At 41.4% G+C, this 72,089-nt stretch overlaps 1 pseudogene; it reads left to right on the forward strand.

The window, feature by feature from the left end:
• Window positions 1-20,053: 20,053 nt before the first annotated feature.
• LOC133363330 (integrin beta-1-like) lies at window positions 20,054-22,052 on the forward strand (annotated as a pseudogene).
• The last annotated feature ends 50,037 nt before the right edge of the window (window positions 22,053-72,089 follow it).

Genomic DNA, 72,089 nt, shown 5'->3' on the forward strand with positions numbered 1-72,089 from the left:
AACTGACCCCTGTGGAACTCCATACTGGAGAGTCCAGGGTGCTGAGCAATGTTCCCCAAGCACCACCTTCTGGAGCCAACCCACCAAGTAGGAGTGGAACCACCATCATGCAGTCCCTCCCACTCCCAACGCAGCCAGTCTTCCCAGAAGGATACCATGGTCGATGGTATCAAAAGCCGCTGAGAGATCAAGGAGAATCAACAAAGTCACACTCCCCCTGTCTCTCTCCCGAAAGAGGTCATCATACAGGGCGACCAAGGCTGTTTCCATGCCAAAACCAGGTCTGAAACCCAACTGAAATGGATCCAGATAATCATAAGAACATAAGAACATAAGAAGAGCCTGCTGGATCAGGCCAGTGGCCCATCTAGTCCAGCATCCTGTTCTCACAGTGGCCAACCAGGTGCCTAGGGGAAGCCCGCAAGCAGGACCCGAGTGCAAGAACACTCTCCCCTCCTGAGGCTTCCGGCAACTGGTTTTCAGAAGCATCCTGCCTCTGACTAGGGTGGCACAGCACAGCCATCACGGCTAGTAGCCATTGATAGCCCTGTCCTCCATGAATTTGTCTAATCTTCTTTTAAAGCCGTCCAAGCTGGTGGCCATTACTGCATCTTGTGGGAGCAAATTCCATAGTTTAACTATGCGCTGAGTAAAGAAGTACTTCCTTTTGTCTGTCCTGAATCTTCCAACATTCAGCTTCTTTGAATGTCCACGAGTTCTAGTATTATGAGAGAGGGAGAAGAACTTTTCTCTATCCACTTTCTCAATGCCATGCATAATGTTATACACTTCTATCATGTCTCCTCTGACCCGCCTTTTCTCTAAACTAAAAAGCCCCAAATGCTGCAACCTTTCCTCGTAAGGGAGTCACTCCATCCCCTTGATCATTCTGGTTGCCCTCTTCTGAACCTTTTCCAACTCTATAATATCCTTTTTGAGATGAGGCGACCAGAACTGTACACAGTATTCCAAATGCGGCCGCACCATAGATTTATACAACAGCATTATGATATCGGCTGTTTTATTTTCAATACCTTTCCTAATTATCGCTAGCATGGAATTTGCCTTTTTCACAGCTGCCACACACTGGGTCGACATTTTCATCGTGCTGTCCACTACAACCCCGAGGTCTCTCTCCTGGTCAGTCACCGCCAGTTCAGACCCCATGAGCGTATATGTGAAATTAAGATTTTTTGCTCCAATATGCATAATTTTACACTTGTTTATATTGAATTGCATTTGCCATTTTTCCGCACATTCACTCAGTTTGGAGAGATCTTTTTGGAGCTCTTCACAATCCCTTTTTGTTTTAACAACCCTGAACAATTTAGTGTCGTCAGCAAACTTAATCTTAAACTTAATCGGTCTTATCCAAGAGCGTCTGGAGCTGGCCTGCCACCACTCATTCCAGAAATGGAACATTTGCTACCGGCCTATAGTTATTAAGATTTTCTGGGTCCAGAGAGGGTCTCTTCAGGAGTGGTCTTTGCAATTCTAGTGATGTTTCCTATAGGAAATCATTTTCTTTTGTTTCTATTTCTGGAAATATGTGAAGTACAGCAACACTTTGCTAAATTTACACTAAAAAAACCCTCCAAAAATAATTGTGGAATAATGGCACTGATTATTTTGCAGAATAGTCTCCAGTGGACATCAGGAGTGTCTCAGTTTACACTAGATGAAACAGTGGGAGGTGAAATATATTCTAGCAAAATTCTAGGTGTGCTCTATGTTTGTATTGACTGCGCCCACCTTGCCTTAAATGAAGTGGTTTAAACACAGTAGGCTGAAAACATGCATCCTCTTTTTTCCAACAGCTAGAGTCATTGCTGAAGTAGCAACATATTGGAATCAGTCTTATTTTACATCAAAGTGCAGTTTCAGATTCAACTGTTAATGCACCCCAAATAGAACCTCCAATTTGAAACACAAAAAGCTGTCTTCACCATCATACGACATTGACCAGTAAAAAGGCTTTGAAATTAATAAATATAAATTTGACATAGATTTCTAGGATGAATAATGAGGGAAATAAGCTTTTCCAGATTAGATTCTCTGTAGAAACATTAGTAACACAGGAAAGAAGCAAAGTAAAAAGAACACCAACAAACATACAAAAATATAATTCTCCACCTTTGGAGATGGCAGTTGTTGCCACCACTCACCATATGCTCAGAGGCACATGTTACCAAATTCTTCCAAGCTACACAGGAAGTGGATTGGACTGTGAAAGACCAATCCAAATGGTGTTTGCATTTTGACAAATTTGTAGGGCAGTACAATATCTCAGAGAGGAGTTCAGGTCTCCTGCTCCCCTGGTGCATTCACTATAGCTGCCCAATTTCCCTGATTTTTAATGTTTGATAGAAATATCTGTGGGCTATAGGTACATTCTTAAACCTCAACATTTTTTTGACTATTAGTGAATTTTATTTATTGAATTTGTAAACCACTCTTCATCAAAGATGTGCTCGAAAAGCAGTTCCTAACACAAAACAAAACACAGCTTACAGAACAAAGTGACACAACAACACAAATTAGCAGCATCAGTACAATAATATACAAACAGTCCTAAAGAGCAGCCTTAACCAAGCCTTCCGGTTGGAGAAGAAGGAAGGAAGAGAAAACAGGGTGGTTAGAAAGAGGGGAAAATCTTACCTCACTCACCGCTGCTTTCAGCTACCCACCACCAGCATGCAACCCCCAGCAGTTTACGCCTCACAGAATGGAAGACAGAGAACAGAAAAAAGGGTGTCAACCCTTTGTGGATCTTATGGCATTCACTGACCCTGCAGCCCTAAGAGGTGAAGAACAAATGCCAGCTTATGGGTCACAGCGACACATATCAATGTACCTAGCATATGGAAGCCACAGGATATGGAAGGAGACACCATCCAGAACTCCAGAACTCATTGTCAGAAATATTTTTCCTCTCTTCATTCTTCCTCACAGCTGGTGGACATCAGCAACCTTGATAAAGGAAATATAAGCATGATGAAATTTGCAGATGGGGAGGTACTGTCAATAGAGATAAGTACTGGGAAGATATGCAAGATGAATTGGATGACTTGTGAGTCTAGTATAATTGGAAATAAATGAAATTAAATTGTACAAAGCTCCTTCAAACTTTTTTTTTAACTCCAATGTATTGTTAAGCTGGAAACAATCAGAAGAATATTGATGAATAGCAAGATGCCTGAGCCATCTGTGGAAGACAGTTGCAAAGAAGGCATAACCCTTTATTGCTATAACATGATTGGTAGGTATTTATTTTCCTACACAGGTGAACAAATGCAAACTTAATGGCAGGCAAATTGCCAGTGCTGTGTCCTCTCCAGCATCGAGCTGTTTGTCTTTGCTCTGTGCAACTGCAAACCTTGTTACCAAACTATTTTTTTCCAATCAAAACATTTTCCTCCATATATATAGAGAGAGAGTAAATGTGTGATTCTCTGTTGCTAAAGTGATTCTCTTGGGGTCCACTGCCAGTCCGAGTGGAAGCATCCGTCTGCTCATTCCTGCCTTTCCCTTCCTTTATTTCCCTCAGCCCACCACCCCTGCCACTCACCCACCCATTCACATATCCTGTCTCAAGGAAATTCTAGTGGCTTCTAGTGTTCCGGGGTGTTAAATCCTCTCACATGTGAGATGTGGTGCACATTTCCAAATGTGATAAACATTCCATAATGTGATACAGACTCCTTAGTGACAAAGTATAGCATGGATTCATTTCTACAAGGTTGAAGCAGATGATACCAATAAGGATTAAACTATTTCTGGCACTTAGGAATTATGTCTGTCTCTCTCCCACCCTCATCCCCTTGTTTAACATCCTACATACACTCTCAGGGACAAACTAAACGTGATAGTTGATGCATTATTAAGAACTACTTCTGTCTTCTCCTTTTAATTTAATATCTTACATACATTCCTAGGGACAAATTGCATGCAATGCTTTTGCATTGTTAAGAACTGCATGTGGGATTTTCTTCTTTAATTACAAGTGCAGGTGGGTAAATTTTATTGAGACCACAGCATGTGTGAAGAGCAGATCTGACCCTTCCTTACCCAGCTACAGTCCTGATGAAAATTATACACATCCTACGCAGCTATGAGGCTTAGGGGGAAAGCTCCATTGGCAGCTTTGTGGTTTTATTTTACGATTTTAATGTAAATTGCACATGTTGTAATTGTGACATTTTTGTAAGCAGCTCTGAGCCCATTTAGTGAAGTGTGGGTATAAGTGCAATTAATTAATTAGTAAGAGTTAAGCTTCCCCTCCCCATGCACTGTGGGTCTGATAGGAATTGCCACCCGTCATGTCTGTAATTGAGAGTAACAGATGTTCCTAATGACCAGTGGTGTAGCAAATTTTGAAGTGCAGGAGCTCATCATGATAGCCACATGCCCAAGGAGAGTCCAAAAATGCAGGCAGTTGTATTGAGATATATCCATATTTGATATATTATATATTGAAATACAGTATATATATTTGATATGTTGATATATATTTTTAGTGTGTAGATGTGATGTGATATATCACATCTCATCACATATATATGCACACCAAAAAGCAGCATTACATAAGTCTGTATTCAACTAAATCCTTGCAGCCCCTCTTTTATTTAACCTTTTTATGAATGATTTAGCAATTAGGTGTCATTCGCCAGATTTTCATTTCCCCAAACTAGCGACTCAGCACTGCCCCCTACTGTTATATGCTGACGCCGCCGTCCTTTTATCTCTATCTAAAATCGGTTTAAAACGACTATTTCGAGCTTTTATGTAATATTGCCAGGAAAACCAGCTGACTATAATTTTTTTCAAAACTAAAATTCTAGTTTTTACTAAGCGTTCTTCAATTTCTGAATGGACGATCAATACCCACCAAATTGCTCAAGTTACCCAATTTAAGTACTTAGGTATTTTATTTCACTCATCACTGTCCTGGGTTCCCCGTATTCATGCAGCTATTACAACTGCACGAAATTCAGCAAAGGGCATTTTACAATACTTTTTTTATAAAAGGAGGAAAATATATTCCGGCAGCTCTACAGGTTTTTAGATCTAAAATAATTCCCCAACTTCTATATGGAGTTCCGTTATGGATTGGTGCCTTTGATTCCTCTGTAGAGGCTGTACTTTCAATCTTTCTCCGACAAATTTTTGGTGTTCCAAAATGTGTGCCATCTGCAGTCCTTAGATTGGAATCTGGCCTAATCTCGCTTGAGGCTCAAGCGTGGACTATAGCTATTAATTATTGGTCTAAATTGTCATGTGAGTATTCTTTTAGCTATCCTCCACTTTTGTAGGAGGATCCTTTTTCCTCCCTATGGGCTAAAACGTTTTCTACTTATCTTGCAACTATAGGCCTTTCTTTAGAGTATCTATCATCACAAGAGCCAGCAGCAGCTAAATATTCTATTCTGGCCCGGATCAGAGATATAGACTTTCAATGCGCAGTTATGGCAGCCACTTCAACATGTTCCCCCATTCACTTTGGCCTGAGTTATGAGCCGTCGATATGTGCCTCTTATTTGGAATTTCTCACAGTCCCTAAATACCGCCTAGCCTTTACTAAGGCTAGATTTAACTGTATAACTTCTGCGCTGTTAGAAGGGAGATATCGGGGCTTATCGTATAAAAATCGATTGTGCCCCTGCAATGCATGTGATATTGAAACTCTTTTTCATGTTTTTTTGAGTGCTCACTATATATTATTGAACGTTCTAAATTTATAATTCCAATTATAAAAAAGTTTCCTCATAAACCACTTGATCGCCTACTTCTCTATCTTTTGTCAGCCTCAAACAGAGATTGCACCTTATCTGTTGCCAAATTTATATTTTCTGCCCAATCTATACGAGGGAAGATCTCCTCTCCTGATGGACTGGCTGCACTTTTGTAACATTGCAATATTGTTTTATTTGGACAGTTATTGTATTGTATTTTATTTGAATGTATTGGGTCTATGACTGTAATAATAAATACTACTACTACTAAAAAAACCTAAATCCTTGCACTAGTACAACAGAATTTCTCCCTCTCCTCCCCCCAAGGCAGACCCCATGCTATCCCCAAATCTGCTCCAGAGAGTCAGGGGAACCCCTAAAGCAGATTTAAAGGGCACACAGGCAGAGGAGAGGGAGAGAACATTCCATTGCACAAGAATAAATCCTTGCTCTAACTGAACTTTCACTTTAGCAGGATTTTGAATAATACCCATAGCATAATATCCAATTTATTATGACTGCATGACTGCAATCCTATGCATACTTTCCTCGGAATAAGCTCCATTGAATTCAGTGGTGTTTCTTCAATGGTTCAACTTGCAAAAAGGGATTGAGATTTAATAAAATATCTGCTAGCTGAAATGCAACTTTAACGTTTAGCTAGAACTGTAAACAATTTTGCAAAAAATGTTATTATTTAAACTGCTAGCATGGCCATCAAAGAAAAAGGAAAGTGTCCAGCCTCTGCTTGAATATTGTCCTTCATTCTATGACTTCTACTATGCTAATCTTCCACAAATAAACTTGAAAGTCTCATTATCACCTCATTCACCCCCTGAGTAAAGAGTCTGTCAACTACCATAGCACTCCACCAGATAACCGTCATCACTTCTACTCTGAAAAAAGTCCCAGAGTTGCACTTCCCTATGTTTCCCATCCACTATATTACTGCTAATGACACCTTAAGCATCATGGTCAGTCTGGCCTCTTTGAGTATATGCAGGATAGTGGCAAAGGAGATGACTGGGATGGCTTCCTCCAAATATATAATTTTTATTATAAACCATTGCTGTAGCACCACAAATGTGCAAAGTGCTATACAATTCTTATCTCACCTTTATAATGCCAGGCTATCATTTACATTTTACAGGTATAGACTTAAGCTAAAAAGACCATGGCTTTCCTGGGCCACCCAGTGAGCTCACAGCAGAGCAGAAATTTTAACACAAGGCACCAAGGTCCAAATCCAACCCTATTGACTTTCCTTTGATCTGTGGTACAGCAGTTGTTGCAGTGATATTTTCACATTAGCAAGAGCTAGTTTATCACCTACTAATGTTATTCCACCTAAATGGTTAGGGGTTACTCAGTGTCAGTGCTTCAAATGGTATCTTGCTTTGGTGTTGGAATAAGCTGTATATATTCACTAATAGGCAAAAAACGCTTGCGGTTTAAGAACATACCTATAACCCACCGATATTTCTATCAGACTTTAAAAAGCAGGGAAATTGGGCAGCTATAGTGAATGCACCAGGGGAGCAGGAGACCTGACTTCTTCTCTGAGTTATTGTACTGCCCTACAAATTTGTCAAAATGCAAACACAATTTGGGTTGGCCTTTCACAGTCTAATCCACTTCCTGTGTAGCTTGGAAGAATTGAGTAACATGTGCCTCTGAGCATATTCTCTGCTTTTTAATCTGGGATGTTAGAAATGGGATCCTATGCAAGTTTGCTGAGAATGGATTGATCATTTGCATACTTATTTAGTTCAGTGGGATTTACTCCTGTGCGGTCATGCTTAGGATAAGTAAAACTGAACATGGGAGGGTAGCAGGAGAAGAGGGAGGCAAAGAGGGAGGGAGGGGAGGAAGAGTGGGCAGGGGAGGAAGAAGGAAGAGGGGAGGAGGAAGGGAGGAGGAAGGGAGAGGAGAAGGGAAAGGCAGGTCTGATGATTTGCATGCTTATTGAGATCAGTGGGATTTACTCCCATGCAATCATGGTTAGGATAGGTAAAACTGGGGAAGGGGGAGGGGAGAGGTAAGGGAAGGAGGAAGGGAGGGTAAGGGGAGTGGAAGGAGGGGGAAGGAGGGGATTGCAAGGGGAGGGGGAGGGATGAAGGAAGGGGGAGGGAAGGGGCAAAAGGAAGGTGATGGGAGGGAGGAGGAGGGGTTTGGATCACTTGCATGCTTATTGAGTTCAATGGGATTTACTCCCGTGGAATCATGCTTAAGATAGGTAAAACTGACCATGGTGGAGGAGGAGGGAGAGGCAGGAGGAAGGGGGAAGAAGAGGATTGGAAGGGGATAGGGGAGGGGGAGGAGGAGGAGGAGGGGAGGGGGCAAAGGAAAGGGGTGGGAAGGGGCAGGGGAGGGCAGGTCTGATCATTTGCATGATTTTTAATTCAGTGGGATTTACTCCTTTACAATTGTGTTTACGATAGGTAAAACTGACCATGGGGGGGGAGGAGAGGGAAGGGAGAGGGGAGGGGAAAGAGAGGATTGGGATAGGGAGGGGGAGGGAGGGGCAAAGGAAGCAGAAAGGAGGGGCAAAGGAAGAGGGAAGGAAGGGGCAGGAGGGAGGGAATAGGAGGTAGGAGGGCAGGTTTGATCATGTGCATGCTTTTTGATTTACTCCTGTGCAATCATGCTTAGGATAGGTGAAACTAACTTGGAGGTGGGGCAGGAAGGGTAGGTGAGGGAGGAAGGGGGAGAGGAGGGAGGAAGGGGATGGGAGGAGGAGGTCAAGATATTGGATAGGTGGACTGGGCAGAGCGGAAGCCCCTTTCCATTCCAAAAGGAAAACATTTTGAAAAGTATCATTGTTTTTCAGCGATTCTCCCAATGTTTTATTCTACAGCAGGCACATATAGTCTCCCACCCAAATTTAAACTAAAGCTGTCACTGGCCATATCCACACCAGACCTTTATTTCACTTTAGACAGTCATGGATTCTCCAAAGAATCCTGGGAAGTGTAACTAGTGAAGGGTGTGGAGAGTTGTTAGGAGATGCCCTGTTCCCCTCACAGAGCTTGAATCAGTGTGGCTGACTGTTAAACCACTCTGGCCACTGGAGCTGTCTCAGGGGAATAGGAGTCTCCTCTCAGCACCCTTCACAAACTTCAGTTCCCAGGATTCTTTGGGGAAGCCATGACTGTCTAAAGTGAAATAAAGGTCTGGCATGGGTGTGGCCTCCTGATTAGGCAAGCCCAGTAGCTGTGAGTCTGGCCTTTAGAACACTGACAGTTGGTTCTTACTGAGCATGCCCGGGCTTATCATTGACTTCAATGCTAAATTTATTAAATTAATTAAAAATCAGCCAGCCATTTTTTAAACCTTTAAACTGCAGAAGATGAAGGTCAGAGTGTGGGGCAAGGTCAGTAACACGATTCCAGGTACTCTGTGAACATGGCTGATTTTTAATTAATTTCAACAAATTATGAGAACTCAGACAGAAAAAAGTCCAAAACAGGTCTGTTTTTCTTATCTCTTTTTATACTTTGAACTCTCGATTCTCTCTGACTGTTTTGTGTATCGCCATGAAAATTTAGAAGGTTGTTAAGCAAGCGTTTCTGAGCTCAGGACTATAAGTTTTATTTATTTATTTATTTATTATTTTATTTATATTCCACCCTTCCTTCCAGCAGGAGCCCAGTATTGTAAGGTTTTATTTTGAAATGAGCTTATGGGAAGCATCAGAATGGCATGGGGGTGCATTTTCAATTTAACATTGCAGAATGCAAACTGTCCATGCCAGCTATAGTATGCAGCCACTCTCATGGCTGTATAATAGAAACTCCATTGCATTCTCCCCCATTATTTCCCCCCCCATTATAGCTATATATAGAAAGTGGCACCAAGACTTGAAGGTGGGGACAGAGGCATAGCTAATTCATCAGGGTTTTGAGGGCAACAGATATCACTGGTTCTGAATCAAGACAAAGACAATTTTGATAATTTGGTTTCACTCACTGCAGAAAATAGACAATGATAGTTTGCCATATTTGCCAATGATAGTTTACCACTCATCACAGCAGAAGCCACTTTTTCTCACCATTGCCACTCTTGATATACACAGTTTGGGCTGCCGTTCTGTGAGACCAGCCCAACAGCAGCAAACGAGCCATATCAAATAAGTATCTTGAACAGTAATAAAGAAAACAGTGGGAATAGGTGGTACTCAATACTAGTACTACACAGAGTAGACCTATTAAAGTTAATAGACCAAACTTAGGTTTATTAATATTAATGGGTCTGCTCTGAGTAGGACTTGGTTGAATAGAATATGTATATAGAATAATGAATATAGAATAATGGGAAAAGAAAGAATAGTGGGGGAGAATGCAATGGAGTGTTGGAATGGGCCAGTACTAAAAAATATTCAGCAAAATATCTTTGTTCCTGGGGGTTTTTTACCCTAATTTGTAAAAATAACAAGGAGAAAAACTCCAAACACAAAATATGAAAGGATAAACCTAGTTAATTGAAAATGTGATATTTATTAAGGTTGTAAACCAGAAATTAAGATACCTTAATAAATACCCAGTTTTCAATTAACTACAGTGTATCTTTTAATATGTGTTCGAAGGTTTCTACCTTCAGGGGGTTTTTTTCTCATTCAATTTGTAACTTTTTTTGACGTTCTAGTATTATTGGCACGTGTAGGAGGCAGGGAAGTAGGAATATTAAATTACAATTTGGATTTGGTCATTTTAGCTTAGGAGGATTTTCAAATGGCAAAAAGTTGCCATCATCTTTATTTTTCTTATTCACTTTTTTTTTTTAAAGGAATTGGTACAGCACAGTGAATCAGTATGTGTATCTGAACCCTTGGGATGTCTTCACTGCAGCTCCCTAGGTTTTTGAGAGAAATTCAAGAATTGGATTGCCTTCTGTGATTCATTTCCTAATGATTTTTAAAGCCTTTAATAATTTACAGTTATGGACCATTCTCCTCCTGTAGTTTTTTTCTTCCAGCATAAGAATCCTACGTTTTGTGCAGAATTTGTTGTTGTTGTTGTTATGTGCCTTCAAGTCGATTATGACTTACGGCGACCCTATGAATCAGTGACCTCCAACAGCATCTGTCATGAACCACCCTGGTCAGATCCTGTAAGTTCAGGTCTGTGGCTTCCTTTATGGAATCAATTCATCTCTTGTTTGGCCTTCCTCTTTTTCTACTCCCTTCTGTTTTTCCAAGCATTATTGTCTTTTCTAGTGAATCATGTCTTCTCATGATGTGTCCAAAGTATGATAACCTCAGTTTCATCATTTTAGCTTCTAGTGACAGTTCTGGTTTAATTTGTTCTAACACCCAATTATTTGTCTTTTTCGCAGTCCATGGTATGCGCAAAGCTCTCCTCCAGGACCACATTTCAAATGAGTTGATTTTTCCCTTATCCCCTTTTTTCACTGTCCAATTTTCACATCCATACATAGAGATCGAGAATACCATGGTCTGAATGATCCTGACTTTAGTGTTCAGTGATACATCACTGCATTTGAGGACCTTTTCTAGGAAATGCATCACCAAAAACATAACTCAAGAGGACACCAATTTGCATAAATTTTGCACATGCTTATTTTTATGAACAGATGCACATTTGGAAAAACTTGCTATACTTTAGTAGAAACACAATACATCTCACCGTAGTGGGGAAGGCTGTGACCAGATGACCTGTCTAGTTTGTCTGCTTTCCAGGTGGTAACCATTGTAGTGTGAGTCGTTTCCGACTCTTAGGGTGACGTCTTGCGATGCTTACTAGGCCTGTTAACTGTGCGCCACAGAAGATCTTTAATTTGTTCTAACACCCAATTATTTGTCTTTTCGCAGTCCATTTATGCGCAAAGTTCTCCTCCAACACCACTTTTCAAATGAGTTGATCTTTCTCTTACCCACTTTTTTCACTGTCCAGCTTTCACATCCATACATAGAAATAGGGAATACCATGATCTGAATGATCCTGACTTTGGTGTTCGGTGATACATATTTGCTTTTGAGGACCTTTTCTAGTTCTCTCATAGCTGCCCTTCCCAGTCCTAGCCTTCTTCTAATTTCTTGACTATTGTCTCCATTTTGGTTAATGGCTGTGCCGAGGTATTGATAATCCTTGACAAGTTCAATATTCTCATTGTCAACTTTAAAGTTACATAAATCTTCTGTTGTCATTACTTTAGTCTTTTTAACGTTGAGCTGTAGTCCTGCTTTTGTGCTTTCCTCTTTAACTTTCATCAGCATTCTTTTCAAATCATTACTGGTTTCTGCTAATAGTATGGTATCATCTGCATATCTTAAATTATTGATATTTCTCCCTCCAATTTTCACACCTCCTTCATCTTGGTCCAATCCCGCTTTCTGTATGATATGTTCTGTGTACAGATTAAACAATAGGGTGATAAAATACACCCCTGTCTCACACCCTTTCTGATGGGGAACCAAGAGGTTTCTCCATATTCTGTCCTTACAGTAGCCTCTTGTCCAGAGTATAGGTTGTGCATCAGGACAATCAGATGCTGTGGCACCCCCATTTCTTTTAAAGCATTCCATAGTTTTTCATGATCTACACAGTCAAAGGCTTTGCTGTAATCTATAAAGCACAGGGTGATTTTCTTCTGAAATTCCTTGTTCCGTTCCAATATCCAACATATGTTTGCAATATAATCTCTGGTGCCTCTTCCCTTTCTAAATCCAGCTTGGACATCTGGCATTTCTCGCTCCATATATGGTAAGAGCATTTGTTGTAGAATCTTGAGCATTACTTTACTTGCATGGGATATTAAGGCAATAGTTCAATAATTACTGCATTTTTTGGGATCCCCTTTCTTTGGAATTGGGATATAGTGTCTTGTTCTGAGACTGTGGCATTCACATCTGTTACATAGCATGTCAGTCAGACATTCAACACATGCTAATGCGCTGCCTTTAAACAGTAATCCTACATGGACAAATTGGACAGAAATGATTGCGTGGAACATAGGAAGCTGCCTTATACCAAGTCAGGCCATTGGTGCATCTAGCTCGGCATTGTTGGCACTAACTGGCAGTGGCTGTCCAGCATTAGAGGCAGGGGACATTCCCAGCCCTACCTGGAGATGATGGGGACTGAACCTGGGGCCTTCTGTATGCAAAGCTGATACTCTGCCACTGAGCTATGGTGTCTTCCTCAAAGACAGGAAGTAGATTACGCCTGGACCTTGAATGTAGGGACATGGGGAAGCTGCCTTATATGGAGTCATAAGATCTGCATTACTTCGTAAACCTCGCCTGCATATAAATCATTTTAATTAAATTTTAAAATGGAAATCAACTACGAAGTTTATTAGGTGACCATGGGCTACGTACCATCTCTCAGCCTAATCTGCCCCTCAGGGTGAAAACAACAGACGGGGACCATGACCACCCCAAGGAAGAAGGGCACACTTAAAATGTAGAGGAAATAATAATAATTGTAAATAATAATTTACAACCATAGTGTGAAATCAGATACATATCAAGGCATAGTATGAAGAAATATTTATATAAGCATGAATGTCAAATATGTTTATTATTTACACAACCTCTAAAGAAAGGTATAGTGCAATCCTATGCATGTTTACTCAGTCCCAATGTATTCAATGGGACTAATTCAGACAGGGAAGCATGCACAGGACTGCAATTCAATGATTAGGAACTTTACTCACCCAATCCAAAATTCAGAATCATGCCACCTTAAGCTGTTTTGCAGCTGTTTTATACTTGTTTTATGGTTGTTGGATTTTAAATGGCTTTATTTCTTATTGTAAATTGCCTTGGTTTCCAACCCTACCTCATAGGCTTGTTGGAAGTATTCCATATACACACACACTGGAGATATAAAAATACATGCACCACATATAATAGTTTATTGTCAAAACCAGTTGGCCATTGTAGAACATTTTTTTTAAAAAAAAATAAGTATTAGTTTCCTGCCAAATAAAAACAGTGACACCTAAGTAAGCCCTGCCTAACTGCTTTAAAAAAAAAAGGATGGAGCAGGAGAGAAAGATTTACAACACAGTCCTTTTCTATTTTCGCTCACAGATCCCATTGATTTTCAGCACAATCCTAACCATGTCTACTCAGAAGTAAGTCCTACTGAATTCAATGGGGTTAACTCCCAGGTATGTGGGATTAGCATTGCAGCTTTACTCCCAGAAATGCTTCATACTGAAAAGGTTTTCAAAACAGGTTATGAATAAGACAAACTGCCCTCTCCAGTAAAATTTAAACTTGACTCCTTAATTAGAAAAGTATAACACTGAAGTATGTACACTTCTTAAAACTTATGTTCAAAAATTATTTGAAAGATAAAAAGTATAATATGCTATTTTTGCAAGTAATTAAAAAAAACTGCATGTACACTTTTATGCCTCCCAAGATCCCGCTTTGAACTTCAGTTGTAGTGCAATCCTATCCATGTTTACTCAGAAGCAAATCCCAATCCTGTACCGAGAAAGTACCCTTTATGCTGCTGAAAGCTATATATTTACTGAATTCCTGATGTGAGACAAGCAGGAAAAGGAAACTGTTCTGAGAACCTGAAATGAGGTTTCACTGTTGCTAATTGTCAATCACAACTCTGACTTCACTTATTGGCTAAAAACATGAAAGGGCAGGGATTAGAGCTGCTGATACTAACAGAAGCTGTGGGGAGGCTGACATTTTGATTTTTAACTTTTGAACTAGACCACCTAGAAACTTAATTTTTAAAAAAATGAAAGCTAAGAGTCCGGAGACCTGGTGAGGACCCCCAAAACCAGAGTCTCGGGGTGAAAACTGGACAACTGGCAACCCTAATATGTTGCTGTGCCCAATTTTGCCTCTGGAAGGTTGCCCAAATTGTAATGCTGCCCTTCAACTGAAAAAGTTCCCGCACTCCTGGTCTAGATGGACAAATTGCCTGATATGAACATGAGGCGGCACCTGTCTTCCTTTGTCTTTTGCACTGCCAAATGAGAGTGATTCGTTTCTGTTGTGGCCTGGTCAGATCAAGTCAGATAACTTGTGTGACCCCTTCAATAGAAAATATGGCCTATGATGAGAAAAAAAGCAGGATAGGCCCACTTACCACACAGACAAACTGTCAAGATGATTTCAGTAATACAGGCCATCCTGCTTGGCTTGAGCTGCATTGCACATCATACAAAATACAATTTTTAATCCAGTGTTCTTTGGTCAAACATTAGGAAGCCCCTTGCTTAAGCTCCTCTGAGCCCTAGCCACTTAGAAGCTGCTTGTATGAAAGAGAATTCGAGGGTGGATTTTCCAGGTTAAAGTGTTCTTGTGTGAGGCTATGACAGATGGAAAGTGTTCCTGAGGGAATTCTGTGTAAGAGGCAGCAAAACACTTCCTATGTTAATTCTGTGAGCAAAACGCAGCAAAAACTCACAACTCCTGATTTCCTGTGTGCTGTCTATGCAACTTCACTGTACATTAGTGTCTGATTTTGCAATTGGGGTTTGAGTCTCAGGCATTCCTGACATAATCATCATTATTAATTATATCTACTTTTTTCAGAAAATAAACTCAAAGCGATTTACAAAAACAAGCATTAAAAACAAAGGGGGAAAATAACTTAAAATTCACCAGTAATACCTCTCTCTCTCTCTCACACACACACACACAGACACACACACACACACACACACGTTTGAGTAGATCCAACTCAACCCCACCCCACTAAGCAGAAAGTTAAGGGCTTGGGTGGATAAAAATGTTTTTGCCTAGTGCCTAAAAATGGTCAGTGATGGCACCAGGTGTGCCTCCCTGAGGAGAGCATTCCATAAATGGGGAGCCAGCACTAAGAAGGCCCATTCTTGTGTTGCCACCCCCTCATCTCCCTTGCAGGTGGCACATGTCTAGTCATGTCAAGTATCTAGAAAACCTATGCTAGTGCTGGGCCAAAAATTCCTCCTACATTTTTTATTTATTTATTATTTTATTTATACCCCGCCCTTCCTTCCAACATTCTCTATCAGTTAATGAGAAAAGAAATTGCATTTGGAAACTGTCTGCTAAGGGTATGCAGAAGGTGCCAGGTTTAGTCTGTAACCATTCCCAGCAGGGCTGGGAAAGATCACAATCAGGAATCCTTGATACCTGCTACCAATCAGTGTAGGCAAAATTCAGCTGGCGTGACTAATGGTCTGGACTCATTATAAGTCAGCTTCATATGTTTCTATGACCAGGGTGCTCCTCCCAGAAGAGGAAGTTCCAGAGTCTAGGCACAACCAATGTCAAGACCTTACTCCACATGCCCACCAACAGCCTCATTACTGTTTCTGTAAAGTCATTCTATGAGCTTTGCTCATTCTATGAACTTTGCTCTGGAGCTGGCTGGAAGTTGTTTATGGGTTCCTCAATTAAAATATCAGTAATGAGGAATGTTACAGTGAGGATATCTTGTCTACCGTAACTGATCTTTAGCTGTCAAGCACAGCTGGAGTGGAATGTTCTGGGGTATAATGTATCCCAGGATCCTCTACAATGTGCAAGGATGCAACAAGTGACACTCAGTGCTTTCTCAGCAGAGACATTAGTGCAGAATGGGTTTTCTGAAGTTACAAAGTCTGAAATCTATTCCCTTAACAGAAAAAAGTAGAACATTTCAGAAGATTGTCACCTTCCCTATTTCTCTTCTTCCTGCTCCTCATTTCTGCCAACGATGGCTTCTCTTCCTCTTTCTGTTCCTCCTTCTTGTTAGCAGAAGAGGAGAGGGCACATATTACTTTTTCATCCTATGACCCATCTGTTGTGACATATGGAAAGAAGAGAACACATATTCTCAATTCACAGCCTAACAAACAATATAGGCTTTTCCCACAAAGTAGTAAGGGGGGGGGGAGAGAGAGAAAGAGAGCAAGCTAGTCTAAGTATCAATCAAAAGTCATGTTAAAATTAATTTCCACGAAGTCTTTATAGATTAAATAATAACTACCTAATTTGTTATTATACACCATGGGAATTCTTGTCTTTGATTCCTTCCACAGCAGGGCAGAAGTCCAAGCATCAGGTTTGGCATAGCCTGACTTTTCCTTCCTCAAACGAATTATGCACATAACACACATCTCAGAGGCTATTTGTCACCAACTTGGAAGACTATAAAAGGGAATGTTCCTTAACAGATGCACTATTTTATTTAGAGGGTCTCAGGCTCCTTCCTGGAGAGAAGGGTGTCCTCACAGGAGCCCCCTAAAATACATTTATCAACCTGGATTCTGGTATATTATTGTTTTGCTCAGTTAATTTTTTGCCATACTGCCGTGCAGTGAGTTGACAAATTCTCTTAATTTAATTTAAATATTTATTAAGTGCCTTTCCCAAAGATTCAAAGCAATAACAAAAAAAATCAGAAATACAGAAAGAAACATAACACCATTAAAATTACATTAAAAATCAAAGGCTAACAATTAAATAAACTAACTCACCAAATCAGGTAACTGCCAACTGATTTTTTTTTTACACAACGTTTTTGCAGCCAGCTTCTAGATACTATCATTTTAACACAATGCATTAATAAAACAGTAAGCAGAGATTGCTGACTCAACTTCGGTTGTCACCCAGTCTGCAACTGACACCTCTTCTTCAAGCAGCAAGCATAGATCTTGTGGTAGTCCTAGGGCAGGGTGGGGAACCTCAGGCCTGGGGGCCAAATATGACACTTCAGAGCTCTCTGTTTGGCCCTCGGAACTGGCCCCAGGCCACACCCCCTATCCACAGGCCACACTCTTCACTAGCCCTGGTTCACACCACGAGTGCTTTTGCCTAACTGGAATGTGTCACTGAACTCTGATAATGCCTCTTGTGTGTCTGGATGGAGGACAAAGAGGGTGTGTGAGTGTCTATAGAAATTAGCTTACTATGCAAAGGCAAAATTTACATTCATTTCTCTACCCACTTTTGCCTCTAGACCTGCCCAGCTCTGACTTGTTGCCCTCAGAATGTTGCACAGAAAGGAATGCTGCCCTTCAGCTGAAGAAGGTTCCCTGCCCCTGCCCTAGGCTCTTCACTTGATTAGAAGGGAAAACTGTAACTCCATATGTGACAAGCATGTCATCTAGAACGCCAGACAAGCCCGGGGAGCCCAATTCCACGCCTTTCAATCATGCTCCCCCCCAGGGGCGTCACTAGGGCAGTGAGGTGGGTGCGGGCTGCACCGGGTGACACCACGAGACGGGGGTGACACCCAGAGCCGCCGGGCATGGCTACCGGTGAGCAAACAGACAACGGAAACGGCAAAGAAGCATTGTCTGTGGATTCAGCAGGCAAAAAAGCAACTCCTCTATCGCGCACCCCCCTTGTGCACCTCTCTGTCCTCGGCGCACTCCAGGCTCCACCCCGTCCTTCCTCTTAATGGTGAATGGAGGCCAAGGAGAGGCCCCTCTATTGCCACCTGCCGGCAGAAAGCTCGCAGCACATCCTCGCAGCCTTGCCTAGAGCATGGCAGCCTTAACAAAGCCGCAGAGAAAACTCCATGCCACAGCCCCAAAGAGGCTTATCTGGAAGGGCCGATCCCACAGGCGAGTCTGTTGCCCCCTCCTCATCCTGGGTCAGGAATGAAGAGCCCCCCTCCCCTTCAATATGCTCTTCCCTCCCTCCTCTAAACCATCCTGCCTCTCTAGGAGCCAGAGCTCTGTTCCTTGACCCGTTGGAGGACTGAATGGCAGGAGCTCCCCCTCCCTCCTGGGCAAGCCCCTCCCCCTCCCCCCATTAGCTGTCTGCTCTCCTTGCTAAGTTCCTCCTGCCTGTGATGATCAAACTCATCAGGATTGGGACTTGGGTCAGGCTGAACTTAGCTCAGGGGGGCTGCCTTCACTCCCTCGGCTTCAGTGCAGTTGTTGTTGGTGTAACATTTTGCATCCACACCAGCCGTCCAATCCCCCAGTTGTGCATCCAGCTGCCAGCCGTGTTCATTCATTACACCACCTAGTGTTGCAATTTGGTGAAGTCCTTTCGTATTTTCTTCCTAGGAAGCTGCCTTATACCCAGTCACACCATCAGTCTATCTAGGTCAATATTCCCTACACTGACTGGCAGCGATTCTCCAGATTCTCACAGAAGACTCTCTCCCAGCCCTACTTAAGAGATGTGGGGGAGGGAGAATGGAACCTACCACCGAGCTACCCCCGTTACCAATCTATTTTCAGTGTTTGGGGTTTATGAGATATTGTTAAATTTCTGATACATGCAGGAAAATTTTAAGGATGGTTTTAGCTGCCTTGTGTATCTAAATGCCAGAATTGGACACTTCATATAGCCCAATGTTGTTAGCTCTGACTGGCAGCACTCCTCTACCAGGGTCCTCTAGGCAGATAAGGGCCTTTTCCCATCAGTTGCTACCTGGCCTTTTTCTAAGTGGGGGTTGAAAGTGGCATCTTCTGCATGCAGAGCAGGTGGTCCCCCACTGAGCTGTGGGCCCTTCCCCACAGTCATCAAAAGACAGCTCTGCCATGCCACCAGACTGCCTCATTAGGAGAGGCAGGAAGCAGGACTGATTCCATCCGCTCTGCTGGAAGACCAGCTCCATCAGGCACCTCCTGCCCCTGAACTATTTCTAGGATGGCTAGTCATTATAACAACTACTGTTTAAGAATTGGTGCCTGGAAACTCCCGTCGTTATCCCTGGCCGTTGGGCACACTTGCTGGGGCTGATGGGAGCTGTAGTTCAGCATGGTCTGGTACGGGAGGAGGTCCATGGGGGTGACACCATGAGTTACCGCACCGGGTGACACCAACCCTAGTGACGCCACTGCTCCCCCCAGCCTGATGGCAGTGGGGAGAAATGCACTTCTGGAGGCACAAAGGGTGGAGCGGGGGCAGCACGGGGCAGCACTTGCAAGGCCCAGCCGTCTCCTTTTCCCAGCCCTGCCATACGGTGCAAGGAAGGAGTGGCTCTGGTAGGCGAGGGAGGAAAGGGGGAGTCACCCTTCGCACTACCGAGGCATAGCCCTGAGAAGGCCAAGTCAGGGCCGGAACTTCACCGGAGAAAAGGAGCTCACGAGAAAGAGAGAGAAACGGGGAGGGAGAAAGCGGGCTTGCACCCCGCCACCAACTTCTTAGAGCCCTGGGATAGCGGGGGACGTATCACAATGGAACCGCAGCGCCATGGCACAGGCAAATTTCAAGTCTCATCTGGGGCGGGTTATTAAGCTGCTTCATAGTCTGTGGATTTGCCCAACAAGGTGGGAGCAATTGTATAAAAGCTAAGGGAAAATCATGTGCCAATTGTATACAAGCTGGACCAAATTGTGGATGGTGCAAAAACATAACCTTCTTAGAAGAGAGAGAATCTATTTCAGCATGATGTGATGATTTGGAAGTTTTAAAAAGTAAGGGCTGCCCTCTAGATGAAATAGAAAATCCCAGAGGCTCCCAAGACATGCTCAAAAACAAGGAAGTAACCAATCGTGTCAAAGGAACTGCTGAGAATCTTAAACTGGAAGACATATACCCAAATTCAACCACAGCAAGTATTGCTAAAACTACGGATAGGGGAACCACAGACATTTTCATTAAAATTTAAGAGAGCTGAAGGTTATCCTATTGATCTTTATTACCTTATGGATTTCTCCTACTCTATGAAAGATGACCTGGAGAATGTGAAAAGTCTTGGAACTTCTCTGATGAGTAAAATGAATAATATAACTTCAGATTTTCGAATTGGTTTTGGCTCTCTTGTTGAAAAAACTGTTATGCCTTATATTAGTACTACACCGGCCAAACTCAGGAACCCATGTACAGGTGACCTTAACTGAACAAGCCCTTTTGGCTACAGAAATGTACTCAACTTTACCAGCGATGGACATCTGTTCAATAAACTTGTAGGTGATCAACAAATTTCTGGCAATTTGGATTCTTCTGAAGGTGGATTTGATGCAATAATGCAGGTTGCTGTTTGTGGTTCAGAAATTGGATGGAGAAATGTCACTCGGTTGTTGGTATTTTCCACGGATGCTGGATTCTATTTTGCTGGAGATGGGAAACTCGGAGGGATTGTCTTACCAAATGATGGGCAATGTCATTTAAATGATAATATGTACACAATGAGCCATTATTATGATTATCCCTCCATTGCTCATCTTGTTCAGAAGCTGAGTGACAATAATATTCAGATAATATTTGCTGTTACACAAGAATTTCAACCAGTGTACAAGGAGCTGAAGAATTTGATTCCAAAATCTGCAGCAGGAACACTCTCTTCAAAATCCAGTAATGTGATTCAACTGATAATTGATGCATACAATTCATTGTCTTCAGAAGTCATTTTGGAAAACAACAAGATACCAAATGAAGTCACAATTGAATATAAATCTTTCTGCAAGAATGGAGTGAATGGTACAGGAGATGAAGGAAGAAAGTGCTCCAACCTTTCAATTGGAGATGAGGTTAGCTTTGAGATTAAAGTAACAGCCAATCAGTGTCCAGAAAAAGGGCAAAGTGAAACCATTAAAATCAAGCCACTTGGTTTCACTGAAGAAGTAGAAATTAATCTGGAGTTCATCTGTGAATGTGACTGTCACAATGAAGGAATTCCTGACAGCCCTCTGTGCCACCATGGACATGGAACATTTGAATGTGGTGCCTGCAGGTGTAAACCAGGACATATTGGGAAACACTGTGAATGCAGTATGGATGAAGTAAATAGTGAAGACATGTTGGGCACCTGTAGTCCAGCAAATAGTTCAGAAATATGTAGTAACAATGGAGAATGTATTTGTGGTCAGTGTGTGTGCAGGAAAAGAGAGAATCCAAATGAATTCTACACCGGCCAGTTTTGCCAGTATGATAATTTCAACTGTGATCGATCTGATGGTTTGATTTGTGGAGGGCATAGTGAATGTAAATGTCATGAGTGTGAATGCTGGGCAAATTATGCAGGCCCTGCTTGTGATTGTTCTCTGGATACCACCCCATGTGAAGCTGTAAATGGGCAGATCTGCAATGGAAGAGGAATCTGCGAGTGTGGGGTCTGCAAATGCACAGATTCTAAATTTCAAGGGCCAACATGTGAGTTGTGTGAGCACAAGGACTGTGTTCAGTGCAAAGCTTTTAACAAAGGAGAAAAGAAAGAGAGGTGTGAAGAAGAGTGTTCACATTTTACCTTGATGCTGGTAGAGCATAGAGAGAAGTTGCCACAGCCTGGGCAGTATGAAGCAGTGACTCGTTGCAAAGAGAAGGATATTGATGACTGCTGGTTTTATTTCACATACTCAGTTGATTCAAGTAACAAAGCTGTTGTCCATGTGGTCAAGACCCCGGGTATGTTTTGGGTTTTACCTGGACTGTGCCAATTTAGTTCTCCATAATTTCTTGGAGTTTAATTACTGTCTTGGCTTATCGTTTTAACCCTTTTGCCTCTTTTAAATTTAACCTACCTATTTTGTTACCCATCATCACATTTGGGATAAGTTTGTTCAAGGCAGCCTTCCCCTACAATACGAGAAAGACAGCTCTGCTCTAACTGCCAATTCCTAGAATTGTAGTGTTGAAAGATAAAGGAAGCACATTCTAGCCTCTGCTACCAGCCTTGGGACCAAGGATCACTAGAAGCCCATACCTCCTGCTTTCCAAAAAGAGCATCATTTGAAAGAGAAGACCGGTGTAACCCCACACATCGGCCAGAGGAGATGATGCAAGGAACTTGCATTTTTTTTGTCCAAAAGAATGCTCTACTCCTCTGGTCACCAGACTATTTTCCTTTTGCATTGTATCAATTAGATTGTAAGTGTACAGGAACAGGGTTATCTTCTAAACTCTGTAAAGTGTTTAGAAAATTCTAGTGATTTGATTATTAGTAATCACATAAAAATTAATTCTCGTAATGAAGATGAATCCTAAAATTAGATGCTAACATTCTTTTTTAAATTTGTATTTGTTTTTAATGTTTTTAATTGTTGTAAACCCCCCAGAGAGCTTTGGCTATGGGGTGGTATACAAATGCAATACATACATACATACATACATACATACATACATACATACATACATACATAGAACATAAGCATTTCCTGCCAGCAGTGGTGGCTGCTGGTCCTTGTCAGTGGGGCAGTGGAATACGCTATGGGTTTTAGTTCAAACTTTCGAGGAGCTGTCCAAGGTGCTTTCAAAGTGCTCCTTGAAAGTTCAGACTAAAACCCGGAGTGGATTCCACTCCCCACTAACATTGATCTACCAGCCACCACTGCCTGCCAGCATCACTGCTACCTTATCTAGATTGATCTCTTTCACCCTCATCCACTCAACCATAGTATTCAAGCACTGGTTTAGCATCTGAGTGATATTAACATAAAGCTGGGTGTCATTGATGATACTCAGTTCTAAAGCTCTGATTATCTTGCTCAGTAGCATCAGTGATGATGTTAATCCCTGTGGACCTAAACACAAAAAATCAGTGGAGCTGCAATGGCATCCACAATGGCCACCCTGTGTGCTCTAGTGGACAAAAATGAACAGAACATCCAGAGGGTGTTGAGCACCCTTCTCCACACACCAACCAGATGTTCTGGAGATTCTAAGATCCAGTTTGGACATAACTTTAAGCCAAGCCATGGCTGCGCATGAACAAGTAGGCATGCAAATATATGGTGCAAAAACTGTGGCTGCTTTGCTTTTCCCCTGGTCCTGCTGCTGCCACACTCTCCAGAACTAAGCCATAGTTTGGCATAGTATTATGTTTAAGCTCAGGTTCATTATTTGTCTCCCCATGGATATGCTATGGGCTGTAAGCCAAGAACAAACCTATCTTTCTGTCTCTATATATGATTTCTTACCTTTCTTTCACGGCAAGATCCCAGGGTGGAGTACAGCAATAAAATCATAATTAAAAATAAGTACAACAGTTTATACATAATTATAAACACAAAAATAACTATTCTGAGCAAAAGCAACATAGTACAAATTAAACTGACCCTGCTACTTTTGCAGCTTATCATTTGTCTTGCACCACAACCCTAGGTTTGGATGTAACTCTAAGCCAAACTATGGCTTAGTTCTGGGTAATGTGACAACAGCAAGACTAGGGGAGGAGCAAAGCAGCTGTGATTTTTGTGCGATAAACACACATGCTAATTCATGCCAAGCCATGATTTTGCTTAGTGTTGTGTGCAAACCAGGCCTAACAGATTAATGTGGCCTGTAGTGTCAAAAGCAATTAAAATAAGCCCAGGTAGCTAATCAAAGAGCTATTCCTCATGTTGATCTCTAGACAAAGATCACACATTAGAGTTACCGAAGCCAGTTCCATTTCAAAGCTAGGACGGAAGCCAGACTGAAGGAATTGTAGTATTTAGAAGAAAGAAGAGAAAGTGGCCAATGGAAGAATATGTAGCTCCAAAATTTGGCCCACGGGAGAGATGACTCATCTCTTAATGTGATAACAACATAAGTCCCCCTCATTATGTTGGCACCAAAAATGCTAAATCTAATTTACTGTACCTCAGCCACTTCTTTCCAGAAATAAGTCTGTTTCTATGAGATAAGGAGCTTGATTGCCTCTCTTACTAATAATAATGCTGGCCACTACTCTGAACTTTCTGTTATTAATTATGAGAAGACAAAGGAAAAATGTATGGCAAGTGATTAAGCTAGAAGCAGAAATTTAAAGCAATTAATTGTTCAACTTTTGATCAGTGCAAAGTGTATTAAAATTGTCCCTGTTAAGTGGGAATGAGAGAGCAAGACTATTCTTTCGTACTGCAATCCATTAAACAAGAAACTTATAATAAACACAGTGAATGAGAATCATGCAGAGATTCAGAATTCTGATTCTTCCCCTTCCCAACATGTGCTTTTAGAAGAAGAGTGGGGAGAGGAGACAATAAAACCCTAGACACAGATGCTTGTTTCCAATAATATTGTCAAGGCATGATATACTCTAAAGGCCCATCCACATTATACATTTAAAGCACTATTGTACCACTTTAACAGCCATGGCTCCCTCCAAAGAATCCTAGTTTGTTAAAGGTGCTGAGAGATGTTAGGACACCCATGCTTCCTACACAGAGCTACAATTTTCAGAATCAATCCCTCTTCCCAGGGCACTCTAGAATTGTAGGTCTGTGAGGGAAATGGGGTCTCCTAACACTCAGCACCCTTAACAAACTACAGTTTCTGGGATTCTTTGAGGGAAGCTATGACTGTTTAAAGTGGTATAATAGTGCTTTAAATGTATATAGTGCAGATGGGGGCTAACAACAGAGCTTGGAAAAGTTACTTTTTTGAACTACAATTCCCATCAGCCCAATCCAGTGGCCATACTGGCTGGAGCTGATAGGAGCTGTAGTTCAAAAAAGTAACTTTTCCAAGCTCTGCAAAGTTAAAGTAGCTGCCACCCACCACCAAAAACCAAGAAACACATTAAAAGGAGATACAGACTTCAAGTAATCATTTATTTTGAGAAGAAAACCCAGTGACACACAATCACTCAAGAATATATTTAAATGAGTTGGTTTTGGTGTTCCACAACAAGACACGCAAACACCCTTTGCCCCTGAGAAATGCCACTATTCAAAAACACATTGGGCATTCTTCACAAAAATAAACCACTAATTTATTTGAGGCTAGAGGCCTGCCTCTTCTTTTGCTGTTCCTTCAGACCCCTGAAGGAACATGGTACAGTTGCAACAGCAGGGGTAATGTAATGGATCAGATGCTGAAGACAAAAGGTAGAAAACGGAAGGACTAGGCTCATCTTTAAGTGAGCAGATGCTAAGGACAGGGCTCCAGGGGTGTAGCGATACATTTTGAAATGCAGGACCTCATCATGACAGCCCTTGTGGCTATACCCCTGATCCCATAGTCACACCCCTAAGGAATGTCCAGAACTACAGGCAGCTGTGTTGATCCATTTTAAAAAGCAACACTACATAGCATAATACCCATTTTATTATTACAGGGGTTACCAGGCTTTTCAAACTAGTGGGCACATTTGGGATTTTGAGAAAGTGCTATGAGTGCTAGTCACAAAATGATAGCCATGGGGGGCAGGCATAACACAAAGTGACTGCCATGTAGATGTGCTAGAATTCCATCCAATTTGGATTTGGCACTAAATTTTCCATTAATTCACTTATTCGCTATTGTGGATTGGATTTTATGTAGTGATATTCCACTGCTTAATACTGATTTTAATATCAATATTGTTGATATTTCTTTAAATTTATCAATAATTCCTTTCATTTATTGACATTTCCTTTCAACATACTGTATTTCCATTAAAAATTGAAGGGGAAAAACAGATTGGTAAAAGTAGTGGCTTGTGGACAAAGAACAAATTCAAATTGATACCAGCCTGTTAAGTCAATGGAATGCTTTCAAACTGGCACCAGCCAACATATCCCACCCCTACTATCATGGGAACATGGTTGCTACATCCAAAAGGGCAGGCAAAGAGACAGGACCACAAAATGGTGCAAGTCATCAGCCATCCCATCAACGGGGGGGAAAGGCACCTACATCAGCCACCACCACACTTGCTCACAAAGAGAAGCTCTTTGCACCTTTCCTCTGTTCAGAATGGATGGGAGGGTAAGTGCTCAATCCTGGCATCTGATGAAATGTGGACCTTTTCAGTATACATGAGCCAGTGTAATCAGGAACTGAGCCTCTTGCACATTGTGGATTTTACAGGCAAGATTTACTGAGACCTTTCACAAGCACCATAGGAGGCACACTGGTGCCCAGAGGCACTACCCTGGTGACCCCCCCTTAGTACCATAAAAGAGTGAGCAGGCAAAGGGTAGTGTAGGGGCTACCAAGTTGAGTTTGACCAGGGAAGCCTAGTTCACATTCCTGATCAGTCATGAAATTCACTGGGTAACTTTGGGCCGGTCTGAGCCTAGCCTACCTAACAAAGGGATTATGTACCAGACCAGTTAACACCACTGGCAAATACCACTCTAGCAGATGATGTTATCACACAAGCTGCATTCCTGTTCCACTTCACCACTGCAGGGCTCCTGTGCAGAAACAGGGATGTGCACAGATTCATGTAAGACTGAAACATACCAGACAAAAAGTCTTCCAGACACAGGGACTCTGTGTTTATTTTGCTTCTTGTCAAACTACAGAGACCTCTTGAAAGCAATCTTTTGGATTCCAAAACCAAACACAGCAAAGTATTCAACTCACTTAATATGAAGGGGGGGGGGAGAACATTTGAAATGTGTAGGATTTTTTTTATCACATGTCAAATATTTACACAACAATCAAGATGTTACAGAGCCTTTACTTACCATTTATGTAAATTATACTTGTTAAACTCCAGCAATTACTCTTTAAACAACCAATTAGTCTTTAATTAACACATAAGTATCTATAATCCCTAATTCAAAGTACTGGGTTGGCCTGGCTTTGTTTTAATCCTTTGAGAATAGATTGTTTGCAGTCAGTCAAGTGCAAATTGGCAGGATTTTAGTCGGAGCAGGCAGTTTTTATCCAGAGGAGCACTGGTGGTTTTTGCTGCCATTAATATCTCACAGGCCAACTTAAGACCAGAAGCACTAAAGAAAAAATTATTAATTTTTTAACAAATGGTTAAATATTTACCTTCAGCCATTGCAGACACACGTTTCTCAAATAAGTGATGAGAAGAATATGATTTGGATGTATGCAGGAAAATGTAGCATAATTAATGGACTGATTTCACACTGCATTTTATTCTGTTATTCTGATGATTTCTTACTTGGTAATTTGCACATTTTATTTGATCCTTCACGTGACGTAAAAGGTAGTTTGTGAAATCTAGTGGAATATAGTAGAAGTTTAGCACTCATTTAGGTGATAAATAATTCCAGAAATAATCCGTTTGCAAGGCTGGGAACCCAGAAAATTGTGGGAGTTTTGTACTAGCTGCAGCGACTCACATGACAGGCATCGCAGCATGCAATGTGTTTCTGCCCTTTAGGCGTGCATCAATATTTTTTTTGCCTGACAAAAATTGTACTGGTATTTCAGTGTAGGCACAGGGAGCACCTTCCCTTTCCTCCTTTTCCCACAAACACTCCTGTGCCCAGATACTCCACAAGAAATAATGTCAGATGCTAAAGGGAGACTGGTTGCATGGTGACAGGATGAGATCTTAGACCTCCTACACATATGAGGTGAGGAAAATATTCAATATCAGTTAGGGAGCAGTCAAACACATTCTGTAGCTAAGGAACTACCAATATATGGGCACACACTGACAGAAATGGAGGGGAGACTGAGCTAACTCATGCAGCGAATTATGGGGGAACTCCAGTGCACATGTGTATAATGGGTGAGGGACAAAAACAAGACATTGTTTGTTGCAGCAGTGTGAAAGACATTTGTGCAAAATGATGGTATAACAGCCAAAATATCCACAGTTCCTTAATGCAACAGGTACTGCAGTGTGAAAAGAATCTGAGAAATTGGGACAGAAGAGCTACCATTTTAATCCACAAAACTGATGCAATAAGCCCCATATGTGAAAGCAGCCTAATGGAATAATTGGCTTGGAAGTATCTCAGGATAAAACAAACAAACATCTCCCCCAATCTTGGATAATAACACAAACACTCCCAATGTTTTGTAGACAAAGAGAGTCATGATGGGTGGTCAAGAGCAGCTTGTACAGTGAGAAGGAGCTCCAGCAATAGCCTTCCAATAGTGGAGTAACTGCCCCTTATCTAGAGGGAGAGAGTCAAGACAGCAGTCCAGTTAGGACTGCATAGAGGCATGGGCAAGAATGATGGATTGGCTACACAGGTGCATATGTGCAGCCCTGACCTTACCACCACCTTCCTTCCTCCCAGTCAGCAGCAGTAACTCTGTTGCAGAGAGGCTGTTGCCATGGCTCCAACCTACCAGGTGAGCTGCTCCTGTGGGTTGTATTATTAGCACATCCCTCAAAAGCAGGCAGGCCACATCCTTAACTCTCCACTCCTGCTAGGCCAATTTGAAAGGGTGATCACCTGATATCACTATAATATCAGGTAATACTGTGCTTTGAAGCCCCGATGGTTGGGACTTTAAAGCACAGCATAGACTGTTTGAAAGCCCTCTTGCAGCCCTGCACTGTTCTGTAAAGCTCTGAAAACCAGTTTTTAGACCTCCAAGAAGCAATGCTAGATGGGAGAAGAGGTTTCCATTCAATGGAAACCACTTTCCCTTCCAAGAGCAAGACACACTCCTAGGAATGTGCCTTGCTTCAGCAAAGCAACAATTGGGAGCTCACTTTAAACTTCCAATTGTTCCTTTCCTTCACCACTTCTGATGTCAATAGGGCAGGTGGGCCTGGCTTACCCAAAATGGCTTTATGGGCCAATAGGGAAGTCTGGGAGTCCAAGCTGAGCCTGCAGGTTGAAGCAGGGCTGGTCCCAGACATGCCGGGGCCCTCCTGCCCTGGGCCCCGGTGCTCCCACAATTCATGGCAGGATCGCTGCCACAGATCACACGCTGAGAGCTTCAGAGCCGTCGCCATTCCCTTGCTTCAACCTACCTTTCTTGGCTGTTGTGTTGTTGCATGCACAGCACTGTCCTTAACCAAGATGCCAGCCAAGTTTTCCTAAGGGGCTGAAGCCTCTGCCACCATCTTGGCTGATGGCATGCATGCATGCTACTCGCACGCATCCCTAGGTAGGTTGAAGCAAGGGAATGGCGGGGACTCCAGAGCTCTCACCGTGCGATCCACAGCAGTGATCCTGCCATGAATTATGGAAGGGGAGCACCACCTGGCCACCCTTTGGAGCCGGCCCTGGGTTAAAGGTTCCCCATTCCTGCTCTAAAGAAAACATTCTCCTCTCACCCATGAAACATATGCTTGTGCATTACAAATATCTGAATATTTATTTATTTATTTATTTCATTTAGAGACTGCTAGTCTGCCAAGGCATCCATGGTGGTTTACAACGATTAAATACTAAAACAAACAAATACAAATAAATAAAGAAAACACTAAAACAAATAAATGGTATAAAATATAATTCAACAGAGTATTCTGAGGCCAACTGATGGCCTCTTCAGGAACTGATGGCACAAGTCCCTGACCTAGGCATCCTCATTTCTGCCTTCCCTCAGGACACATAGGCCTTTGTTAAGTAGCCCCAGGGAAGGTAGGAGAGGGGCTGCCCTCACAATTCCCTTAGGCTGTTGATAGTTCTGTCATGAGTCAATGCTATGTGTTCTCTCTGGCTTGGGCATCCTGGGTTCTGCTCCCACAGGCATGCAGGCCTTAAATAGCCCCAGGGAAGGTGGGGCTATTTAATAGTGCTCTCAAACCATTGATGGAGATGGTGGGTATGTTGCTCTTCCCAGCCTGGCCTTCAAATAGAAGCATGTTTCAGTGTGTCACACTAATCTAGCACTAAATACTGCTATTGCCAGAATTTTATAACTCAGTTATAAATCATATTTAATATTGTGAGCCTAGGCCGCCATGATCAAAAACAAATTAGCATAGAACAGCAAATAATATGCACAATTGTTTGCCAATACAGATATAAAACAGAAGAAAAAACAGAAGGACTCCCGTTTCTGATACATTCTTCAAATCTGGAAGGAAGACACATATGCAAAATATTAATAAGTGATAATACAAAGATAAAATTAGAGGAAACTGCCCCATCTTTAGGAAACTGTCATGCCCTTTGAACCTTATTTGTTGTCACATTAGATTAGATTTTCTGTAAAGCAGTTTACATGGGGCTGCCTTTAAAGGCAACACGGAAACTGCAGCTAGTGCAAAACACATTGGCCCACCTTCTGAGTAGAACCACCTCCAAGAACCATATTATACCCTCTCTTAAAGAATTGCACTGTCTGCCAATCTGTTTCCTGCCTGAATTCAAGGTTTTACAAATGCCCTGAATGACTTAGAATACTAAATACCGGAAGCCACGCCTCTCCCTATATGTTCCTGCCAAGGAGTTAAGATCTGCAGTGGATGCCCTCCTTGATGCCTCTCTGCTGAGTTCCACACATTTGGCCTGGAATTTTGGATGGGCCTTTTCAGCTGCTGTACTCTGGCTCTGGAATTCCCTACCTTCTGAAATCTACTTGGCACCTTCATTGTTGATGTTTAGATGCCAGTTGCAAACATAGCTGTTTACCTGAGTTTTTGGAGTCCTCCACTAAGGTATAACTGATGCCTACTGAAAATGTTTGGTACATGGAGTTTATGTTTCTGAAAATCACAAGTAGGGAGAATGCTATTGCACTCAGGCCCTGCTTACAGCATTTCTATTAGCATCTGGTTAATCATTGTAAGAACAGGATCTTGGACTAGATGGGCCTTTGGCCTGATCCAGCAGGGCTCTTCATGTGTGTGAATATATATAAAATCAATTTATATTCCACCCTTCCTCTCAGGGCAGCAAACACAAAAGTGATAAAACAATATAATTGACAATAAAACAAAACAGATTTTTGTAAAAAACAAAACAATTAAACACACCCAAAACATATTACACTAGAGGCGCTGTTCCCTACTCGTTTCACTTGCTAATCCCCATCACCAAACACACACACCCCATGCACCCCCAAACACACCCCAGGCATGCCCAAATGCACATGCATGCATGCACGCGCACATACACACAGGGTATCTGAAATGCATGCCCTCACTAATGCACCCCCAGGCATTCACAAAGCCCCCCAGGCACCCCACTCCCCTTGCCAACCCCCTTTCAATTCCCCTGTCATGCCCAAACCCACATCATTCAAACTCAAACATAAAGGTGTGCTTGTATTTTTATTAGTTTAATAGATGGCCTCAGCTCAGAGCACTTGAGTCAGCTTACAGGTTACAGAGGAATCAGTATCTCAACAGAACTTAACTAAGGCACAGCTATACCAGGTTACAGACATTGTTGCAGCAACTAGTCATGCCCCCTCACCGACCTTAAGAAACGATGGACGGGCACCCTACTTGCGTGGCCTGTGAGTCACTAAGGAAAGTGTGCGGGCAAACGAGTGCTCCTCCTCGTAGGGATAGTGAGAGCTTGCTGAGATTGCTGGCGCAAGTGCCTATGGGTCTGCAGTGAAGAGGGCTGGACCACTTTGGCAATACCTTCCCACTTGGGAGGGGGACTGTGTGGCAGCGGCAGCAGAATGAGCAAGGAAGGGGGTTGAACCACCTCAACATGGTCCTCCTCCCAAGAAGGAGCAGGGCTCCACAATTACGACAGCGCGAGCAAGAAAGGAGGGCGGAGGGTGGAGAAGCAATTTCCTGAACAGGCAGTGCCTCCTCAGAGACAGCTGACTCTATAGGGGCTGAACTATCACTGTCCATGGTATGGCAGTCTGCGGGCTCAAACACGTCCAAAGGCATGTCACCAATGCGTTCCTCCAATTCCCAGTCTGACTGCTCCTCATCATTCACATCAGTCCATGCTAATTCAGGGACATATGACACTCCTGTGCCTCCAGGCATTGGCACATGCTGGCTGCGATGGGTCTGCTAGTGCTCTTTGCCTGTACCTATGCTGCACCACTGTCCCCTCAACAAACAACATGGCTGCGCAGCTCCACACACAGCACACCTAGAACTTCTCCCCACCTAGGCCGTTTACCTGTGTCCCACCAGGCTGCCGCCACCACCACCACTTGGCTCCAGCTGTACACTCTCCCCCCACTCCTGCTTGCCTGCTTGCCTGCTTGCTCCATACCTGCCCACTTGCCCCACTTGCTTGCCTGACCTACAGATGCCCACTCCCCTCACTCATCCTACACCCAGCTGCACCACTCACTCGGTCACCACCCACCCGCCAGCCATCTTTGCTTTCCTAATGCCCTCGCCTTGCTTGTCACCCTGATGCCGCACTGCACCCCACCCCCATCTGTTGCTGTGAGATAGTATGACAGTTTAGGAATATATTATATAGTTAGATTATATATGACTATTTTATTATCCCCCTTAGATTTTTAGATTATGGGTGGTATATAAATATTTTTAAATAAATAATAAATGCTCTTTAATTATACACACATAGGCCCTGTAGCACAACTGGGGACCTTGCCTTTTGTAGGGTCCCTAACTTTGGGAACAATGACTAAATACGTATGTACAACTTGTATGTGTATATGCTTAGATCAAACCTCCAGATGGATGCATGAGAGTGTGGGCAGAGTCTGTGATGTTATTTCACTTCTACCCTCTACACCTATGTGTTAATTCTGCTTGGAAAAGTTACTTTTTTGAACTACAACTACCATCAGCCCCAGCCAGCATGGTCACTGGATTGGGCTGATGGGAGCTGTAGTTCAAAAAAGTAACTTTTCCAAGCTTCTATACACATTTGTTGTGCAAGCAGGACTTTAATCACAAATACAAATCAGATCTTAAATGTATTAGCAAAATTATCATCTTGAGTACAAGAAGAAAGAAGTGTGGTAATACAGTAGATACATCTGGAAAATATATTCAAGTATTAGGTTAAAATTTGGTAAGGTATGTAGTACTACATTTAGTGCTCTTTTGTGTGATGGTGCTACTTACCTCATTTTTGGCTGCCCATGTCAACCATTTTGTGCTGGCACCCACAGAACTTTTATCAAGGTATGAGTACCAGCACCTCATTTTTCACCATGGAGACAGAGAGAGAGTTGAGAAATAACAGCACACACACACACACACACCTAAGCCCACTGAAATCAGTCATGGAAATCAATGGTCATTGGGAAGGGCACTTAGCTGTCACCCAGGAAAATGTATCTGAGATCTGTGTTATCTGGCTGTGGCTAGTTTGCTTCCAATCAGATTAGTACAACCTAATTTTGCATGCCTATTATGTCTAGTTACTTAGGGTGGGTGGGGACCAACATGAGGCAGGGCGACAAGGCTCAGAGCTGTTGCTGGCATGGATGGCTTGCTGCAGTTACATCTGATGTCCCTCATGTCATTTGCAATGCAGAACGTCTAAACATTTTACACTGTAAATGTGCAGTGTGGGGGGGGGCTATTTGTCAGTATACCCAGAAACTCCTTCCATAGCAGGGAAGTCTGTGCGCCTATGAATCAATGGGTATTTACCTTGCACTGAGCTCCATCCTGGCCAGAAGCCAGGCAAGAGTGAACACTGAAATTAGAATAGATTGGGAGAGAGGACTTTATTCCAAATTGATCGGGATGACGATAGCAAAGCCGAAAGCAGCTCTGCTGTTTTAAAGGTTCACTCTATATTTTTAGCAGAGGGAGTGAGGGGAGGGGATGCATTTAGGAAAATAACAGGAAGCAAAGCTAAGGCTGGGGAAATGGTCTCATTTTATTTGATTGTGTTGCAGGCAGCAGCATTGTTTGGTTATCATCAGCATGAGAGCTGCAGCCTACAAACGTCACACGCTAAAGTGCATGAAGCCGAAGTGCAGAGAATGCCTCTGCTGCTCATCTATTCATTATTTAGAGATCTCCTTTTTCATCTTGCCCCTTTTCCCAGTCTGAAAACCACAAGACTTTAGCTGACCACATCAAATAGTGACTCCAACAGAGACTGAATATATATATTACTACGTAGTGAGAGTAATCCAGTTTTATAATACGATTAATAGGTCTTTAGCTAGTTTTGTGTGTGTGTGTGTGTGTGCCGTGGTGGTGTTGGTGTTAGGTTTATGCAGCCCTTGGCAGAAGTGAATAAGCCAAGTACATAGTAGGAATTAGGGTAACCACATACTCATAATCAAAAAAGAGGAAATGCATCACCAAAAACATAACTCGAGGACACCAATTTGCATAAATTTTGCACATGCTTATTTTTATGAACAGATGCACATTTGGAAAAACTTGCTATACTTTAGTAGAAACACAATACATCTCACCGTAGTGGGAAAGGCTGTGACCAGATGACCTGTCTGGTTTGTCTGCTTTCCAGGTGGTAAGCATTGGTGGGCAATTTCAAGGCTCTTGTTCTCCCTTCGTTATATACTGGACTTGGACCAAAGTGCCCTTCAAACAGCAGATGTCCTCAGACAGCCCTTCAAATGGAGAGTAAGACACATGATCACCCTAGTAGGAATCTAAAATCTTTTGTACTAATCAAGATTTTTGGAGGAGGAGGAAACAGAGGAAGAGGAGTAAAGGAGGAGATATTTGTAGTAATTTGGCCCTGCTTCATCTTTTATAGAGCAAGGCCAGAACCAGAGCTTGGAAAAGTTACTTTTTTAAAACTACAACTCCCATCAGCTCCAGCCAGCATGGCCACTGGATTGGACTGATGGGAGTTGTAGTTCAAAAAAGTAACTTTTCCAAGCTCTGGCCAGAACTAATATGATAGAACTTTGTATGTATATGGTCCTCCCATCTCTGAAATACATAAAGAATCAAGGTAGCAAATGCTGGCAAAGTCCCCTGCTAGATACACTGGAAAGCCCCTGCCATTCAGAGTCAACAATACTAGGCTCTATAGACCAGTGGTCTGACACAGCATAAAGCAGATTCAGATCTGATGGAGCACGCCACAAAGATGTTAAACATCAGCTTTGTTTGCTCCATGACCTTGGCAGAGCCTCTTTCTAAACAGTCCCATTTCAAAACATTTGCCATCAAGAAAGGCCAGGATCAGAGTTCACAAAAGGTTTACTGCATATTCAGGGTGGGTCCCGTTTGTAAAAAGCTGATACAATGGAAAAATAGATCTTGTGAAAGAACAGACTGCTAAAAAGGGAGGAACTTTGACCATGAACCTCCTTTCTTTAGTGCTTAGTAGTATCATGTACAGTCAAATAAAAAAATATGGGAGACAATCAAATCTGTCTGACTGCCAGAATGACAAATCTACATATTAACCCTATTATTATTAATTTTTTGCTAAAGAAAAGAAAAGCTCTTTCTTACAAGACAGAAGGTCTACAGAAATCAGCAAAAGAAGGGGGAACATATAATGTATCTCCCTCTCCCCTTAGCTATGTCTTCTGCCACTAAGTAGTGGTCAAATACAGGCTAATCTTTCAAAAGTCAAGTCAAGAGAGGAGAGACTGTGGAGAAGAGATTGTTTGGAATCTGTGGCATCTTTAGAAAATGTTTGTTTACAAATTATAGCATGATAAGGAATATCATGTAACAGCAGCCTGCATAGAGTATTATTTTTATCCCCTACCCTCCCAATAAAAAGTTCACAACAACCCCATGAGGTAGGCTGAAAGATAATGACTGGCTCAACAATCGGGATATCACCCACAGGTACCATGGCCTTCCGTGGTGCCCCCAGCAGGTAGCCTAGAATCTGATCTTTCATTTGTAAAAAGGTAAGTCTCTACCCCTCCTAGAAAGAAAGTTATGGAGCAAATTATGCTGGTACCCTTCTAAGTGATTTATATGAAAAGAGCCAGGGCTGGTCCTGCCTGTCAGTGGTATTAGCCAATCAGTGTTATTAGCCAATGAGTGAAGTCAGAGCTGTGACTGATAAGTGAGTTGTTTAGATACCAGGTAATAGGAATCCCTGGGGTCCGAAAGAGGGTTTTTTTACTCCCTTTTCCTGCTTCTATCTTCCCCCCTCCCCCAATCCTTGTAATCTCCATAATTTGGCCTTCCTTTTTCACTAGCTAACGGGATCCATCTTTCCTATGCTGGGTTCAGTTGCGATCAGGTAGTGCTTAGAAATTATTTTCTGCAAATACTACTACACAATGTGTGGGTGAATGTTAAAGAATCCCCCTCCCTGAAAAGGCAAATGTGAAAACTGCAAAGAGGCAAGGAACTGTTGTCCAGGGACTCATTAAGAATTCACTATATAGTTAGTTTATAATCCAATGGTACACATGTCTATTTCAGAAGTAAGTCTCTTTGTGTTTAATGGGTACAGGATGGCATTCTAGGCTTTGCTTTAGGGTAGGCATTGGGTGGAAAACCATTACTACTCTCTAATTTTGTGTTATACCATGCCCACCATGGCAGCCATTTTGTGTTTTGCCACTCCCCCATGCCAGCCATTTTGTGACTGTTGCTCCCCAGTACTCTCTCGAAATTTGAAATGAGTCCTCTGGTCCAAAAAGGTTGGTGATCCATGCAGTAAGGTTTGAGGCTGAGCAGGAATTTGAACCTAGGTATCCTAGCTCTTGTCTACACTCTAGCTAGAATACCACACTGTGTCATGGACAGTGTTGCTGTCAAGGTAGAATCAATGCAGATCCTAAAGCTCAACACATTCTGAGCATACATTAAACCCTGGAACCTGCAACCTGTTATCATCTGGGACCACTCCTTCATGATACCCCACCTATTTCCTATGTTTACTATTTCAAGTTGTTTCTTGAAGATGCCATACTGCTATTGTTTTCAAGTGTTAGCTCATCAGAAGGCACAAAGGACTTCAAAGGTCCAAACAGCGCAGACAGAACCAAACAGCATAGGTTCTATTTATTCCCAGGGTGGGAGAACCTGTGACCATCCAAATGTTGTTGAACGCCAACTCCCATCAGTCTAAGCCAACATGGCCAATGGTCAGGGATATGAGCAGTGAAATCTAAAAACATCTGGAGGGTACCATGTTGGCCAACACTGGTTTATTCTATGTGAAATCCAGCTGAGCTTTGGGGACAGAGTAGGGGAAGGGTCTATGGGTGCATCGAGCATTCATTTACTGTAAACCGCCCAGAGAGCTTCGGCTATGAGGCGGTACACAAATACAATAAATAAAAATAAATAAATTTGTCTGAGTCATGCATCCGGTCCACAGCTTCCTGAGCTTCCCAAATTATATGTGGTTGAAGAAGTAGAGATGGCATCACATAATTCTGCCATCCACATTCAGAAGCCCATATGGAATTCTGTATGCAGTAAAGAGTGGTTTCATTTTGTACACATTGTAATCTAACCAGTGATTCCATTGAAGCTTAAGAAGCGTGACACTGATTTGGTTAGCATCAGATGAAATGTAGATTTGTCCAGCTCAAGAAAGATGCTATTTAAGCAGAGATTTGCAGGTAATGGCTCATTTCTTTCCATCCCATAGACAATTCTAACGTCAGCCACTCACAGAAGCATGTCTATTGCAAACTGCAAATAAAGCTCCTTCCGTTCCACTATTGTGTGACCTCAGGGCAATTTGCTTAATTGTGTAATATAATTCTCGGAGAACAACAGTTTTGGGTTAGAGCTTTAAACTGTAATATCATGCTTCATGAAAGATTAGTACTCTAGGTAGCCAGCTAACAAACTGAACTGCACGCTTACATGGATTTGGAATCCAATCCAGTTCTGTGGCAGCAGAGCATAGGATTCACCAAAGAAAACAAGTCCCATGCTTCCAGTTTAATCGTTCCTGCTGAGGCAGCAGCTGCCTTGGTACAGAAGGAAATCGGCAACATGATGGAGGATGTTTGAAGACTGGAAAGCGGAGAGTAGCTCACACAATCCACACATGGTATTCTAAGAACTATAGAAGCAAACCTAGCCAATTTAGAACTGTCATACAGTTGGATAAGCAAAAAGCTACTAATACAGCCATTCAAAGTGAGCACATGACAATTTCTCTGGGATCTTCTAAAACTGATAGCTTAAATGCTTCCTCAGTGGGCACTGATGGCTAGAGTATACTTGATAAATGAGTGCTGGTGGCTGGTGGTTACTAGCTATTGAATACCATACTTGCCTGGCTTGGAATGGAAGGTAATGCTGGCGGTTTTGAATGCAGTCAGTGAACAAGACAGAAGTCTTATGTTTTGCAGCTGGCTGCCAAGAAGCAAACTTAGGGTTGTCCCAAGGACATGCTGTTTGCTGTCTGGGGAAATTAATACTGTTTTGAAGACTATGAGCACCGTTGCTTCAAATCTGACTATTAGCTCTGTTGACCCTGGTACTTCCTTGCTATCTCCCCATCCCCCATCTAATGGTTCCAAATAACCAGATATTACACAAAACAGTCTAACTCTTCAGTGCCCTCACCTCTCAAGAAAACTGACCCATTAAAGAGGAAGATATTGTGGTGATTCCTAAGCCTCCAGAGACCCTTTATAAAGGTTGTGATAGACTGAGAGGATTAATTACTGCAGAACATGATGTTGTAACTGCCACTTCTCACAGCATGTGCCATACATCTAAAGGCTCTCTGGAGTTTTCAGCAAAGTCTCTCACCATCCTGAGTGAGCTTCGCCGTCATGAGATAAGGTGCTGGGCCTTGTGTGGATCCATTCTGGTTGCTTGCCTCAAAAAGGATATTGTAGAACTGGAAAACATTGAGAAATGGGCAACCAAAATGATCAAGGGTCTAGATTGGCCCTATGAGGAAAGGTTACATAATTAAGGACTTTCTTAGCTCAGAAAAAGGCAATGAAGGGGAGGCATGATAGACGTCTATAAAATTATGGATAGTGTGAAGAAAATGGATAGGGAGACCTTTTTCTCCCCTTTCTCAAAATACTAAAACCCAGGGTCATTCAAGAAAGCTGAATGTGGAAATATTCAGGACAGACAAAAGAAAGCACCTCCTCACGCTGTACATAGTTAACTATGGAGTTCACTCTCACAAGATGTATTGTTGTTGTTGTTAAATTACCCACCCTTCATCCAAAGGTCCCAGGGCAGGTTACAACAGTTTTAAAATACATAATTAAAAACAGTTAAAAAAATGTAAACAACATCACAGAAAATAGGGTGGGTCCTAAAAATATACATCTCGGGTGTTGAAGGCCAGGGTGAAGAGGTGTGTCTTCAACATTCACCAAAAGTTGTACAATAAAGTTGACAGAGGGAGCTTGGTGGTGAGGGAGTTCCACAGCTTAGGAGCTGCCATAGAGAATGCCCTCTCCCAGGCCACCATCCCATCAACTTCCAAGGATGGCGGAACTATCAAAAGGGCCCCTTTTGATGATCTCAACACCCGCAAGGGTCTGTACGGAAGGAGGTGGTCTTTCAGATATTTGGGACCTAAGCTGTTTAGGACTTTAAACACCAACGTGCACACCTTAAACTGGGTCCAGAAACGAACTGACAACCAATGCAGCTGTTATAAAACAGGGGTTATATGAGTTCTACAGGGAACCCCAGCCAGTAATCTGGCTGCTGCATTTTGGACCAATTGAAGTTTCTGAGTTGCATTCAAGGGCAGCCCTACATATTGCAATAATCTAGTCTGGATGTTACCAGAGCATGGAGCACTGTGGCCAAATTTTCTCTGTCCAAAAGGGGCCAAAGCTGGCGAACCAGCCAGGACTAGAAAAAGGCACTCCTAGCCCCTGAGGCCACTTGAACCTTCAGTGACAGTGTTGGATCAAGGAGTACCTCCAGGCTGCAGACCTGCTCCTTCAAGGAAAGAGCAACCTCATCCAAAACGCGCTGTCTTCCAACCTCCTGGACGTGAGAACTCTAGACACAGGCTCTAATGGTAGCCACCAACCTGGATAGCTTTAAAAGGTGGGGGGTAGACAAAGTTGGACAAATTCATGGAGGACAAGGCTATCAATGGCTAGTAGCCATGATTTCTGTGCACTCCCTCCATTATAAGGGGCAGTTTGAAAACCAGTTGCTAGGGAGCATAATAAGTGAGGGGACATGCTGCTTTGCTCCTGTCCTGCTTGTAGACTCCCCATAAGCATTTGGATGGCTGCTGTGAGAACTGGATGCTGGAGTTCTACTCATGTTCTTAGGACTAGGGATCTTCTTCCAGTTGTACTTTTCTTCATTCTCTGACAGTCTCCATCCTACCCCTTAACACTCCTCACAAATGTGAATGCACGGGGGGAAAGTGGAAAACATGGGGAGAGGGATTTTCCAGGTTTCCTCCAAATGTTTCTATCTTTTTCCTCTTTAAACAAAACAAAAAACAAAGAGAAAAAATGAAAAAAAGTGTTTTTCCCCAAAGATTTTTCCAGTTTTTTCCTGGGCCTTCACATCTCTATAAATGTCCTTATTGTCCAATCCAATGCATGCCTTTGATTTTAGCTGACTATCTGGATAAGTTTATTTAGTTCAGTATCATGAAAAAGTTCTATTGAACATTTGAGATGTCAGTGTGAAATTTGTTACACACACAGTCATGGTATAGTTCTACATTTCAAGTTGAAATACATGCTTGATCTCTGCACCTGTTTTTAGTCAGAGGAGGAAAATGCAAAATACAACACAATCCAATATTTTCCTTGAAGACTGAGACATGAGAGTGAGAGTCAGGCTGTACATTCAGGACAACATACTCCATTGTAAATACATAAAAACCACCTCAACCACGTATCTATCAGGAGGGACCATAGCTGAGGAGTATAGCATGTGCTTTGCATGCAGAAAGTCATAGGTTCAATTTCCAGCATCTTCAGTTAGAAGGATTAGAAAGCAGGTAATGGGACGGACCTCTCCCTGAGACCCTGGAAAATCATATGCAATCAGGATAGACAATACTGAGTAATATGAACAAATAGTCTGACCTGATATAAGGCAGATTCCTTTATTTATACCCATTTTAAAAGTTGGGGAAAATGCAAAATAAATGACATGGCAACATTTCAAGCATAACCTCTCAAATACTAAGTTTACTAGTAATATTTTCATAAGGAACAGGCTTGCCTACGTACATACATTGAGAATTCCAAGGCTACCACAAGAAGTGAGAGTTCCCATTGCATCATCATAGCCTAGTATAGAAAATATGATGGTTAGTGCTAAATAAATAAATAAACGGGAGGTTTCAAATTCAGGCCTTCACCTTAGTCTGTTGATTTCAAAGGAACTCATTTCCAAGCATGCCAGGAACAGGGTCCCCAAACTGAATAACTTTATTACTATAATTATGTTCATGTTTGTTATATTTCCATAGTGCTGCTGGGGTGGGGTAGGGATGAGGATCAAAAGAAACCATTTTCTTTGCTTTCTTGTTTGCTGGGGCAATTTGCTTAGTGGTCAGCAACAGAGCTAAGAATAGAACCTTGCATCTTAATTCACAGTCCCTTGCTTTTACCACTAGATGATGATGTCTCGCCAAGGTGCAGGAAATGCTGCCTGGTGACATTCTTTTCCAGAGAGTGACACACTGACCCTGACACAACCCCATCAATTAGAAATGAGAAAATGACAATAGACTGCATTTAGCATGCTTTTGTGCTCTGAACTGGGTCTAAAATGCTGCCATTACATTTCCTCTTCTTCTTTTTCACCATTATTTCATTGTGAGAGACTTTAGGAGAAGTCTTGCCATTGCACTGTGATTTTAAAGCCTTTGATGGAGATCTGTCTTAAGACAACAGAGAACAAGGGTCAGAGTGGTCAGCCAAGAGGCATTAGGATTAGCCAAAGGGAAAAAAGCCTACTAATAGACTAGTGTATAAAACATGATAATAAGGGAAATGTACAGTTTTCCCTAGCAAATTGCAAGTAATCCAGTTGCATTGCTTTAGAGTTTTAATAATAACCCCCTCCCTTTTCCTAAAAAGTCCTGTCCCTGGAACCCTTTCTGTGGTGACACGCAGTCACATTTCTGCATTTGCACCACACGCTGGGCCTAAAGGCTATGGAGTCTATATCTGTCACAGATTAAGTGGCCGTGAGCCTTTTTTGCTTCTTCTAACTAAGGAGAAAGTTGCACGTAGAGAAATGTTCAGCGCTCAGTGAAGTTAAACCTTTGTTTGTGATGTTCACATGAATAACTTATAGTGCCATGACATCATGAACAGGGGTGCTGACACTGTTGACATGACAGCACTATAGACTGAATCCCGATCTGCCCTCCAAGGAGGAGATGGAATATTTGCTCGCTTCACATTTCACCAAGTCAGGCTGTTCAACTATTTATAAGATGAAGAGAAATTTCCACTACTTCAACTGACACACCTTTACCTGGCAACCGATCAGACAGAACTGGCTTCAAAAGCACAAATGTCAAAGAGCAGGGAGGAAGAGGCTGGCCTTGTGCAACTGTAGGAGTTGCCACTCTTTGTCACACATGTTTTTGTCGGAAACAGCCCAAAAGAATTTTTTCTTTGACATAGCTGATTATATCTGTGTATATGCTCCATAGATATATTCACTAATAGGCAAAAAAACCCTTGGGGTTTAAGAACATACCTATAACCAACAGACATTTCTATCAAACTTTTAAAAGCAGGGAAATTGGACAGCTATAGTGAATGCACCAGGGGAGCAGGAGACCTGACCTCCTCTCTGAGATATTGGACTGCCCTACACATTTGTCAAAATGCAAACACAATTTGGGTTGGTGTTTCACCGTCCAAGCCACTTCCTGTGTAGCCTGGAAGAATTGGGTAACATGTGCCTCTGAGCATATGATGAGTGGTGGCAACACCTGCAATCAGGACTACATCTCCAAAGATGGAGAATTACATCTTTTGTATGTTTGTTGGTGTTCTTCTCACTTTGCCTCTTTCCTGTATTACTACAGTTTCTACAGAGAATCTAACCTAGAAAATTATATTTCTCTCATTATGCAGCCTAGAAATCTATGTCAAATTTATTTTTATTAATTTCAACGCCTTTTTATTGGTCATTGTCATATGATGGTGAAGACAGCCTTTTGTGTTTCAAACTGGAGGTTATGTTCTATTTCTATTTTGGGTGCATTAACAGTTGAATCTGAAACTGCACATTGATGCAAAAGAGTGATTACAATATGTTGCTACATAAGCAATGACTCTAGCTGTTGGGGAAGGGAGGAGGAAGAAGGGCAGAGGGGAGGAGGGGGATGGGAGCAGGCAGGAGGGGGAGGGGAGGAGGAGGGCAGGTTTGATCATTTGCATGCTTATTCAGTTTAGTGAGATTTACTTCTGTGCAATCATGCTTAGCATATGTAAAACTGACCATGGGTAGGAGGGAGGGCTTAAGTGGGCAGGGGAGAAGGAAGAAGGAAGAGGGGAGGGGAAGGAGGGGATTGGAAGGGCAGGGGCAAAAGGAGGGGCAGGGAAGGGGCAAAATGGAAGTGATGGGAGTGAGGAGGAGGGGAGGGCAGGTTTGATCATTTGCATGCTTTTTGAGTTCAGTGGGATTTAGCCCTGTGTAATCATGCTTAGGATAGGTGAAACTGACCTGGGGGACGGGCATGGAGGGGAAGAGGGAGGAAGGGAGGGGAGGAGATTGAGTGCGTTGGTCGGCGGACACTGGGCAGAGGGGAAGCCCCTTTCCTTTCCTTTCCAAAAGAAAACATTGTGAACAGTATCATTATTTTTCAGCGTTTCCCCCACCTTTTTCTTCTACAGCAGGGACATGTAGTCTTCCACCCAAATTTAAACTAAAGCTATCACTGGCCACATCCACACCAGACCTTTATTTCACTTTTGACAGTCATGGCTTCTCCCAAAGAATCCTGGGAAGTGTAGTTAGGGAAGGGTGCTGAGAGTTGCTTGGAGACGCCCTGTTCCTCTCACAGAACTTCAATTAGAGCAGCTGACTGTTAAACCCCTCCAGCCACTGCAGCACTGTCAGGGGAATAGGAGTCTCCTCTCCGCACCCTTCACAAACTACACTTCCCAGGATTCTTTGGGGAAGCCATGACTGTCTAAAGTGAAATAAAGGTTGGGTGTGGGTGTGGCCCCCTGATTAGACAAGCCAAGCAGCTGTGAGTCTGGTTTTTAGAACACTGACAGTTGGTTCATACTGAACATGCCAGGGCTTATCATTGAATGTAATACTAATTTTCTTAAATTAATTAAAAATCAGCCAGCCATTTTTTAAACCTTTAAACTGCAGAAGATGAAGGTCAGAGTGTGGGGCAAGGTCAGTAACACGATTCCAGGTACTCTGTGAACATGGCTGATTTTTAATTAATTTCAACAAATTATGAGAACTCAGACAGAAAAAAGTCCAAAACAGGTCTGTTTTTCTTATCTCTTTTTATACTTTGAACTCTCGATTCTCTCTGACTGTTTTGTGTATCGCCATGAAAATTTAGAAGGTTGTTAAGCAAGCGTTTCTGAGCTCAGGACTATAAGTTTTATTTATTTATTTATTTATTATTTTATTTATATCCCACCCTTCCTTCCAGCAGGAGCCCAGTATTGTAAGGTTTTATTTTGAAATGAGCTTATGGGAAGCATCAGAATGGCATGGGGGTGCATTTTCAATTTAACATTGCAGAATGCAAACAGTCCATGCCAGCTATAGTATGCAGCCACTCTCATGGCTGTATAATAGAAACTCCATTTATTTATTCATTCATTCATTCATTCATTTATTAGATTTGTTAGACGCCCATCTGGCAGAGGTTAACAAATTATGAGAACTCTGACAGAAAAAATCCAAAAAGGTCTGATTTTTTCTCCTTCTCTTTTTATACTCTGAACTCTCAATTCTCTCTGACTGTTTTGTGTACCACCATGAAAACTTACTGGGTTGTTAAGCAAGCGTTTCTGAGTTCAGGACTACAAGTTTTCTAAGGTTTTGTTTTGAAATGAGCTTATGGGAAGCATCAGAATGGCATGGGTTTTTTTTTTCAGTTTAACATTGTGGAATGTGAACAATCCATGCTGGCTATAGTATACAACCACTCTTGTGGCTGTGTAATATATATATATTATAGCCATAGAGGAACAGTCAGGACAGTGCAGGATGGCTCCTCATCAACTGTCGTGCTGTGCTGTTGCTGCCTCCCTACCTCACCGACACCCTGAGCATGAGCAACAGAAGGCAAGGAGGAGGGAAATGGCAAGAGATCAGGATTGTTCCTAAGGCGCTACTCCAGCCACTCCCCAATGTTCCTGTGTCAGCTGGCCACCTCCCTGCTCCTCACAGGAGAATGTCTAAAATGGAGGAAATAAAGGTGCTTGGAAACTCATTTGGGGATGGGAGGAAAAGAAGATGCTTGGCAACCTGTTTGGCGATGGGGGGAGGAGCAGAGGATACTTGGTGACCCAATATCTAAAATCTATCACACCATACTTTTAAAGCACTCCTGTAATACTTTAACAGTCATGGCTTCCCCCAAAGTATCCTGAGAACTGTAGTTTGTAAAGGGTGTTGAGAGTTGTTAGGAGACCTCTATTCACCTCACAGAGTTACAATTCCCAGAGTTCCTTGGGAAGAGGGATTAATTGTTAAAGCACCCTGGGAACTACAGCTCTGTGGGGTGAATAAGGGTCTCCTAACAACTGTCAGCACCCTTCACAAACTTAAGTTCCTAGGATTCTTTGGGGACACCATAACTATTTAAAGTCGTACTGCTTTAAATGTATAGTGCAGATGGGGCATTAATTACCAATTGTATAAAAGGGGATAAGTATTGACCAGCAAACACTTTGAAAATTACTTTTCATGCTAAATAAATACTATAAAAAGGATTGATGATCGTGGCTGGTTACATGTGACTATGAGTTGGTGAAAAACTCAAGAAATCCAGAACTATGTAATTGTCTTGTAGGCAGGGCCAAAATAAGATATGTTGAGGCCTTATGCTATGTCAAGTTTAGGAAGTCCCATAATATTACCAAATAATTATGGAGAAATTATGAGGCTCAAAAGTGTAGCTTACTTAGGTTGTGCATAAATCTGTCACTGCCTATAGGTACACAATGTATTTGAAGTACTTTCTTGTGCCATTATTAGGCAGTCATGTTGGGGTGGTGGAAGAGTGAATAATTATGGTAAAAAACCGAGAACCACAGAGGATTTGAGTTAGGCATGTACAGAGCTTGTTTCTGCAGATATGGACATTATTTTCAAATTTTCACATACCGGGTGAATATTGTGTGAATAGGTAACATAGGTGTCTGAATCACCTGTTGACATAATATATTTCTCTGTATGCTATCATATGGAAATAATGCCCATGTCTGCAACAACAACAAAAAACCCTGGCTCAAGCCTAACTCTAATCTTTTATGATCTTTGAAGTTTTAACATGACTATTCCAACCATACACACCTCAGTCTTTTTTTTTTGCCATGACTGTCTCATAATGGCTCAAGAAAGAGCAAAACAAAATATTTTAAGTGCTTTCCAAGTGTGAAGCATCATTATCATTATATACTGAATGCACTGGACAAAAGCAGTAATGAAACAGTACATGGCACAAGTATCCACTAACAATTAGTACATTTGTTTTGAATCAAGCTGGTTTTGAATATTTGCTAAATCCTCTTTGCATATACATGCCAGCCACTAAGCAAAAAATCCCAATCTGGCAATAAAACATTAGCATTTGTTGGTACAGTCTGTTCTGTTCCTCCATGTGAGGAAAAAAGAGTGGAATTGAGAAGAGGTTAAGTCTTTTAAAGCAAACAAAGTGAACATCAAGCTCCAGTTTGTGACCCAAAGTGGTTTGGGAAAGGAACTCACTGAAGGATGTGGGTGACAAAAATTCATAGCATTGGTGGCACAATAGCCTTGAACCGGTCTGATTTTAATCTTCAGAACAGAATGGGGAAGCCTCTTTGCAGCATTCTAGCATTAGGGATTAATGTAACTTGGATCACTGAGTATTGTGTAGGCTGCAAGAGAAGACCTAGCTTGGGCTCCACAATGAAATCTATGGTAGGATGCAACAAAAAGTGCAACAGATGATACAGAAAAACTGATACAGGAAGATATAATCATCCTGAACTACCAATAGGAAATGAACAGCCTTCTCTTTACTTTCATCTAGGGATGTTCTCTTAAATGCCAGATTAGTATCAGGGGATACTGGGGATTTGAGAAAAATTATTTAATTAAATTTATATCCCACCCTTCCTTCCAGGGCTCCTACAGTAAACTTTATTTTTACTGTATATTTACTGCCAGGGAGTGAAAGAAAAGCTTCTGGAATTTTCTGCCTTATGTGCCAAAATAACTTGTGGAGCAGAGAACCTGTTGCCCAGGCAGCAAAATGTCTTGGGCTGGCCCCACTAGAAACAAATCTTTTGGTCCCTTTTCTGACCTAAATGTGACCTTTGCTATAATCATGAACTACTTTGGCCTTCGATAATCATATTATTTTAACATTTCTCTCAGCTAGGGATGGGGGGAGAAATTTCATTCAGTTTTTAAAGCCAAACCTCTCAAATACACACTTTCCAAAATAATGTGAGAACTTAAACACAGTCATCCTTCAAATTCACACCTATCCAAATTTTGCGATGCAGTTTTCCAACCAAACAATGGTTAAAGAAATGCATATATTAGAGGAACACGTACATAAGAGTGAACATATTAGTGAAAATAACATACAAAATGTGTTATATTAGTCAAATCTGCATGCAAATATGTGTTTATTAGGAGACATTTGCATTGAAATTCTGAAGAATTTTAGTGATTTTTTTCAAAGAAAATTGCAAATTGTACAGAAAGAACCAAAACTAACATATCCTTCCATCCCTAGGCTCAGCAACACATAATCACATTCTTGCAAATCCTTTAGTTTGAGCATTCTTTTGCCTCTTAAAGTTCAGAAAGAGCATGAAAATTGTATAGAAGTGGCTGATAAGTTGACTTTAAGAATGAGTTCCTTCTGAATAACTTATTTTTGTACACTAAGTAGACCCCATCTCTCAAAAGACACCTCCCCCACCCCAAACCCCCAAGGTTTTATAAACCCAGCAATTTCCAATTTAAATGGAACAAGGAAGCAAACCAGGCCAAGTGTGAAGGTCCAAACTCATTTAGAAACTAAGTATCTCACACACTAATTAAAAGGGAGATTGGAATATGAAAACAAAATGGCTACCACATCTAAAATGCAGAAAGAGAGATAGGAGCACAAAATAATGAAGCCATGCCCCCCCCATCAGCACACACTATCAAGGGGGGAGGCACCTACATCAGCCACTCCCATGCTTGCTCGAGAAGCTTTTTACACCTCTCCCCTGTCCAGAATGGAACGGAAGGTGGGTGTTGAGTACTGGCATCCAATAAAATGTGGGCATGTTTAAGGGAATGTGTTCAGTATATGAGAGACGAAGCCAGTGCAAACAGGAGCTGAGCTGGAAGAGCAAACAATCTCTCACATATCACTGATTTCTGACAGGATATTTACTGAGACCTTTCATGGGCACCATATCAGATCCTGGAGGGTACGCTGGTGCCTGCTGGTGCAATGTTGATGACTCAACCCTTGTAGTAAAAGATCTTTAGTATAACATTACCTAAATTCATTGTGTTGTCTGAAAATGAAAATGAATTTGTGAGAACACAGAGATGCACTGTGCCCAGAAGCCCATGTGTAAAAGTAGTGGTATAATTGATACAAAAAGGACAATCTAGAGATAGCATGCCATTTTCTCAGCAAAGCAGTATTCGTAATTGGATCCCAACTAAATGGTAGATCTATATTATTTGGCAACATTTAGCAAGCTGGTTGGAGGATACAGACTGGCATGGCAGCAGATTAATGCAGCCAAAAGGCATACTTAATTAAAAAAATAAGCAAAACAGAATCTCCCCTGAGGACTCAGGAGCAAACAATGCAATATTCCATTTTGTTGTGCACGCAGGGCTGTGACAATATCTAAGGAGGTCACAAGCAGCATAACAGAAGAGACCTTATGTTAAACCGTAGCTAACAAAGAGAGTAAAACGTGCTTTTTCTTGGGGGTGGGGACATTTGAAATAGAAGTATTTCAGTCTCTCACTTGATTTCCAGGATGATTACTTCTCTCTAATGTCTGATACAGGTGTTATTTGGAGTCACTTCTTTTACACCTGGAAATCAGTTACCTGGGTGTGCAGTGTAACACATGAACAGAGAGCTCAGTGATCTTAGCCTCTGAAGTGCCTTGTTGGAATAAGGACTTGTGTAATTACATCCAAATCCCCAAAAGGTATTCTGTGCATTGTTATTTGTTTGGATATTTAAACTATTAGCAGGTTTTTAGCCAGTAAGTAAAGTCAGGGTTGTGATTGACAAGATTTGTTGACCCCCAGACAATAGCTAAACCCCATTTCAAGTTCTGAAAACAGTTTCCTTTTCCTGCTTGTCTCACATCAGGTTCAGTAAATATATTCAGTAAATATATAGCTTTCAGTAGCATAAATAGTACTTTCCCTGTACAGGATTGGGACTTGCTTCTGAGTAAACATGCATAGGATTGCACTACAATCTTGGTAGGCATACACAGTAAACAATTTTAGTTATAATTATAATAAAAGTGTACAGGCAGGTTTTTTTTAACTACATGCAAAAATGGCATGTAACATTTTTTCTTTCAAATAATTTTTGAACAGAAATTTTAAAAAGAGTATATGCTGCAGTGTTATACCTTTCTAATTAAGGAGTCAAACAAGTTTAAATTTTACTGTACTATTGAAGAGGGCAGTTTACTTGTAATTCATAACCTGGTTTGAAAACCTTCCCAATATGAAGCTTTTATGGGAGTAAAACTGCAATGCTAATTCCATATAGCTGGGAGTTTACCCCATTGAATTCAGTAGGACTTACTTTTGAGTAGACATGGTTAGGATTGTGCTGAAAATCAATGGGACTTCTGAGTAAACATAGAAAATGATTATGTTGTTCATCTTATTCACCCCCTCTGATCCTTTTTTTAAAGCAGTTAGGCAGGGCTTTCTTAGATGTCACTCCTTTTGTTTGGCAGGAAACTAATATTTATTTATTTTTTAAAAGTTCCGCAATGGCCAACTGGTTTTGGCAACAAACTATTATATGGGGTGTATGTATTTTTACATCTCCAGTGTGTGTGTGTATGTAATATTGAATAGAACCCTGTGAAGTAGGGTTGGAAACCAAGGCAGCTCACAACAAGAAATAAAGCCATTTAAAATCCAAAAACCACAAAACAAGTATGAAACAATTGCAAACAGCTTAAAGTGGCATGATTCTGAGTTTTGATTGGGTGAGTGATGTTCCTTATCAGTGAATCGCAGTCCTGTGCATGCTTCCCTGTCTGAGTGAGCCCTATTGAATACATTGGGACTTGCTTCTGAGTAAACATGCATAGGATTGCACTATAAATATCTTTACAGGTTGTGTAAATAATAAATATCTGACTTTCATGCCTATATAAATATTTCTTCATACTATGTCTTGATATGTATCTGATTTCACACTATGGTTGTAATTTATTTCTTCCTATACATTTTAAGTGTGCCCTTCTTTCTTGGGGTGGTCATGGTCCCTCTGTTGTTTTCACCCTAGGGCAGATTGGCTGAGATATGCTGCATAGCCCATGGTGAGCCAGTAAACTTTGTAGCTTATTTCCATTTTAAAATTTAATTAAAATTATTTATATGCATGCAAAGTTTACGAAGTAATGCAGAGCCACATAATACATTTAAAGCATATCCAACCCACATTTAAAGAATCCTGGTAAGAGTAGTTTCCCCCTCACAGTTATAGTTCCCACCACCCTTAACAAACTACAGTTCTCATGATTCTGTGGCAGGATTCATGTGCTTCAAATGTATGTTGAATGTGCTTTAAATGCATGGTGTGGATCTGCCCTAGCATGATGTGCATTCATTAGTGAATTGAAAAGAACAAATTTAAAAGATACAAGCATACCCCGCTTAAAGTAGCTTCACTTAAAGTAGCCTTGCTATAAAGTACATGCTCCATACTCCACCATACCCCGCTTAAAGTACGCACGCTTCGCAATAACGGGCACTTTATTGGCATATGCCGCTGCCATCTAGTGGTGATTGCGTGCAGTACAAGTGAAGATAATTGCTTCACTTTAAGTACATTTTCACTTAAAGTACACTCTCTGGTCCCATTGCATATGTTAAAGCAGGGTATGCCTGTACTTTTTTAAACAGGGGAAGGACTGTAGCTCAGTGGTAGGGCACATACCTTGCATGCAAAGGCCCAAAATTCAATCTCCATGAAGAGACTATTGCCTGGAATCCTGGAGAGGAAATGTTAGTCCATGTCATCAATACCGAACTAAATGGTACCAAATGGCCTGAGTTGGTATAAGGCAGATTCCTTAGTGCCTAACAGAGGAAAGAGACCCAAAGGCCACAGTGACTCTGAAATTGATTTATGTATTTTATTTACAACATTTATATACCACTTTATTGTAAAAAAAACACCTCAAAGTGGTTTATAGAAGGAATTAAAACAATGAAATTATTGGCAAAAAAGGTAAAGACAGTTATTTAAAAACATTCAAAATAATAAAAGCAACAATGAGTTAAAAACAGATAAAAAACACAATAGCTTCTCCATGCCCAGGTAGGCTTGCCTAAACAAAAATATTTTTAGTAGGTGCCAAAAAGAGTACAGTGAAGGTCCCTGCCTAATGTAAATAGGCAGGGAGTTCCAAAGCTTAGGTACTGCCACATGAAAGGATAGATTTCTTCCAAGTACTATGTGGAACCTGTAACATCGAAAGCACACCTTGAACATGGCCTGGTAGCAAATCAGCAACCAGTGCAGACTTCAGAGCAGAAGTATGATGTGCTGATAGGGTCTCACCCATGTCAGCAATCATGCCACAACATTTACACTAAATGTAGCCCTCAGGTCAGGTTGGGCTGCATGGGGATTTTTGCGACCTTGGCTGACAGGTTGTCAGGATTTTTTATAGTTTTAGTTAGGAACTCTGACTGGTTGTGGGATGCTGATTTTTCTGTCTTACTCATAGAATCTTGTTGTGGTTGGTATGGTATTGAATTTAGGGAATCATCACTGTCTTGTTTTTGATTTCGTTTACCTCTGACCTTACTCCCTTACATCCATAGAAGCAAGAACAGCGGTTCCATGTGGTCAGATCAACCCATTGATGATGCACCTTGTTACCTGCATGATGGTTTGTTTCTTGCCCAATAGTGGTAAAAGAGAATTCACATACTGGGAAGTGTGGCTTCAATTGCTGTTGTTCCCAATCTACTGCCTGTGAAGGTAGACCAAACCATGTGTGTTTTCTCTCTGTCAATTATTACTCACTGGAATTGGGTTGGTTGTAAAAGTGAGTTTATAGCAGCCCAGAGAGTAGGCAGGAAAGAGTTGAGAATCTTCTTAACTCTGATTCATTTCTCAAACCTCTCTCTGCAGTGAAGGATCAAGTCTGTAAAGATGTTACAGCATGGAGCAGCCATATTAAAAGGCAGGCAGGGCATTCCAGGCAGGGGTTGCCAACTCTGCTTTGATATGTATATTGTTGCAGAGGATCCCTATTCAAACTTTGCCAACAGCACAATCCTAACAATAGCTACTCAGAAGTAAGTCCTGTTGAATACTATGGGGCTTAGTCCCTTAGTAAGTGTTTAGAATCGCAACCTTCAAGGGCATCCACCTTTACCACTGAGTGGTCCCATCTAATATCTCAATAACACTAGGCTTTTTTTCCTGCAGTGGCCTTCTGATGACTGGTCTTGCCTGAGAGCATTTAAACCCTTCTTGCCAGAAGCAAGTAGGCTAGATTAAATGTTCCTTACCCAGGGTCTCTAAGCAGGTGAGAAGGCACCTGGTTGGCCACTGTGAGAACAGGATGCTGGACTACATGGGCCACTGGCCTGATCCAGCAGGCTCTTCTTATGTTCTTATGTTCTTATGATCCCGTCACTTAAGATGGACCTGGAAACACCCTCATTTAACTAAGATTTCTATCTTAATCTCCAATCAGAGATTTTGTTGTTGTTGGAGCAGTATGCTCCAAGCAACTGTGGTTGATGCTTAATCTATCATGCTTAATCACAGCACTTGGACATGCCTCTATGACATAACTAGGACATGCCCCATGGCATCACTAGGGCCCACTCCTCATGACATCACTAGGGCCTGCCCGTGAAATCTCAGGGCTTGCGATGCTTCTGCCCTGGCAACCATATAAATGCTATACTTTCTGTTAAAAGCACTTAACAGGGAAAATGTGGCTACTGAATATAGAGGAGATCCCATGCTATTCCAAAAGGGCATTTAAAAAAAAAAAAAAACTAGCCCTGGCAAATGCTGGAGAGTCTATAATTTACTGGGGACTTACTTCCACGTGTGGTAGCCTTGCACGCACATACAAGCTTGGAAGTTAACAATAGGCAAGATACAGGAAGTTATTATGCATGAAATTCTATGTGATACACAAGCAATTTTCTTTAGTGGTACTTTGGTACTTGCTTATTGCTATAAAATTAAGTATTGTTCAGTGCTGGTATTCACCTAATTATTAGGTCCAATATATTATCAATAACTCACTGGCTGCCTTCATAGATCCTGGCACTTTGCAACCATAAGCAATCTAACAGAGTTGACCTGGTAGCCAAGGGTTTAGAAAAAAAACAGGAACATAGAAAGCTGCCTTCTTCTGAATTGGACCCACTGGTCCATCTAGCTCATATTGTCTACACTGACAGGGTTTCAGACAGGGAGTCTCTCCCAGAGCTAAATGGAAATTCTGAGAATTAAACCTGGAACCTTCTCCATGCAAAGCAGATGCTGTACCATTACCTGTACCATTTTATTGAAACTTAACGCTAAGAAATATACACAATTCCCAAACCAGAGTGGTATATGGATATTTATTGCTAGTGATTGATTGCTTTTATTACATCTATTGTATATCTGTGCAAATTTTTAGGGTGCATTGTTGGGGTATTGTGAATGAAGGTACACAGATATATGAATAATATGCATAATGACTGGGATTTGTCTTTCTTCTAATGAAAAGCTTTGTTTTCCTCTTGATCGTGATATGGTAGTAATATTAAATGTACATATGTGTGTGTATGTAATAGTAATAACAATAACTACAATAAAATATAAATATTGAAAACACATTATCAGATAAAACACTCCAGGTTACATCCAAGTCAGAAATATAATAAATAAATTGTTACAGATTCATGGTGCATTAAGAAGACCTATGGGTTTTACCACAGGCCAAACCACAAGTGCCAAAGACACTTGAAGAGAGACACTGCTTACAAGTGCCTGTACGCTAATGCTAAGAGCCTCCAAACCAAGATGGGAGAACTGGAGTGCTTGGTCTTAGAGAAGAGCATTGATATAGTGAGCATAAGGGAGACCTGGTGGAATGGAGAAAACCAGTGGGATACGGTTATCCCTGGATATAAACTATATCGGAAGGACAGGGAAGGACGTATTGGTGGCAGAGTCGCTCTATACGTGAAAGAAGGCATTGAATCCAGCAAGCTCGAAAACCCAAAAGAGGTGGACTCCTCCACAGAATCGTTGTGGGTGGTGATACCATGCCCCAGGAGGGATTTAATACTGGGAACGATCTATCGTCCCCCTGATCAAAATGCTCAGGGAGACCTTGAGATGAGATATGAAATTGAGGAAGCATCCAAACTAGGAAATGTGGTAGTAATGGGTGACTTCAACTACCCGGACATAGACTGGCTGCATATGTGTTCCAGTCATGACAAAGAAGCAAAATTTCTAGATATTCTAAATGACTATTCCCTAGACCAGTTGGTCATGGAACTGACCAGAGGGATGGCAACCCTGGACTTAGTCCTCAGTGGGGACCGGGACCTGGTGTGAGATGTAAGTGTTGTTGAACCGATTGGGAGCAGTGACCACAGTGCTATTAAATTAAACATACATGTAACTGGCCAATTGCCAAGAAAATCCAACACGGTCACATTTGACTTCAAAAGAGGAAACTTCACAAAAATGAGGGGATTGGTAAAAAGAAAGCTGAAAAACAAAGTTCAGAGGGTCACATCACTCGAAAATGCTTGGAAGTTGTTTAAAAACACTATATTAGAAGCTCAACTGGAGTGCATACCGCAGATCAGAAAAGGTACCGCCAGGGCCAAGAAGATGCCAGCATGGTTAACAAGCAAAGTCAAGGAAGCTCTTAGAGACAAAAAGTCTTCCTTCAGAAAATGGAAGTCTTGTCCGAATGAAGAAAATAAAAAAGAACACAAACTCTGGGAAAAGAAATGCAAGAAGACAATAAGGGATGCTAAAAAAGAATTTGAGGAGCACATTGCTAAGAACATAAAAACCAACAAAAAAAATTCTATAAATACATTCAAAGCAGGAGACCATCTAGGGAGGCGATTGGACCCTTGGATGATAAGGGAGTCAAAGGTGTACTAAAGAACGATAAGGAGATTGCAGAGAAGCTAAATGAATTCTTTGCATCTGTCTTCACAGTGGAAGATATAGGGCAGATCCCTGAACCTGAACTAACATTTGCAGGAAGGGATTCTGAGGAACTGAGACAAATAGTGGTAACGAAAGAGGAAGTTCTAGGCTTAATGGACAATATAAAAACTGACAAATCACCGGGCCCGGATGGCATCCACCCGAGAGTTCTCAAAGAACTCAAATGTGAAATTGCTGATCTGCTAACTAAAATATGCAACTTGTCCCTCGGGTCCTCCTCCGTGCCTGAGGACTGGAAAGTGGCAAATGTAACACCAATCTTCAAAAAGGGATCCAGAGGGGATCCCAGAAATTACAGGCCAGTTAGCTTAACTTCTGTCCCTGGAAAACTGGTAGAAAGTATTATTAAAGCTAGATTCACTAAGCACATAGAAGAACAAGCTTTACTGAAGCAGAGCCAGCATGGCTTCTGCAAGGGAAAGTCCTGTCTCAGTAACCTATTAGAATTCTTTGACAGTGTCAACAAGCATATAGATAGAGGTGATCCAGTGGACATAGTGTACTTAGACTTTCAAAAAGCGTTTGACAAGGTACCTCACCAAAGACTTCTGAGGAAGTTTAGCAGTCATGGAATAAGAGGAGAGGTCCTCTTGTGGATAAGGAATTGTTTAAGAAGCAGAAAGCAGAGAGTAGGAATAAACGGACAGTTCTCCCAATGGAGGGCTGTAGAAAGTGGAGTCCCTCAAGGATCAGTATTGGGACCTGTACTTTTCAACTTGTTCATTAATGACCTAGAATTAGGAGTGAGCAGTGAAGTGGCCAAGTTTGCTGACGACACTAAATTGTTCAGGGTTGTTAAAACAAAAAGGGATTGCGAAGAGCTCCAAAAAGACCTCTCCAAACTGAGTGAATGGGCGGAAAAATGGCAAATGCAATTCAATATAAACAAGTGTAAAATCATGCATATTGGAGCAAAAAATCTTAATTTCACATATACGCTCATGGGGTCTGAACTGGCGGTGACCGACCAGGAGAGAGACCTCGGGGTTGTAGCGGACAGAATGATGAAAATGTCGACCCAGTGTGCGGCAGCTGTGAAAAAGGCAAATTCCATGCTAGGGATAATTAGGAAAGGTATTGAAAATAAAACAGCCGATATCATCATGCCGTTGTATAAATCTATGGTGCGGCCACATTTGGAATACTGTGTACAGTTCTGGTCGCCTCATCTCAAAAAGGATATTATAGAGTTGGAAAAGGTTCAGAAGAGGGCAACCAGAATGATCAAGGGGATGGAGCGACTCCCTTACGAGGAAAGGTTGCAGCATTTGGGGCTTTTTAGTTTAGAGAAAAGGCGGGTCAGAGGAGACATGATAGAAGTGTATAAAATTATGCATGGCATTGAGAAAGTAGATTTATTTATTTATTTATTTATTTTATTCAGCTTATATCATGGCTACTAGCTATGATGGCTGTGCTCTGCCACCCTAGTCAGAGGCAGTGAACAAGGCAGGGTGAGTGCACAACAGAAGAGTGCCCAAAAGTCTGCTCAGTCAAGATTTTCCTTGTTTAGGGGCAGGTTTTTCATGATTGCAAACACCCTATAATTAGGGCTCTGCACTGTATATGTACAAATCACAAATAACAACCCAGATAGGGCTGATTTGGGCTGATTTGTATCCTGTCCAGATCAGATTGAAGCAGCTACAAATCTCTGCAGAGTGCATTGGCTAGTCCCAAATTGATGTATAGATATTTGTACATATCTGCAGCTCAAAACAGTCTCTAAAGACACAAAGTGTCTCTGAAATGGAGCAATTACAAAGCCATAAGGGAGAACACCAGTGTGGGGATAGAGGAAGGGAGGCTAGAATGCTATCACCCCACCCAACACTCTCCAATCACAGTGCTGGTAAGGAGTAAAGTCTTAACATGCAGAAATCTGTTGTCAGTTCTGTCTCTTAGAAATGTTTGATGGGGATTGGGTGGCATTTGTTCAGCTTGTGTTTGTTTTCTGTTCTTTCCCAATCAATCCCAGTCCCATTCTTATTTACACATTTTTTAAAAAAGGTTTAATATCTGTGTTTTTTTTAAATTCATTTCTCATTACTAATAATTATTAATAAACTTTGTGAGCATATTTAGCCACAGTTTTATGAATTCAGTCTTGTTGTTGTTGCTATTTTCCACTTGCTATCACAAACAATAATGAGCAGCCAGCTTGTGTGGTTACACTTTATTATTATTATTAGGAGGAGTTTTTCCAATTGCTAACCATAGTGAATATTATAAATATTAAACAGTATTTTTATTTTTCCCTCATTTACTACTGCTGTTGGCAATCTGCCCCCTATGTGACAGGGTCTTTTTAAAAAAACTTTTCTTGGAAAAAGCAAATTTTAAAGGTGTCTAGCATGAAAACGCACTTGAAATTTGGCAGGGTTAGTTCCCTCTATAGGGACTACCATGTCACCAAAGGTCCCTGTGTGAAAAAACAAAACTGTCAAAACATTTTAACATTTTAAAATGGCGAGCATGAGAACCCGTGGGAATTATCCACCTGCAACATGGCAGGTTTAATCCCCTATACAGCAGCTACCATGTCACCAGATTTCAAGCTTTTAGTGTGGCAGACCCTTCCTTGTGGAACTCCCTACCAATAGAGGTTTGGCAGGAATCATCCCTTCTTTTTTTCAGGCATTTCCTGAAAACAGAAAATTTAAATAGGCCTTTAAATATGAATCTTGTTTTCCAACCACTACAGTACTTATGGATGCTTTTATTATTGTTTTTAATTATGATTTTATTGGTTTTTAACTATATCATGTTTTTGAATGTTGTAATGCCACCTTGATATATTGATGAAAAATGCAGTTTATAAATATTTTAATAAATAAATTATTGCTAAATGGTGTCATAAAGAGATAACTTATAGTAACATGAAAAAAAATATCTACCCTAAGTTACCCTTTACTCTTTTAAAACTCTCATTATAAAGCACTCACTATATGGTGCCTATTTTGTTTCTTTTTACTTGATGGGAAAGGATGAAAACAGACCTAGAGGAATAGAAGCACTGTTGTGCACACTACAGTTAGCTAGCTTGCTGGCCACCTAGGCTGTAACTCAGGCCTAATTTCTGAATTTCCCTATGGGTGCAACTCAGTGTGAGGCCTTTTCAAGATTTCTAGGCAGGAAAATTAACCCAGCAACCAGTAAAAAAAAAAAAACCCAGTTGCTTTTTACAATTAGTTTCCAATCACTTCATTAGTCCTTTATGTAACAACCAGCTAATTTTTTTCCCTTGGTTGTCCAACAGGGAGGAAAATCTAAAGGATAGGAGCAGGAACAGAACAGGACAGGAGGGGCCTCAAAGAGGAATTAACAAACACACTCTAAAGTATTTATTTTGTCTCTGCCTTTCCCTAAACTTCTAGTATGGACAAGTTTGTTTTTCAAGTGGAATCTCAAACTGAGATACTTAATCCAGCATCAAAGCCAACCTCACTGTGATTACCAAAGTAGTTCAGTTCATGAAGAATCAGACCACAGGTGAAAGACGACTGTAGCTATAGGCAAAATCAGGTTTTTGACTCTCATATTCCTGGGGATCTCTAAAAAAAAGGGTGAGAAAATTCAACAGATTAAACTTCATTCATGTAAGTTAACACACTTAACATGGAGGAGGGATGAGAAGGAAGGTTACTGCCTTTCCCTTCCTCTGGCCTGGCCCTCACACGTCTCCACCAGTGAGGGAGGGAGGATTGGCTGGCGTTATACACCTCCCCCCCCCAAAAAATGTCCCACATAGAAATGTGGCTCTACCACCGAACAAGGAAGGCTGGCTACAGGGCTGGGGACTATAAATGTGGGTCTGGTGGTGTGGGCACATTGAGGAAGGCAATGGATTGTAAAACACATTGCAAAATGTGTGTTCCCCAATACGACCTGACAAAGGCCCTGAAACTATGTTGGCACTGTTGACGTCTTTCCAATTGGCCTCAGGGTGTGTGTGTGTGTGTAACCGAAGGATAAACCAGCACCACCTCCACCTCTGCCTTGGCCAGTGTAAGCTAGTAAGGATCCAGATGTGATGGTGGCTCCACCAAGGAACTTTTCTCTCTCCTTCCTTCTGGTAAGTAAGATTAGTCTGTTAATACATTTGTATTCCACCTGTTAGGAAACCATATGTGTTGTATTCACCTACATCCTACTCAGAATAGACCTATTGAAATTAATTAACCAAAGTTAGTCATGCTCATTAACATCAAAGGGTCAATTCTAGGTAGGGGTAGCATTAAATGCCACCCTATATTTTTAATTCAAAGAAATCCATGGGACTGGGATGGTCAAAATGGCCTTACAGCAAAGAGCTTCTCCCTGCATGTAAATATTTATGTCTGAAATACTAATTTGCTGGTTTTCAGGAACCATTTGAATGTTATTGTGTTGGTTGCAAGTGCACTGAGGGTATGCCTATGGAACTTGTTTAATCTGGTTTTATTTATTTAAAACCAGTTCAAGACACACAAGATGGAGCTATACATGATGATGGCAACACAGCTGTTTGTTTAACATTGTGACACCACGAAACAGCAGCAAAATTGTGGCTTAAAAGGCACAATAAAAAGGTCCACCAATACAGAGGGCAGGAACTCCCCCCCCATTGTACAGGCATTGTACAATGATAATGTATGTAACAAAAGCAAGGGTCACACTGAGAAAACATAGGCTGCTTGTACATAACGCAGGCACCATCTTATGCTGTCGGCTTCTCACTCTGTGAGGATCACATGGGTGCAATGCCCTTAAAACGCCTTAAAATTATAGTACATTCCAACAGTGCTATTTCTGGGTTAGTCCCTCTTACAGTACCACCCAAGCTCAACAGCTGTGTAACTTACTAATATTAAATGCAGCCTCTTCTTGAGGAAACAGCTGTTTTCTGTTATTAATAGTCATAAAAGAGGAGTGTTCTGAAAAGTAACCTGAGTAATGTCTTGACTGGCCAAAGATCCATTTCAATTATTCATTCCAGTTATATATTTAGATTGTTGCATTAATTGCAGATGTTAAAAATGTGAACTAGTAATCAGAGTGGATCACACAAGCTTGGTACATCACTTGATTGAAGCATCAAACCTTCTAAACTCCTAATCCCAGTTGGTATCAGCATGATTTTATGTGCACGTTGTTGTTTTAAAAGTTCTCGTATTTATATATTTTTAATTGTTTTAATATATGCAGTTGTTTTAACTGTTTTTATATATATAACTGCTTCAATATATCATAAATTGCTTCAGTATGTCTCATGGGAAGCAATTCATAAATGAAATCATCATCATCATTTTAAGATTGTTTTCTAAATGAAAGTTATTTTCCCAGTGTTATTTTCTCAAGCCTGATGTATAACCTGATCAATTTGCACTTGTACAGTGATCTAGCACATCCATAATATATGCGTGTCAACCCTGACTATGATTCTGATCTATCACAATCCTGCAGCATTATGTGAGAGTAAATGTAGACTATCTAGCAGGGCCGCATTATGACTTTTGTGGGCCCTAGGCACTTTTGCCTTCCTGGGCCCCTCCCACCATAATAATATCAATTAAAAAAATTATTTTGATATAACTTTAAATACTTCAACATTTTATTTTTTTTCTGTTTTAGGCAAAATTTAATAGATTTTAGTGGGCCCTAAAAAATTCATTTTTTTCTGATGTGAGAAAAAAATTAAAAGATTTTCTTCAACCCTAAAAGTTCATTTTTTTCTTCTGATTTTAAAAGAAGTTAAAACATTTTTGTGGGCCCCTAAAAGTATTGTGGGCCCTAGGCACTGTGCCTAATGGATAAGTCGGCCCTGCTGTCTAGTGGTAATGAATAAGAATGTTGTGAGTCTTTTAGATTATACAGCCACTCGAGTGGCTGTATACTATAGTCAGCGGGGATTTTTCACATTCCACAATGTTAAATGGAAAATATCCCCCCATGCCATTCTGAGGCTTCCCATAAGCTCATTTCAAAATAAAACCTTACAAAACTTATAGTTCTGAACTCAGAAACGCTTGCTTAACAACCCTGTCAATTTTCATGGTGATACACAAAACAGTCAGAGAGAATTGAGAGTTCAAAGTCTAAAAAGAGAGAAAAAAACTCAGCCTTTTTGGACTTTTTTCTGCGAGTTCTCATAATCTGTTGAAATTCATTAAAAATCAGCCATGTTCACAGAGTACCTGTAATCCTAATACTGACCCTGCCCCATACTCTGACCTTCATCTACTGCAGTTTAAAAGTTAAAAAAATGCCTGGTTGATTTTTAATTAATTTAAGAAATTTTGGCTGGGACCCAATCATAGCGCGGAGCATGCTCAGTAAGGACCAACTGTCAGTATTCTAAAAGCCTCACAGCTGCTGGGCTTGGCTAATAAGAGGGCCACACCCACACCAGACTTGATTTCACTTGAGACAGTCATGGCTTCCCTCAAAGAATCCTGGGAAGTATAGTTTGTGAAGGGTGCTGAGAGGAGACTCCTATTCCCCTGAGATAACGGTTTAACAGTCAGCCACTCTGATTAAAGGTCTGTGAGAGAAACAGGGCATCTCCTAGCAACTCTCAGCACCCTTCACTAACTACACTTCCCAGGATTCTTTGAGAGAAGCCATGATTGGCTTTGAGCCATGGCTTTGAGAGAAGCCATGATAAATTGTGTTTTTAAATTTGTATATTTGTTTTTAATGTTTTTAGTTATTGTAAACCGCCCAGAGAGCTTCAGCTATGGGGTGGTATATAAATACACTAAATAAATAGATAAATAAATAATGATTGTCCAAAGTGTAACAGAGGCCTGGTGTGGATGTGGCCAGGGACAGCTTTGTTTTAAATTTGGGTGGGAGGTAGGGTTGCCAGGTTCAGGGCCTGAGACTGATCCTGTACCTTTAGGAGAAGAGAAAGTCTACCAAGTGCTGGTGTTCTTGCAACATTGTAATGGGAAAAACCACAAGGTAGAATTGTCCCTTCCCCCTGCCCAAGTGTGAAAGATACAGAAGACGTCTTGGTTGGCAGGCCCAGCCTGGTCAGTTTTACCTATCCTAATCATGATTGCATAGGAGTATATCCAATTCAACTCAATAATCATACAAATCCTCCCCTCTTCCTTCTTCTGCCTTCCCTGCCCACTCCAGCCCTCTGTGCCTCCCCCCCAGTCAGTTTTACCTATCCTAAGCATGATTGCACGGGAGTAAATCCCACTGAACTCAATAAACATGCAAACGACCACATCTGTCCTTCTTCTCCCCTCCCCCTCCTGCCTGCTCCCATCCCAGTCCTCCCCTCTGCCTTTCCACCCCTCCCTCCTCCCCCTCCTCCCTTCCACATCCCCTGTGGTCAGTTTCACCTATCCTAAGCATGATTGCCTGGTGTGTGTGTGTGTAAATCCCACTTAACTCAATAAGCATACAAATGATCAATCCATTCTCAGCAAACTTGCACAGGATCCCATTTCTTACCTCCCAGATTAAAAAGCAGGGAAATTCACTAATAGGCAAAAAACCTTGCGGTTTAAGAATGTACCAATAGCTCACAGATATTTCTACCAAACTTTAAAAAGCAGGGAAATTGGGCAGCTATAGTGAATGCACCAGGGGAGCAGGAGACCTGAACTCCTCTCTGAGATATTGTACTGCCCTACAAAGTTGTCAAAATGCAAACACAATTTGGGTTGGTCTTTCACAGTCCAATCCACTTGCTGTGTAGCTTGGAAGAATTTGGTAACATGTGCCTCTGAGCATATGGTGAGTGGTGGCAACACCTGTAATCAGCCCAAATAATAGAAAGAAGATATGTCCTGTGCTGATTTTGTTTTAGCCGAGAGGAAGCAACATTATTAAGACAGTTGATATAGTTCAGATGGTCACTTTAAATATGTCTGATTTACTTTGCAATTTTAGTGAAGTTTTCTATAGGAAATCATTTTCTTTTGCTTTTGTTTCTATGAATATGTGAAGTACAGCAACACTTTGCAAAATTTATACTAAAAAAACTCCAAACATAATTGTGGAATAATGGCACTGACTTCTGCAAAATAGTCTTCAGTGGACCTCAGAAGTATCTCAATTTGCACAAGATAAGACAGTGGAAGGTGAAATATATTCTAGCAAAGTTCTACATGTGCTCTATGTTTTTAATTGATCATGAACACCTTGCCTTAAATAAAGTGGTTTAAACATAGCAGGCTGAAAACATGCATCCTCTTTTTTCCAACAGCTAGAGTCATTGCTGAAGTAGCAACATATTGTGATCAGTCTGATTTTACATCATACTGCAGTTTCAGATTCAACTGTTAATGCACCCAAAATAGAAATAGAACATAACCTCCAATATAAAACACAAAAGGCTGTCTTCACCATCACATGACAATAACCAATAAAAAGGCTTTGAAATTAATAAAAATAGATTTGACACAGATTTCTAGGATGAATAAGGAGGGGGGAAATTTTCTGGTTTAGATTCTCTGTAGAAACATTAGTAACACAGCAAAGAAGCAAAGTAAGAAGAACACCAACAAAGATACAAAAATATAAATCTCCATCTTTGGAGATGGCAGGTGTTGCCGCCACTCACCATAGCACATTCAACTCACATTTAAAGCGCATGACTTCCCCTAAAGAATCCTGGGAAGTGTAGTTTCCCCCTCACAGTTATAGTTCTCACCACCCTTAACAAACTAAAATTCCCATGATTCTGTGGTGGGATTCATGTGCTTCAAATGTGTGTTGAATGTGCTATAAATGAATGGTGTGGATCTGCCCTAGGTATGATGTGCATTCAAGAGTGAATTGCAAAGAACAATTTTAAAAGATACTTTTTTAAACAGGGGGAGGGTTGCAGCTCATCGGTAGGGCATACGCTTTGCATGCAAGGTCCAAAATTCAATTCCTGGAAAAAACTATTGCCTGGAATCCTGGAGAGCCAATGCTAGTCCATGTCATGAGTACTGAGCTAGATGGTATGAAATGGCCTGAGTCAGTATAAGGCAGATTCCTTGGTTCCTAAAAGTGGGAAGAGACTCCAACATTTATTTATGTATTTTTATTTACAACATTTATATACTACTTTATTGTAAAAAAATCTCAAAGCGGTTTACAGAAAGAATTAAAACAATAACATTATTGGCAAAAGCGTTAAGGACAGATATTTAAAAACATTCAAAATAATAAAACCAACAATGAGTTAAAAACAGATTTAAAAACACAATGGTTTCTACATGCCTGGAGAGGCTTGCCTCAAGAAAACTGTTTTTAGCAGGTGCTGAAAAGAGGCGTCTGCCTAATGTCAATAGGCAAGGAGTTCCAAAGCATAGGTGCTGCCACACAAAAGGACTGATTTCTTACAAGAGCGGAACAAGTACTATGTGGCACCCATAACATGGAAAGCACAGCTTGAACTTGGCCTGGTAGGAAATCAGCAACCAATGCCGATTTCAGAGCAGAGGTGTAAAGTGCTGATAGGACCTCACTCATGTCAGCAATCGTGCTGCAGCATTCTGCATTAACTGCAGTCCCCAGGTCAGGTTGTGCTGCATGGGGATTTCTGTGACCTTGGCTGACTGGCTGCTAGGATTTTTTTAGTTTGGGGTTTTGGTTATGAATCCTGACTGGTTGTGGGATGCTGAGTTTTCTGCCTTACTCATAGGAATCTTGTTGTGGTTGGTATGGTATTGCGTTTAGGAAAGTGTTACTGCCTTTTGTGTTGTTGTTGTTTCTATTTGCATTTCACTTATCTTTAACCTTACTCCATTACAGCCATAGAAGCAACAGCAGTGGTTCCATGTGCTCAGGGCAACCCCCTTAAACCCACTGATGATGCACCTTGTCGGTTGCATGACAATTTGTTTCTTGCCCAATAGTAGTAAAAGAGAATTCACATATTTGGAAGTGTGGCTACAACTGTTGTTCCCAAGCTGCTGCCTATGAAAGTAGACCAAACCGTGTGTGTTTTCTCTCTGTCCATTATTGCTCACTGGAACTGGGTTGGCTGTCAAAGTGAGTTTATAGCAGTCCACAGGGTAGACAAAAAGGGTAGTGAATCTTCTTACTCTTACTCATTTATCAGACCTCTTTCTAAAGGGTCAAATCTGTTAAGAATTTTGGAGCAGCCATGTTAAAAGATATGGGCAGGGCACTGCAGGCAGGGGGTTGCCAACCCTGTTTGGATATGGATGTCTTTGCAGAGGATCCATAGTTAAGGTTTACCAACATCACAGTCCATACTATATCTACTCAGAAGTAAGTCTTGTTGAGTTCTATGGTGCTTAGTCCATTAGTAAGTGTGTTTAGAATTGCTGCCTTCAGGGACATCCATCTTTACTACTGAGTGTTCCCATCTAACATCTCCACAACACTAGGCTCCTTTCTTCCTACAATGGCCTTCTGGTGACTGGCCTGGGGGCACTTAAACCCTTCTTGCTGAAAGCAAATGGGCTAGATTAAATGTTCCCTACCCGGGCTTCATATTTTAGCTAAGATTTCTATCTTAATTTCCAATCAGAGAAATGTTTTTTTTCCATTGTATGCTCTAAACAACTGTGATTGATGCTTAATGTATCATGCTTAATGGCAGCACTGGGGCCCATCCCTGTGACATCACTCAGGAGTACCCCCTCCGGCCCGCCCCTGAAATTTCAGGGTTTGGGATGCTTCTGACCGGGAACCCTAATTCCTGCCTTCCATTGTTCTTAGCCAATGAGGGACACCACAGTTGTCCTGGAAAAATGAAGAATTTTAGTCTGCTTGCCTGCTGCATCTGCAGAATCTAGCAGGTTAGAAAACTGCACATGCCCACTTGATCAACACGTGCAGCTCCACCCCTTACCCATACACTTTCTGGTTGTGTCAGCAAGGAGAAGCAGCTTTTATCTCAGTTGCCTGTTTCTCAGGATATGTGTCTTAAGTGGTAAATGCAATGGGAGGGTCTGCCTGTCATCATGGAGGATGGAATAAAAGGGTTTGATTCCACTAAACACTCCCTCCCCTGAACAGATACAAGATATAAAAGCAAACCTCACTGTAGAAAAGGCAGTGATAGTAGCACTTGCATTTTTCAGCCCTGTACCCACCTTGTTAAATAGTGCTTACTCCTAAGTAAAGTTGCATTGGAATTCAGCCTCACTCACCCTGTTGCTTGACAGAGCCTCTGTTCAGCAATTCAGAAAAGGCTAAAAAGTATTTTTTGATACATACCCTTCTTCAAAATGACTGGCAGGCATCTCTCCACCGAAGATCACCCTACTTCCATCTCCCCAAGGATGGATGTGTGTGTGTGTGTGTGCACATATACCTACACACATGTATATATATACATACACACAGAGGCGCTCCCTCTCTCTGTGCATATATTCAATGCAGTGGGGGGTGTAACCTTCCCCCCCCCTTAAGACTAATAGGAATGGAACAGCTACCCTGTCTAATGCTACCACAGCTTGCCAGGTCTCTAGAATTCACTGCATTTGTATTTTCTTTTTCAAAAAAGAGGTGCCAGCACCCAGGTCTCCATCATATTCCAGCCTTTATCATAGAAGGCTCCATTTCCCCTCTCTCTGATCGGATATGTGAGAATCGGTGTGCTAAAGACACTTCTTACATGCTCAGACATGCTCCCTTTAGATAAGATGATTGACAGAACTGATAATATTGAAATCTTGATTTCTATCTGTGTTAAAAGTTGTATGATTTTTATAGTGCTGCATTGACTTGTTTTATGTTTGTTATGTTCTTATTGTTTTTACATTGATTGTGCATTTTTATTGTTTTTACTATGTTTGTAAGCTGCCCTGAACTCTGTTTTTAATCTTCAAATCCTCCCCCAGTTTTTGGTGGTAATTGCTAGGCACAAAACAAAACTGGACAATGCAACTTTTAATATGATTAATTTGCCTAATCAGGACATGATTTGCATAATATGCAAATTATGCAACTAATTTATAATTTGCATAATATGCAAATCAGCCTACCCGGATTTGTGGAATTGGAATATGGCAACCCTACTAAAGGTACGTTCTTAAACCGCAACTTTTTTGCCTATTAGTGAATATGTCTTTATCTCACAAACTGGAAGCTGGGGCGCTAGAAGCATACACACACCAAAAACACCACCCACACATTTTATTTTAATAGGATCATGACAGCCTTTTCCCCTGACTCCCAGCCCAGATAAGCACAACATAATCTTTTATAATTGTTTCAAAGTACTTCTCTATTAAATTTTGATTGCATTGCAAACATATAAAAATGCACTTTATGATGGAAAATCTCTTTTTTTCCATAGACATTTGTGGCTTCAAAGGTCAAACATGGGGGAAGATTTTTTTTATTGGACTAGATAAGCTACTTTTATAACTCACATATAGTTTGGTGTGGGAGCTACTGGGAAAATACCTGGTTTAGCTGAGCAATTAAAGTATGCAAAGAGGTATGAATAACATGAGCTGTTGTGAGTTTTTAACTTCTGTGGCATGAGCTTTTAAACTTCTGTGTCTGTATGTAAGGAATAAGCATGCACAAAACTGTACGTGCCATGTTGCATCTTTAAAGAAACAGCACTGGGTACGTTCTCTAAACAGCCATCTAAACATAACTCCCTATTTGTACAAACTGACAATAGTTGGGATCCAAAGAACTTCTTAAGGATTTGTGGGACTCTAGACTATTTTCTCTGAATAGAAGTCAAACCCCTCCCCAACACACACAGCTGGGGTGTGAATCAGCTCTGTGTGCAGCCCAAATTACAAGACAAATAGGGGTGATTTGGATGAGGTTTTCACATGCCCGAGTCAGATTGTGCTGTTAAGGAGTCTTGAGACAGATTAGGAACTCCCTAAATGTCTGATGTGATCTTGGGTGCCCAAAAAACACATAAGAACATAAGAACATAAGAAGAGCCTGCTGGATCAGGCCAGTGGCCCATCTAGTCCAGCATCCTGTTCTCACAGTGGCCAACCAGGTGCCTGGGGGAAGCCCGCAAGCAGGACCCGAGTGCAAGAACACTCTCCCCTCCTGAGGCTTCTGGCAACTGGTTTTCAGAAGCATGCTGCCTCTGACTAGGGTGGCACAGCACAGCCATCATGGCTAGTAGCCATTGATAGCCCTGTCCTCCATGAATTTGTCTAATCTTCTTTTAAAGCCATCCAAGCTGGTGGCCATTACTGCATCTTGTGGGAGCAAATTCCATAGTTTAACTATGCGCTGAGTAAAGAAGAACATCCTTTTGTCTGTCCTGAATCTTCCAACATTCAGCTTCTTTGAATGTCCACGAGTTCTAGTATTATGAGAGAGGGAGAAGAACTTTTCTCTATCCACTTTCTCAATGCCATGCATAATTTTATACACTTCTATCATGTCTCCTCTGACCCGCCTTTTCTCTAAACTAAAAAGCCCCAAATGCTGCAACCTTTCCTCATAAGGGAGTCGCTCCATCCCCTTGATCATTCTGGTTGCCCTCTTCTGAACCTTTTCCAACTCTATAATATCCTTTTTGAGATGAGGCGACCAGAACTGTACACAGTATTCCAAATGCGGCCGCACCATAGATTTATACAACAGCATTATGATATCGGCTGTTTTATTTTCAATACCTTTCCTAATTATCCCTAGCATGGAATTTGCCTTTTTCACAGCTGCCACACACTGGGTCGACATTTTCATCGTGCTGTCCACTACAACCCCGAGGTCTCTCTCCTGGTCGGTCACCGACAGTTCAGACCCCATGAGCGTATATGTGAAATTAAGATTTTTTGCTCCAATATGCATAATTTTACACTTGTTTATATTGAATTGCATTTGCCATTTTTCTGCCCATTCACTCAGTTTGGAGAGGTCTTTTTGGAGCTCTTCGCAATCCCTTTTTGTTTTAACAACCCTGAACAATTTAGTGTCGTCAGCAAACTTGGCCACTTCACTGCTCACTCCTAATTCTAGGTCATTAATGAACAAGTTGAAAAGTACAGGTCCCAATACTGATCCTTGAGGGACTCCACTTTCTACAGCCCTCCATTGGGAGAACTGTCCGTTTATTCCTACTCTCTGCTTTCTGCTTCTTAAACAATTCCTTATCCACAAGAGGACCTCTCCTCTTATTCCATGACTGCTAAGCTTCCTCAGAAGCCTTTGGTGAGGTACCTTGTCAAACGCTTTTTGAAAGTCTAAGTACACTATGTCCACTGGATCACCTCTATCTATATGCTTGTTGACACTCTCAAAGAATTCTAATAGGTTACTGAGACAGGACTTTCCCTTGCAGAAGCCATGCTGGCTCTGCTTCAGCAAGGCTTGTTCTTCTATGTGCTTGGTTAATCTAGCTTTAATAATACTTTCTACCAGTTTTCCAGGGACAGAAGTTAAGCTAACTGGCCTGTAATTTCTGGGATCCCCTCTGGATCCCTTTTTGAAGATTGGTGTTACATTTGCCACTTTCCAGTCCTCAGGCACGGAGGAGGACCCGAGGGACAAGTTACATATTTTAGTTAGCAGATCAGCAATTCCACCTTTGAGTTCTTTGAGAACTCTCGGGTGGATGCCATCCGGGCCCGGTGATTTGTCAGTTTTTATATTGTCCATTAAGCTTAGAACTTCCTCTCTCGTTACCACTATTTGTCTTAGTTCCTCAGAATCCCTTCCTGCAAATGTTAGTTCAGGTTCAGGGATCTGCCCTATATCTTCCACTGTGAAGACAGATGCAAAGAATTCATTTAGCTTCTCTGCAATCTCCTTATCGTTCTTTAGTACACCTTTGACTCCCTTATCATCCAAGGGTCCAATTGTCTCCCTAGATGGTCTCCTGCTTTGAATGTATTTATAGAATTTTTTGTTGTTGATTTTTATGTTCTTAGCAATGTATCCTCCTCAAATTCTTTTTTAGCATCCCTTATTGTCTTCTTGCATGTCTTTTGCCAGAGTTTGTGTTCTTTTTTATTTTCTTCATTCGGACAAGACTTCCATTTTCTGAAGGAAGACTTTTTGCCTCTAAGAGCTTCCTTGACTTTGCTTGTTAACCATGCTGGCATCTTCTTGGCCCTGGCGGTACCTTTTCTGATCTGTGGTATGCACTCCAGTTGAGCTTCTAATATAGTGTTTTTAAACAACTTCCAAGCATTTTCGAGTGATGTGACCCTCTGAACTTTGTTTTTCAGCTTTCTTTTTACCAATCCCCTCATTTTTGTGAAGTTTCCTCTTTTGAAGTCAAATGTGACCGTGTTGGATTTTCTTGGCAATTGGCCAGTTACATGTATGTTTAATTTAATAGCACTGTGGTCACTGCTCCCAATCGGTTCAACAACACTTACATCTCGCACCAGGTCCCGGTCCCCACTGAGGATTAAGTCCACATCATTTTGCCATTTAAAATAAAATGACCAAAAAAAGATCATTGAATTTTTTTTTCATTTTTTATGAAACACCTTGAGCTTAAGTGAGAGGAGGAGTGGAGAGGTGGAGTGGATCTTTTGTTTTAATGACATGTCTAGGTTTTAATCACAGTGAATTACTTTCCCAGGGCACAGTGATCTGGAGGAGGGAGTTGAAATAAATAAATAGTGGCTGTGTACACATTATTTATTTATTTATTTGATTTATATCCCGCCCTTCCTCCCAGTTTGCCAGGGCGGCAAAAAAAAGCACTAAAAACACTTTAAAACATCATAAAACAGACTTTAAAATATATTAAAACAAGAGCTTTAAAAACTTTTTTAAAAAAGCTTTAAAAACATCTTTTTTAAAAAAGGGTTTAAAAACATCTTTTTTTTAAAAAAAGGTTTAAAAACATATAAAAAGCAATTCCAACACAGATGCAGACTGGGACATTACTGGTGTAAAGCTCAGCTAGGCTGTTCTTCTCAATTTGGATTGAAGCTGGTTGAGGGGAGGGAAAGCATAAAATGCTGTATTTATCAGACATAACAGGATAGATACAGGATAGATATGGATTATGGCTAATGTCATGTGTACACTACTTCCCAAACCAGTGGTGGGGGCGCACTGGATGCAGAGTAAACGGGAGTGTGTACACAGCCAGCATTTGTGTTGGATGCTATTTTTGTTTTTCTGTAAGTTCTGCCTGGGAAAGCAAGGCTTTTAGAAAAGCAGTGGACTAATAACATCCCTCCCAATTGCTTACTATTTCCTACCAAACAATTAAAAATCAATACTTCTGGGGATGAAGGAGAAATTTGAGTTGGTTCTCATTTAAAGCTGGATTTTATTAAAGCACTTTCCAAAACAATATGAGAACCAAAACATGGCCATCCAAGGAAGAGGGGTTTTTTCAGTTGTAGCTTCCCATCTGTGGAATATGCTCCCTAGTGAGGTCTGTCTGGAGCCTTCATTGACACCTTTTTGGTGCTAGGTAAAGACTTACCTTTTTTCCTAGACATTTCATAGATTCAGATGATGTCTGTTATTAGTATGCCAAACCTTCCTGTGGCTGCATGGGAGTGTTGTTGTTTTTTTATAGCATGA

The sequence above is a fragment of the Rhineura floridana genome, chromosome 8 (genome assembly GCF_030035675.1).
Source record: "Rhineura floridana isolate rRhiFlo1 chromosome 8, rRhiFlo1.hap2, whole genome shotgun sequence".
NCBI classification, from domain to species: Eukaryota; Metazoa; Chordata; class Lepidosauria; order Squamata; family Rhineuridae; genus Rhineura; species Rhineura floridana.